General features: G+C 43.6%; 3 protein-coding genes, 1 non-coding gene and 2 pseudogenes across 5 annotated transcripts; 3 read left to right on the forward strand and 3 right to left on the reverse strand.

Annotated features, from left to right (window-relative positions):
- Nucleotides 1–10,995: 10,995 nt before the first annotated feature.
- LOC103653182 (cyclin-dependent protein kinase inhibitor SMR1) lies at nucleotides 10,996–11,851 on the forward strand. Its single transcript, XM_008680144.3, has one exon. The coding sequence runs from the start codon at nucleotides 11,097–11,099 to the stop codon at nucleotides 11,415–11,417; it is 321 nt and encodes a 106-aa protein (XP_008678366.1). The 5' UTR covers nucleotides 10,996–11,096; the 3' UTR covers nucleotides 11,418–11,851.
- Nucleotides 11,852–13,909: 2,058 nt separating this feature from the next.
- LOC103653183 (disease resistance protein RGA5) lies at nucleotides 13,910–34,550 on the reverse strand. Its single transcript, XM_008680145.3, has 4 exons — nucleotides 33,622–34,550; nucleotides 14,737–16,722; nucleotides 14,553–14,617; nucleotides 13,910–14,456 (listed from the first exon to the last, which is right to left on the reverse strand). Exons 1-3 carry the CDS (start codon nucleotides 34,485–34,487, stop codon nucleotides 14,557–14,559), a joined length of 2,913 nt encoding a protein of 970 aa, XP_008678367.1. The 5' UTR covers nucleotides 34,488–34,550; the 3' UTR covers nucleotides 13,910–14,456; nucleotides 14,553–14,556.
- Nucleotides 34,551–35,724: 1,174 nt separating this feature from the next.
- On the reverse strand, nucleotides 35,725–42,371 carry LOC109945709 (protease HtpX homolog). The gene is made up of 9 exons (XM_020552043.1): nucleotides 42,360–42,371; nucleotides 40,084–40,224; nucleotides 39,855–39,951; nucleotides 39,644–39,750; nucleotides 38,606–38,695; nucleotides 37,743–37,805; nucleotides 37,316–37,369; nucleotides 36,066–36,141; nucleotides 35,725–35,983 (listed from the first exon to the last, which is right to left on the reverse strand). Exons 1-9 carry the CDS (start codon nucleotides 42,369–42,371, stop codon nucleotides 35,979–35,981), a joined length of 645 nt encoding a protein of 214 aa, XP_020407632.1. The 3' UTR covers nucleotides 35,725–35,978.
- A 7,245-nt stretch (nucleotides 42,372–49,616) lies between these two features.
- LOC103655254 (cysteine--tRNA ligase pseudogene) lies at nucleotides 49,617–53,956 on the reverse strand (annotated as a pseudogene). The gene is made up of 7 exons (NR_163560.1): nucleotides 53,496–53,956; nucleotides 53,304–53,385; nucleotides 51,565–51,611; nucleotides 50,740–51,158; nucleotides 50,572–50,628; nucleotides 49,782–50,033; nucleotides 49,617–49,711 (listed from the first exon to the last, which is right to left on the reverse strand). The product of NR_163560.1 is annotated as a cysteine--tRNA ligase pseudogene (transcript).
- Nucleotides 53,957–68,321: 14,365 nt separating this feature from the next.
- On the forward strand, nucleotides 68,322–68,407 carry LOC111591440 (small nucleolar RNA Z102/R77). The gene has a single exon (XR_004858072.1). It is a non-coding gene; the product is annotated as a small nucleolar RNA Z102/R77 (small nucleolar RNA).
- Nucleotides 68,408–68,566: 159 nt separating this feature from the next.
- On the forward strand, nucleotides 68,567–68,652 carry LOC111591377 (uncharacterized; annotated as a pseudogene).
- The last annotated feature ends 3,437 nt before the right edge of the window (nucleotides 68,653–72,089 follow it).

The following is a 72,089-nucleotide window of genomic DNA, read 5'->3' on the forward strand; positions in this document are numbered from 1 at the left end:
ATAACCAACAAAACACTTGTTTCTTGTGTTTTATACTCTATATTCAAGTATAATATATGTATTTATATGAAAAAATAGAAAAAATTAAATCGGACCGTGCCGGACCTAGTCCGTCGTGCCACACCTTCGGCCCAGGCACGGCCCGATAACAGGACCGGGCCGGCACGGACCCGGTTCACTACGTGTCATGTTGGGTTCGTACTGGGCCAAACTCGTGCCGGGTTTCGGGCCGCCCGGCAAGTCCGATGCGTTTGGACATCTCTACTGGGAGGTGAAGAGGCGGGGTAGGCAGAGCAAACGGCAGAAGTGCGCACAGTCTGTTCTAGAGAACCAACGGAAGAAGAGCAAGGGCGAGAGAGAAGAGAAGGCACGGTGAGCCCCACGTGCAGGTGCATGGAGATGCCTTTTTTGAGAGAGCATCAAAGGCTTCTGCCTCTTAGACGTAAAGACAGACCTAGACGAGACGACGCTCAGAAGTCCAACGAACAGGAGCAGAACCTCGAGATCAGAGCCTCGTCGCTAAGACAAGTTTTAGTTAGAACTCTTCTTTGTAGCCATCTTCACTGGGAGCCTCTCCTCCTTCTCTCATCTTGTTTGTAACCCTACTATGAGTTTTGATCATCAATGGTATCGGTAGTGCAAGCTACCAATGACTAGATGTAGAGACGTTCTGCCTAGTATAAATCTTGTGTCCACCATATCCACCGTTCGAAGTCCGAAATACATATATTAAATTTACTTGTCGAAGCGAGTGTTGACGCCTTTTTGGAGGCGCCAATTACTCAAGAGAACCAGCGGCGGTGCTCTCTACGCAGGGGCAGACGGTCCGCGCGCGGGGCCGGACGGTCCGCGGCCTGGTGCGAGGCGGCGGTGCTTTCTGGTCAGGCGCGGACGGTCCGCGGCACAGGGCCGGACGGTCCGCGACCTGGTGTAGGAGCCCGAGTTCCCTGCCTGACGGCCGGACGGTCCGCGCCCTAGGGCCGGACGGTCCGCGCGTACGCAGGGGCGGTGGAAGTCGCCGGCGGCGCCTGGATCTCGCTCCCGGGAGGGACCCCGTCGGGGAGGAGAGATCCTAGGGGTTGTCTAGGCTCGGGCCGGCCGACCTAGACTCCTCTAATCGGCGTAGAGTCGAAGAGAGGCGAAGAATTTGGGGATCGAGAGGCTAAACCTAAACTAGACTAGAACTACTCCTAGAATAAAATGCGAATAGAAGTTGTATTGATTCGATTGTTGATTATAAATCGGTCGTATACCTCTCTATTTATAGAGGAGGGGGCTGGACCCTTTACAAACTAATTTCCGAGCTTATCCCCTGATTTTAGCTAACAACCATAGCACAAAACTCGGAACCCTAATCTGTTCTGCGCACGCGCGGACCGTCCGGCCCACAGGCGCGGACTGTCCGGACCGCGGACCGTCCGGCCTCAGGGCCGGACCGTCCGCGTGCTCAATTTGGTGCTCAACATATGCCCCCCTGCCTTTTGGTGGAGCTGAGCGAACCAAAAGCAACTAACTCGATGTTATCACATCGGTTTTCTTAGGCATCTTGCCACTTACTAGGATGGTACGCAGTGGCCTTGGTCTCGATGGTTGACTCAACGGACGTGATCCCTTTAGATTTGATCGAACTGTCGGTCCCAACATCGCCGAGCGTCATACTGGTCCTGACCAATTCGTCACCTTGCCTTCCTAATTCTCTAAGTGTTCTGGCGTAGCTCCGTAGTCGACCAGGTCTTCTCCTTGCAGGTCGTCTTCCTCCATGGGCGTCGGTACGTCGTCGGAGGTGTCTTGGTGAAGTGCGGATGGTTCGGCCTCAGGGGTCGGATGGTCCGCGTCCTGTGCAGATGATCCGGCCTTTATAGCCGGACAGTCTACCATACCTGCAGAGAGATGCACAGTTGTCGTTTTATTTACTATCTTTGTGGCCGTTTGATTTTTCTCAACGGCCTTTGGTCTCCATCTCTTTTGTGGTGGCGGATACTGCGGATGCGTGTCATTGAATATTCTTTCTGCCTCTTTTTCCTGATTCTCCTTTGCTCTGAGGCGCTGTAATTTTCGCTTTTGCGATCGTGTCAGTCCCGATGGGCACCATCGGGGCATAGAGTATTTTGGATCAGCTATTTTATTGACAGTCGTACTTTCTTTTTTGTTTGTGTTGACCGATTCACCAAAAATCATCGGCCCTTCATTGTTTTGTTGTACGACGACATCTGTCGTTCCTATTTTAATGACATCTCCCTTTTTCGTACTGTTGGAGGTTGTAGCTGTATGCCCCCCTGCCGGATTAGTCAGCCTTTGGGGCCGAGTTGTTCGGCAATCTTGCTGGGCCTGTGCTCGTGGACCAGATTGAAGGGTTCTCAATCGGTCTTGTACTGGAGGTGTCAACCTATTGAATACAGATGTTTGGGGTGCCCCCCAAGCGGGGTACTGTGGTATCCCAAATGAGTATGGTGGCATGCCCCACATTTGATTTGGGACATATGGTGAAGGTATGTATGTGTATGGATATGGCATAGGTGGATATAGTGGTGGAGGTGTCCATGCAGGTACGTTAGGTCTTAATTGAACATTATGACCTTTCGTCCTTTCCGATTGGTGTGGTGGTCCAATCGGCCTAACCTGCCGTCGCACCTGGGTGGGTAAGCGAGGTCCCTCTGGTGGCCGGTCGCTGGGGCCAGCCTTCCTTTTCACATATTTAGACAATAATTGATCAAAGGTCGGGCTAGATTTTACCAACCGACCAGTGGCCTTGAACGTGTTAGTTTTCCACGTACCTATTTCTGGTTGTCGTGGTTTGAAGGTACGTGGTCGTCGTGGCTCTTCGGAGTTGCCGGACCGTCCGCTGGAATGCTCCGGACCGTCCGGTAATGTTACGGACCGTCCGCGCCTGGGCACCGGACCGTCCGTGATGCGTAGTATGGGTTCTCGCTCATGTCCCTTTATCTGCGCTTGCCCACCAGTGCCGGAGTTTGTGATGGTCACCTTCAGTGTCTCCCCTCCATCAGGAGTCTTCTCGGCCATCACTTTCCTGCAAGAAATTTTGTTGTTTTCATCGGCCTTCCGTGCGTTGCCGATGATGATTTCTTTGTCTTTGCCCTTATCGGCTGTGTTGGGCCGAATTAGGACCTTTTTGCTATTAAAGTCGATCGCATTCATTGGAAAGGGCTCTGTGTCCTCCTGAAATTTCAATCGTCCCTCGTTAATGGCCGATTGGATTTGTCGTCGAAACACATTACAATCATTAGTGGCATGGGAAAATGAGTTGTGCCACTTGCAATATGCGCGACGCTTTAGTTCGTCGGTGGGTGGGGCGGTATAATCGATCTTAATGTTACCATTTTTTAGTAATTCATCGAATATCTTATCACATTTGCCGACATTAAATGTAAACTTAACCTCCTCCTGTTGTTCCTTTTGAACTAACTGCAAGGAGGAACAAGCCGAAGATTTGGCCTGCTCGGGCCAAACTATTTCGGCAGTGTAAACTTTCTTTGGTTCATCGTCCGAACTACTTTGATTGTGTTCTACTATATGGACATTATGATGAACCGTTCTGACTAGTTCTTTGCTTCGGCTTTCACAAGCCGAAGCTCTCTGATGTAATTGTGCTAAAGTAAAGAACTGGATGCCTTCTAATCTCTCTTTTAAATAATAGCGCAATCCATCAAAGGCTATTCCCGCCAGCTGTTTATCTGTTAAATGAATTTGAAAGCATCGGTTTCTCGTACCCTGGAATCTCCGGATATAATCACTAACCGATTCATCCTTTTCTTGTCGTAGGGCCACTAAGTCTACTAAATCTAGCTCATAATCACCAGAGAAGAAATGTTCATGAAATTTTTGCTCTAAGTCTCCCCATGACAAAATGGAATTAGGAGGGAGCGTGGCATACCATGTGAATGCAGTCCCTGTTAAGGATAATGAAAATAAACGCACACGGAATGCTTCGGTGTCGGCCAATTCTCCTAATTGTGCTAGGAACTGGCCTATGTGCTCACGCGTGCTCTTTCCTTGGTCACCCGAAAACTTTGCAAACTCGGGTATCCTGGTTCCCTGTGGGTATGGGTGGTGATCAAATCGGCTGTCATAAGGCTTCCGATATGATTGCCCCCCAGGGACCATGCTTACTCCAAGCTTATCTCGGAATGCCCCGGCTATTTCTTCCCTCACTATACCAATGGCAGCCGGTGCAAGACCACCGGCTCTCTGGTCAAACATAGGTGGGGTTGGTTGCATGTTAGTATGTTGTCGTTCCCCCCATTGGTTTGAGCTACGTGGTGCATTTCCATTTGCCCTATATGGGTCATAGGTTTGATCGTTTCTTTCCGGCCTCCTGGGTGGGGCCGGAAAGCTTTCTTGGGCTCTGGATCTTGAATTACTGGGCTGGTGCATTGCATAGTGTGATGGGAAGTGCTGCTGGGACGGGTGAGGATTTAGGTAATAATCCTCCTCAAAAGATTCATGCGCGGACTGTCCGGATATGTACCCGGACCGTCCGTGGTTATATGCGGACCGTCCGTCGTTGTATGCGGACCGTCCGACTGGGTAGTTTGGGTTCTGTGCCGTGTGTGGTGGCTCGGGCGCATATCTAGGTAACTCATTAGAAATAGGCCCGACTGTTGCTGGCCCGGACGGTCTGCGCTCACGTGCGAACGGTCCGGGCATGTGCAGATCGGCTGATTTGCTGCCGATTTGCGGTTGCTTAGGGTATGTGTCCATCGGCATCCCATAAAGGGGTTGTGACTGGTCGTGACAACCTGTAGCCGATGTATTACGCGTGTTACCCCCTAACTCAACCTCGTGCGAAGGAAAATTTGCGATATTAGATTTATCAAATGCACGTACTAGTCTCTTAAAATCGCTTTGCATACCCCCTATGATGTTCTGCATTTGTTCACGTTGCTCTTCTACATAATTTCTAAGAGATTGTAGCTCGTTGGTATTACTTACATTGGGGATATCTGGTGTGGGTTGGAGCGAAGCCGGATCCGTCGCCCGATGTCGGACGACCTTGTTGTTCCTGTCCACTTTGAAGTCAGTCAGGAACTTCGCCTTTGCTTCTTGGATCAGCTGCTCCTGGCGCTCCTCGAATAGGAGCTGTTCTTCAGCCGGCAAGGCTTCCCATGTCGGTGTGATGATATTGCTGGTGGAAACCTCAGAGCTATCTTTTGAACCGGCCATTTAGGGCCGATTTGATAGGTCTATATGTGTTTTCCCCAGCGGAGTCGCCAAAAAGTATGTTGACGCCTTTTTGGAGGCGCCAATTACTCAAGAGAACCAGCGGCGGTGCTCTCTACGCAGGGGCAGACGGTCCGCGCGTGGGGCCGGACGGTCCGCGGCCTGGTGCGAGGCGGCGGTGCTTTCTGGTCAGGCGCGGACGGTCCGCGGCACAGGGCCGGACGGTCCGCGACCTGGTGCAGGAGCCCGAGTTCCCTGCCTGACGGCCGGACGGTCCGCGCGTACGCAGGGGCGGCGGAAGTCACCGGCGGCGCTTGGATCTCGCTCCCGGGAGGGACCCCGTCGGGGAGGAGAGATCCTAGGGGTTGTCTAGGCTCGGGCCGGCCGACCTAGACTCCTCTAATCGGCGTAGAGTCGAAGAGAGGCGAAGAATTTGGGGATCGAGAGGCTAAACCTAAACTAGACTAGAACTACTTCTAGAATAAAATGCGAATAGAAGTTGTATTGATTCGATTGTTGATTATAAATCGGCCGTATACCTCTCTATTTATAGAGGAGGGGGCTGGACCCTTTACAAACTAATTTCCGAGCTTATCCCCTGATTTTAGCTAACAACCGTAGCACAAAACTCGGAACCCTAATCTGTTCTGCGCACGCGCGGACCGTCCGGCCCACAGGCGCGGACTGTCCGGACCGCGGACCGTCCGGCCTCAGGGCCGGACCGTCCGCGTGCTCAATTTGGTGCTCAACAGCGAGTTTCAAAACACATATAACATATATCTAGAATGTTGTATATGTACGGAACGAATGAATCTAACGAGGATATGTCAGAACTGAACAATAGATGTTCGTTGTGGTTTATTAGCCACCTCTATAAAATTTATCTGTAGAGGCGGTCATGGATCTCAACCGCTTTCTGGAAAGAGATTTGTAGAGGTCAATGTTTTTACGTTCACCTCTACAAATTCAATTATTAAAGATAGATCGACCCCTATATAATAGAAAGAGTTGAGGTGGCTAGCTACAGGTATCCGAGTAGCCTCTAAAATTAAAATTTGTACTAGTGTTGTTTACATAAAAATGTTGGAAAATTTAAGACAACCAGTTTTAATTTAATCTAGAAAAGCATGACTATGGCGACGTACATAAAACAAATAAATCTAAACATATGTGTCATGCCAAATAATATTAACATTTACAGAATCATAATCATATTTGAACAAATTAAACAATATGGAAGAAAAAAATAGAGATGGTTATATATTTGTTCCCTTACAATAGGGTAGAGAAAACGATGTCAGCGTTTAATAGTCTCGTTGTTGTTGATAACGTGACACACCCACGCAAAGAGAAGGCATACGACCTGTGGTGACGAGGTCGTATGCCTTCTCTTTGCGTAGTATCACTAAGGGCGACGGTTCTGGAGACCTGCTCCGTTCGGCGAAGCGAGACTAGATGTGCTGGTTGCTATTGTGTTGTTTGATGGCAGCACCATTCGCTAGGGCGAGACTAGATGTGTTGACTGTTGTTGTGTTGTTTGATGACTTCACCCGTTGGTATTTATAGGAGAAAAACCTTGTTCAGTTCCAAAAAACTCATAACAGATAAGGACCGAATCTGTATGTGATAAGCATTGATTGTAAAAAAAAAAACAAGTCTATTGAAGACACATGCATGGATCCGAATTCGACGGATCATTCACGCACATAATCATGCGCCTACGCCAATGCCTCGCGAGGTCATTGCACACATTTTCTTCCTTCTACATCTCATCGAACACATTACATATACATGGCCATGAAGACGACTTAACTATTTAATTTGTTGTTCCTCGAGCTCAACTATCAAGGTGGAACTAATGTTTGCACGTTCCTCTAAATATTGTCATACACCTATTCACGCCTTTGAGTCTTTCTAGAAATTATTTAAAATTAAAATAGACTTGGCCCAATAATTCTAACAAATAAATGCTACAATCTATCTCAATTTAATTAATCAACATATTGTGATTAGAGAAGAAAGAATCAGCAACTAGCACTAAGAACTTGATGCTAATCTATTTTCTGAAAAAGGTGCGATCGACTAGGTACTGTATGTACGAGCGCAACGATCTTGCGTGTAAGACTATCTCTAGCAGCTTACTCATACTTATACCTATATTTAAATTTCACTCTTCGAAAAATGTAGTCTACAGTGCAAAACAATGCTTATAGTTAAACTTTGAATAAACTGCTGGAGTCGGCCTAATGAAGTATAATATGGGTACACAGATATCATACATTTCATCGCAAGAAGCAGCATACTATATCCGATGATCCAACACCTGAGAGAGAGAGGTCGTGTTTATAAAACTCAGTGGAATTTAAATTACTATGGACAATGCAAAATAACTAATTAAGTACTCCTATCGAAGAAGAAGAGGAAGCATGCATGAGATGTAAAACAGAACCCGACCAATTGGCGCTCCTGCATCGGTAGAGTGTAACGACAGTTGCTAGTCGAGCGGATGGGATTTCGAAACGACATGATCGTCATGTGCGATCAAGGTTCACTAAACTAGTCGATTAATCCGGCTAACTAGCTGGTTAATCGGTTATCCCCCATGTCACCGATTTACGAGTTTAAATTTGTGAGATTTCAAGATTTTTGAAAAAAATTATGTTAATTTTTTTATCCATTGAAACCAAATTTGAAAACACGCAACTGATTTTAAACAAAAAAAGTCAAACAAGTTTCGAAAAAATTAAAAAAATATAAAAAAACAACTGTTTGGGCCGGTCTCTTCTATGACCCAACAAGCCCATACTTTACCGTATTATCCACTCAACGCATCCACTCACTTCTACCCTGCCCCCCTCGTTTTGTTCGCGACACAAGCGTCCGTCCGTCGTCGGAGTCACCCGTTCCACGACTGCGCGCCGGCTAGCCGGTGGCTACGATCGAAAAAACGCCTATTCGTTTGTTGCTCTGCCGCGTCGATAAGCCCAACCGCCAATTAGTTGTCACATTTGGTTCCGCTGAGCCTAGCCGCTAGTTTGAGCTGGCTAATCGTGTGTTTGCACCAATTAAGCACCCACTAAGGCCCTGTTCGGTTTTCAGGGATTGGAGCCTCGGATTGAATACTAGTCGGGTTACTTCTCTAATTTATATAGATTTTGATGAGCTGTAACGAATCCTGGTCTATTCCAGTACAACCGAACAGGCCCTAAAGCCGATTAATCACCCCTAGTAGCGGATAAGCCGACCAACATAGTAGCTAGGGTTTGGAGAGTTTTCCCCTTTGCACTTCAAATCGTGTAAATTAGCACTGATACTTACTGCTATTTGCAATAATGGCTAACAATACTAGTATTTTTTAGGGATGTCGGATTAAATTGATCCAGTTTAGGAGCACAGGGACAATATGTATCTGGATTCAAGCAGTGATAAGAGTCCACTATATCAAGAGTCTGCCGATAGCAGTTTAGCGACACACCTTTTGATGATGGCAGTGGTGGTGGTGGTGAGTTCGAGACGGCGTCTCCGATATATTTCACATGTACCATTAATTTAAGTTCTCAATAAATTAGTGGTTGATATCTAACCATATTTTCATAACTATGTGGGGGAGTCCCGGTTCGAGTACACTACAAACAAGACAAAGATCACTGCGCGCCTAAGGAGCATACCAGGCCTACAGGAAGCCTATTGGACCCCTCGATTCTGGTAGTGACAGACAAGATTTATCTTCGCCCCTTTTTCCCTATGTCAAATATCTAGTATGTGAAGTGACTCAGCAACCCATGAGGTGGGTGTATCAGTGGGAAGAGTCCGAGTATTACCAAATGTTTGTGGACTCATGGAGTACGACGGCTACAGCGTGGACCGAGCAGGCTTGGGCAGAGTACAAGGCGCAGCTGACACGTGAGCAAGGTATTTGCGTTGCTCTCATCGGAGGAGTATAATACATCACACGACCAGTGGAATCTATGCCTATGGGCATGACGTTCAGGGGGGTGTACTGTACCTTTGATGTTAGTATTTGCGAATTATGAAATCGTGACATGTGATGTATTTTTGAACCGCTAAGTATTGTTATTGGACTTGCGATAAGATTTGCACCTTTTTTTTTTGTTGTTGTTCAGTTTTCGTAATTATAATGGGCTTTATTTAAAAAACAAGTGGGCTCAGTTTGGCCCTGTCTGTAGCCGGTTTGTCCGTATAGGCGCTCTCGATCGATCACTGCTCTCCAGCGGCCCACTAGTGTCCACCGCAGCATGCCCCGTCCACCCGTGTCTCTCGTTTGTGCACCACGCGACGCGCTAGCTGCATCCTGCCTGCACTGCATGTGCCGCCTCCTTTTGTCTCGGCCGCCCGTCGCCGTTATTCCTCACGCCATCGTTGCCGGCCTAGCCTAGCCGAGCAGCAGCTTTGCATTGCATCGCTCTAGGCCTTTAGTTAGCCACGTCTCCCTCCCTCCCCACTCTCTCTCCTCCTTTTCTGTGCTAGCGATACACAGACACGTTCATGTCATGTCATGCGCACCACCACCCCACACGCGTGGCGTGAGGCGTTTGCGCTCGTTGCGTTGCGGCGCTGCATCTGCATGAACGGCGTCCCACCGAGCATGAGACAAGGGAATGCAAAGGATTTTATTCTCGCATGCAGATTTTGCCCACTGTCGTTTTCTTTCCTTTACTTTAACTTCATTTTTACAAGAAATTACTATTTTTCTAAATAAAAATAAACTAATATATTTCAGGAAAATAGAAATCGTTTAAGAAAATGAGTTTCCAAACTAGAGAGAGAAAACACTGAGTAAAGTAAGAGTTTTTTTTTCTTAATGACTAGCATTACATTTCTGCTTTTTTTTACCTTACGACGAGGACAGCTTTTAAAAACAGCACTACCAACCACACAGTATGATAATTTTTTTTACATTATGAGGATGACTTTAAAAAACTTCTACAAAAACGTACTGTTCTCTCTCACTGTACAATAATCAACGCATAATTTCAGTCCTACTATAAAACTTGCCTTATAGGTTTAGTGCGGCAACGCTTTATTTTAGAGTTTTATCATCATGATTCCTGTTAGCTATATGGTGATTAATTGTTGTGGAACGAAGGAATTAGGGCCTGTTTGTTTACCCCCATGAATTATATAATCTGGATTATTTTTGGAGGATTATATAATCTGGATTATATAATCTGAGTAGTCCTGTTTGTTTACCCAGATTATTTGAGTTGTTAATAGGATTCTTTTGTATGAGGAAGACAAGAATACCCTCTATATTTGTACTAGGTTGAAACTCATATATGAAAAAAAAATAATTCAATTGACATTGGCAAATATTGCATTAGCAATATTATCACGGAAGGCATTCATGTCACCTTCTTCATCTCCAAATTGACTAGTACTAGGCGCAAAAACGATTCGGTGGATTATAATGACAATGGTGGGTAATTTCTAGGAAACTTGAAAGGGTAGTGGGGAAGTGGGAAAAAAATAATCTGAAATAAGCACCTCCTCACTTGCTTATGGATTATCATAATCCAAGGGGTTAGATTATATAATCTGGGCAAATAAGCTGGACTGTTTGTTTGCCTCTTAGGATTATTTAATCCAGATTATATAATCTGGGGGGTAAACAAACAGGCCCTTATATTGAAATGATGCCAAAAGAGGTTTTTTCCCCTTCTTCTTTGCGTGTTTACCAAAACCATCCACTATCTTTAACACGGAGCAAAGTGGATGGTTGCAATAAAGCCGGGCCCACAGAAAAGTCGATCGGCTGCCTCTCTCTCCGACAAGTATTTAAAAGCCTCGGCGGCTTGGCGCTAGCCGCTACCGCCTTGTTGCATTCTATCTATGCGTTGTCCTTAGCTTGTCCGCCCGCCCCTCCCTCGTCTTACCTCCTCCTCTCTACGGCCGGCCAGATGAGCTCCACGGCCATCGACGTCCTCTCGGCGCTGCCGCCGATCAGGACCGCGGCGCCGGAGCCGGGTGCGGAGAAGAAGCAGCAGGAGGAGGACGGCTCGGAGGCCCAGGAGCCGGAGCCCACGACGCCGACGTCGGAGGCGAGCAGGCTGCGGCCTCCGTCCGAGTGCCCGCCGGCGCCGAGGAAGCCTGCGCGGCCGCCGTCGACGCCCGCCAAGCGCAGGTTCCCGGCGCCGCGCCGCGCCTTCTTCCCCGTGCCGCGCGACCTCAACGCCGTGTTCCGCGCCCTGCCGCCCAAGAAGCGGATCCGGGCGGGCTGACGGCCGGGCCGGTCCGCGCCGCCGCGGCTCAAGCGGCCGCTTCCAATTGGGTTCTAGCTACCTGGCGTACGTGCAGGACGACGACGACGGCAGGCATCCACTCCTGTACTCCGCCAAAGGCCAGCCGCGCGCGTGTGGTGCACTCGTCCTTCAAGGACCATGGCGTCAAAACGCAGTCTTGGGAGTTTCTTGCACACCTTGGTTTGTCCTTCCGGCATGGTACAAACTACAGACTCGAGATCCAGAGTTCTCGTACAAATCGTGGGTTAGGTTCATTATTTGCGTGGAGGAGTAAAAACTGTAGAACTGGACAAGGCTATTGTTTATTTACATACGGATCATGAATGGGAAGAATTAATGGAAGAAAATTCCCGAGGATGGATCCGTTTCAGTATATTCGTCATTATAAAACTAAAGCTCACAGTTTGCCAAAACCATGCACAAGTGTGCTTGTCATGGATGGATCCATGGAGCATGCAAGGAAGGTGGGGATGGATGGGAAACGTGAGCAGGCCAGGTACTTTGTGCACTTTTGTCCCGGCCGGCACAGCGGCACTGCACAGGTATGTTGCAGCAGGTTTGTTTTGTGTTGTTCTTCAGTTCTGTTGACAGATGGCAATGGCAGAGGTGATTGGTGGTCGAAGTTGTGCTGTGATGTGCATATGCATTGCCTGTAGTTTAGTTTGGATAGACGCAATCGCCGATTAGTGAATTACTTGTTTTTTTTTTAAAAAAAAGAAAACCCTAGTGGATTGGTTGTTAGCTACGGTATATATATAAAAAATAATACTCCACTTGGTTAGATGATCTCACAAAGACTAAGATTGTTTCCAGCAACGACCCCTATATCTATTTTTTACAATCTCTTCTAAAAGATTTCATCCTCTATAAATTTATATCTTATTTCTCTTCAACAACGTCATCTAAATCATATCCTCTATACGCAAATATCTATATCAGAGACATTTTTTATTTTTAAATTTTTATACATATGTATTTTTTTATACTCTCAAATGTATTGTACATATTTTAGTTTTGCTAAACCGGTTGTTTAAAGTATTTAAATGGATAGAAGACTGTTTAGAGAAAACTATACATATACCACATGATTGGTTGAATGCTCCTCAGCAACCAGTCTCTATTCGTGTGTTGACTGCTCCCCAACGTTTGATTGGAAGGCTACATATGGATGACCGTGTATAGGCTAGATTAACGCTTTTTTTGTTGCATGCACATAAACGGAGAAAAGCTATGTTTGTGGAGAGATAGGCTTGCGCGAGCCTTGTACGGATTGCGCATCCAACCAATCATATGGATATAGAGAATCAGCAGCGTCGTCTAAAGTTAGAGGACCGTTTGATCCTCTATATTTAGGGTAGAGAAGCCTTTACCGACTATGTTGGAGAGAGCCTAACAACTAATCCTCCTGCTGTCAAACCAGTTCTAGCATGTACCCTGCTCTGCTTCTCCTGGGACTAGGAGGGAGCAGTAACGAGTCAGCAGACGGGGGCATGCCTGCAGTTCTGTACCCTCTGCAGGCCGGCCGACAGGTGGTTTGGCCACGAAGCCCGGGCGATCAATGCAGGGCTCCCAGGTCAAACGGGTAGGTAGCCCCAGCAGAGTAGAGGCCGGCACCAGCAGCACGAACGGGTAGGAGGCCGACAGCACCGGTGCTTGCATGTAACCTATCCGCAAGCGTTACCTTTAAATTTTTTCCCCTATATCACTTTTTTATCACATCATCAACATTTCATCCTCTATGTTTTCATCTCCCGCAGCGGTTCCCCCTAAATACTTCCCCTATACCCCACTACAACTATAAAATATCATTTTATATATTTACTACCAATTTTTATCTACTAACAATTACTCGTGGCCCCACAACACAATGTTGTAGGGGGTGAATAGTGAACCCCTTGATCTGGGGGACTCCCGCTCCCACCCCTACGGCTGCAGCGCGTAGGGGGCTCTCTAGCGTCAGCCGCTGGGCGCGTAGAAGCTCCCTACGCAAGGGGAGAGGGCGCGGTAGCGCAACCGCTGTGCTCAGTCTAATGCAACCTAGTTCCCTCTCAGCTGCAGTTAAGCAACATGTAGGAGGAGCACCTGGATTTCTGACGAAGATCCATCGAATGCTTCGTCCATCAGGTCATTCATCATGTTTATGTCCGAGCGCGCGAGCAAGAAAGAGAAAGAAGACCGAGGCAGGTGAGGTGAGTGGTGGCACAAGTCCAAATCTTGATCCTGAAGCAAAGGCGATATTCCCTCTGCCGTCTGCCCCTTGCAATCTCCATCACTCCCTCTACTGAAGTGGACAACAAACAACTGACGCATGCTTCTTTTACCCTCCCAAATCTAAAGCTTTTCCGTCCCGCCCTGCCATGTCCGGTATTGTTTCTACTGTCTCCTCTGCCCCTCAAGTCTAAAGCTGCGGATTATCGAGAAAATACATATCTACACATTATTCAATATCAAATATGACTAGATATACAGGAAAAAAAAGGATACATGTCTTCAGAAAATTAGTTTCAAATCTGACTAAATATCAATTCAGATTAGAGCAGTGGCCAAAAAAAAAAAACAGCAGACATCTTGTATACATACACAGTGACCCCCCCTGGTAGGCTGGTACCATCTGCGGATCTGCCTGGCTATCACATAAAGAAGATATATCAGCAGGGCGGAACACATTTGCTCTTAACTATATCCAAGGAAGCAAGTTTAGGTTCCTGCAAACACGCGTTGCAGGGATGAATGGATGAGAGAGTGTTTCTGACAGCATCACATTTTTCAGGGTCTCCAAGACCCAGGAGATGATGTTTAAATTGAGGCGCTCTTATTCATGGGAAAGGAAGATACAACCGACAAGCCCTAGAAAGGGCAGCAAAAGTGAAGATTACATGGAGGGTGACAGCCATAGAGGCTAACAAATGTCCTGCACACAGACAGGCACCAAGCCACTGCTAAACTGAAGAACAAAGTGACAAACGATGGGAATTGGGAACTAGCAAGCATGGAGCGCCTCCACCGTCAGAATCTCAACTGCAAAAGGACAATTTAGATGAGAACAGCTCAGAGGAATATAGAAATAAGAAAATTTAGATGGAGGGATTGATGGAATGGAAGCAAAGATGTTACCTCTTTATTTGGAAGCATCACTGTCATTGTCGCTGTAATCATCGTCGTCTGCCGGCCGTCCGAAGCTGAAGAATAGGTATAACACCAAGAGGGTCGAAAAAACATGGACGCATTAGGGGAAGAAATGAAGGAGTAGTAGCGACTTCATGTGGGAGGATAGTAGGAGACCAACTGCATGCGTTACCTTTGATGACGCCCAGAAGAATGCTCATCCCGTTCCATGCAGTGGGTAGCTACTCGTGACAACTCAAGAGTTGGATTCTTCGGATGGGCATCCAGTGCATCCCTGAGCTTGGTCTCCACATCCTCTACCTGCCTGATGTTGGCTCCATAGCAATCAACTTCAACAGTGACATGCTTCAGGGAAGTCAGGTTCTCCAAGCCGACATCAATCGCACCGTCATCTCTCTTCCTCACTTCGAAGTACAGCTCAAGCTTTTGAAGTCTTGTCATCACTCCTTGAGAAAGCACCAGCCAACATCTTGCGCAGTGCTTAAATTTGAATGCTTCCAATGACTGAAAGAGCTTATCGCTACCAATGGACAGCTGTTCTTGGGCAATGGTGCCATTCTCGGCTACTTCTAGCTGAAGAAGACGTAGCTCAGGCAAGGCTCCAAGCATATCGATGTCATCCTGTGTGAGATTATTCACAGTGATGGTTAAGCCAGACAGCTCGGAGAGCCAAGAGAACCAACGTGGCATCTGCTGGAAGGTCGTCTCGGTTCCACGAAAGAAACGGAGGCCTACTGGGGCCTGTCCAGGATCGGGCAGGTCATCTAAGGAACACATCTCAGACTCAGTGATGAATAGACCCAAGAGGTTGCGTAGGTTGGACAGGCTCTGGAGAAAAGCCTGGTCGCCAGCCTCATCGTAACCCAGTCCATGTACGCACAACACCCTCATTTCTGTCAGCTTTCCCAGCTCCGCTGCAGTGTTTGGTTCCACCTCGATCCATGACATTTCTTCCAGCTTGCTTAGACTCCCGATCCCCTGTGGCATCTTCACATCCGATCCGACGAGTAGACTCTGAAGGTTTCTGAGCCGAGTGATGCTTACTGGCAGCTGAGAAACATATGCATGGCTCAAGTCCAACATCTTCAGATGTTGTAGGTTTCCAATTTCTTCTAGCACCTCTTTCTGAAGATAGCCACGTAGCTGCAGATACCTCAAATGGTGCAGGCGTCGTAGTTCCTTTGGATGGTTGTTCTTCCGTGGGAAACCCTCCAAATCCAAGGCACGGAGGAACTTGAACCTTGACAGAGGTGGCGCCCAGTTAAAAGCATCGCCAAATGCGATTACTGACCTCACATGGGATAAGTCCACTGTTTCCGGCACACTCACTTCCACCTCATTGTCTTGCAGCGACAATCGACGAATGTTAACCTCACTATCTGTTGAGGTGGTGAAGTTCTGAGAATCCAACCTTAACCCAAAATTATCCTCGACTGACAGAGAAATCAGAAGGTCAAGTATCAGATCATGTACGGAGCAAGCATTCGGAATGCCATCTACACCATCGATGTCTAGTGGCTGGATGAAGCTTCTATTAACAAGCTCAATGAAGTATTTCTCTCCACGGTCATACAACTCATACAGATTCCCCCCACCTTGTTCATCCACAACAAGGCCTTCGGCTACCCATCTCCTCACAAGGCTGTCTTTGTCAATTCTGCAATCCTCTGGGAAAAGGCTTAGATACAGTAAACAAGGCCTCAGATAGGAAGGAAGCTCATAGTAACTGAGAGATAAAATATCATGCATACGCTTTATATCAGTGTTATCTTTCTCAAGTCCTGAACCAAGGGATCTGTACACACGATACCATTCATTTATTGATTTGGGTTTAGAAGCCAACAAACTCGCTGTAGTAATGATAGCTAATGGTACCCCACCACATTTCTTCAAAATTCTCCCAGCTATTTCATCCAACTGATTATGATTTCCGCCATCTTTACCAAATACCCTTTTGTAGAACAACCTCTTGGAGTCTGCGTTAGACAGAGGTTCGAGTTCAAACAATGCACCAGCAACAGGAGTTGCGCACAGTTTTGCCACACGAAAATTGCGGGTCGTCACAATCACCCTGCTTCCACAGCTATTGTCAACGAGAGCATATTCGAACAATTTCCATATTTCCTCGTCCCATACATCATCGATAACAATGAAGTACCTGCAGTTTTGTAGGGGTATTAAATGGATGCATGGACAATTGACATAAACGTTAGATGTGTCCTTTGACCCGAAAGAATCCGAGTCGGGATCAGCCACACGTCCTTAAGGGCTTGTTCGGTTCTATCTCAATCCATATGGATTGAGCCGATTGAGGGTGTTTCAATCCCTAGTAAGTCAAAATCTATCCTAATCTGTATCAATTCCCTCCGATCCATATGGATTGAAAATAACCGAACAAGCCCTAACGGGGGTGTAGATTTCTCTATGGTTATGGCCCCCAATTAAACACTATACTCCCACCCACATGACAAAGTTGACAGCGTCCACAACCAATGTTTATCTCGGTCTCGAAAGTTATACCTCTCTCTTTCCACACCCAAAGCGCCCACTAGACTCATCTATTACTCCTTAACTCAAGAACATAGATGTATTAGAGGGGATCTGTAAGATTCTAAGCGTCAAAAAGAAACTATCAATGATATCAGAGCTGGTTCACCGACCTCAACCTAACCCTAGTCTACAAGAATCTAGAACAGAAGAATGAAGAAACAAACTTAAGATGAGAAGGGTGGTTCGAATGAGTTTTTCCTAACCCTAGTTCTAACCCTAATCCTCAAAAAACACCCAGAAGAGGGTGCATATTATGAGTAGAAGATAAGAACTCAATAGAGAGGGGTCGGTGTGATATCCTGCCTCCGGTAGATGGTGATATCATGGTCTAAGGCTTAATAGAATTAATAGAGTACTCATACCAACAAGATGCATCTTCTTTTTTGAAAGCCTACCTCGAAAGAATCTCTGGGTTAAGCGTGCTTGACCCAGAGCAATCTTGTGCTTGGTCTGTGGGATGATATATGATCTTAAACGCTGTTAGGAGTAAGTACCGCCGGTCCGGGAGTGGACGGGGTGTTACAATAGGATGGTTTGGGATGGGTATTTCCTAACCCTAACCTAGAAAACCCCACTCGAGCGAGAAAGAACACAAAGAAAGAACGAAGGACTTACTCGGGTCCCTTTTTTCGTGGCCATCGGTGAGGTAGGGAGACAGACCACCACCGGATGAGGATGTCATGGCCAAGCGCACCATCACAAGACCACTCGATGGCGGTGCGCTCACCTCACCTAGACCCTAACAAATCTAATCCGTTGAGACCCGAAAATATGAGTAAAGACTCATCAGGAAGGAGGCACTCTAATCCCCGAGAGAATGCTGACAACGTCCACAACCAATGTTCATCTCGGTTCCACATCTATTCCCAGAACAGTATCTCATCATCTTCAGTAGCTCTCATGACCAACAACTGGTTCTTCACCGAAGTCGCATTAACCACCATGGTCGGGTCTTCACCTTTGAGGCATGGAATGAGCAGAGGTATGGTTCTGTCACCCGTTGGGGTTTTCATCTTAGGCTCAGGTTGGAGGGTATCCCAATGCACGCTTGGAATGAGGAGGTGGTAGCTCTGATCATCGGCTCTCACTGTGCTACCCACTTTGTGGAGGAGTCTAGCTTTCGCACGAGAACTAGGACCTTTGATTTGTGGGTGTGGTGCTCTGACCCTTGCTTGGTGCCATGCGAGGCTTGGCTGACCATCACTGATCCAGACAGTGGGGTAGTTGTCCATCCTGTGAGACCGGTTGGCATCAAGCATGGCCTGCTCTACAAGGTGCTTATCCACATGAAGGTAATTGAAGATCTCAATTTTTCCCTGGGTGGTGGTGGGGGGCCTGGCAGGAAGCGTCACCGGGTGATGGAGTGGCATTATGGCGTCCCTGACCACCTGGGGGAGCGTCGGGAGCGTGGGCGCCCATTGGAGCGCGAAAACCGTTCTTTGCGCCAGGGAGGCGACGATGACGACGAGCAGGACGGTCATGGAGGTCGCCGTCACCGTAGTCGCTCTATGTGGGATCGAGTGTCCCGTTGCCGTGGTTCGATCAATGACTGCTACTCATCCTCTCATCGCCAGGGGGAGTGGTCTCGCACTCCTGCACAATATCGTCGCCAGCATGCTGTTCATCTTGCCTGGGGCCGAGGTGCTTTCATGCCCAACTCCAAGCTGGTGTGGTGCCCCAAGTGTCTCTCTAATAAGAAGGTCTCCTTTGCCGAGCCCTTGGTGCACTTTATTGAGGAGAAGGCTGCAACACAGCCTTCTGATATTAGCAAGCAAGGTTTTGTTTCTGATTTTTGTATGCATTTTATTGGGGATGCTGTTTTTAATGTTTCAGACTGGGCTGACCCAATGATTGATGAAGTCTCTTGTGGTTTGGATGCTGCAGATTCTCAGGCAGCTAGGGTGGCCAAGCTCGTGCAGGTGCTGCAGTCCACCCAACCAATGGAGGACGTGGCGTCTCGTCCTATGAGCACTGGACAGCTCTCTGCTCCTCCATCGGAGGTACCTTCCATCCCTAGCCTTGATGAATTTCTTATGTCAATCACTAGGCCGCTCCCAGATCCAGTCCTAGGTAGCTGTCCAGTCCAAACAAATCAGCATGTCCCCCAGTTGACTGATGCTGCCTCCATTAATACAACAACAGCTGAGGAGTCTTCTCCCTATCCCTTTCATAACCTTCCTACCGAAGATCAAACTTGCAATAATAGTGCGCAGAATTTACCTCTCACCCTGCAAACTGTAGATCCCTCTTGCATTAGACAGTCTAATGGTGCTTTTGCTGGAAACCGCAGCTTTCGAGTCCCATTCAACGCAAAAGCAGCAGGCTAGCAAAAAGGGCTAGGAATAGAGTCGGCAAAGGAGCACTACAAATAGCTGAAGATCTTCTGGTCAAAAAATTAAATTCGACATATGATCGCAATGAACTATCTGTATTATCTGAAATTGAGGTTGTTGAACAACTTTCGCAGCACTTTGATCGCCCACTGACCAAAGGCAAGGCGGAGGCAATTATTTCACCGACCAACCTCGGCATGAAGGAGACGAACAAGATGAAGAAATCTACCAGGGCGACGGTGGCACCAGTCGATGCAGTGGAATTTGTGGTGTAAGGCCATGTCATTGGGCCAATGGTGTGTGGTAGTAGTTTCCCCTATGATGTGTCTCCAAGGAAGTATGTGTTCATGGCTTAGTGTTCGGTGGTCTGTTATTGCCAATAGCGAGTGTTTGTGTCCTTTGTGTTTCTGGCTTTGGATTTGGATGGCCTGCTTTGTATGGGGCTCCCCAGCCCGGCACGCCCCCCCTCTCCCTTCTTTGTATGGCACCGTAGTTGGTATTTTATTTTCAATGAATAGATCAGACTGCAAGATTTTATGCTGGAATGTGCGTGGGTTGAATGGTGCTGCAAGACGTGCCAGTGTGCGTAATCTTATTTCTTCCTCCGGGGCATCTGTGGTGTGTTTGCAAGAAACAAAAATCTCACAATGGAATGACTTCCTTCTGAAGGAAACTCTTGGTCAAGCTCTTGCCTCCCAGATAGTGTGCCTTCCGGCCAACGGGACTACTGGGGGTGTCCTGATTGCAGCCTCTAACCAGCACTTCTCACTTAATCACTTGTACACTACAGAACACACAAATTGGTCCATCACGGGCGTGTACTGCCCCTAATCCGACGAGGACAAAGTAATTTTTCTTGCAGAATTTGCTTCCAACAAGCTGCTTACCAACCCCGCGTGGATTGCCTTAGGGGATTTTAATTTGATTTGCTCAGCAAGTGATAAGAATATGGGAAGGATAAATCATAGGATGATCCAACGGTTTAATCGCACTCTGGATGATCTACAATTAATTGAACTTTCGCTCAATGGGAAACGTTTCACTTGGAGCAATGGCCATGACACCCCCACTATGTCCAAGATCGACCACTGCTTTGCCACTCTTGAATGGTTGGATCTGTTCCCACGTTCCAACCTTTAAGCGATCGCCTCTCTCATCTCAGACCATTCACCACTATTCCTTCAAGGGGACGCCAATTTTGATTTCTATCGGGGTTTCAGGTTTGAGACTTTTTGGACAACAATGCCGGGGTTCCTTGATCTGGTGGAGCACAACTAGAATCAGCCGGTTCACACCAGTGATGCTATTTTGAGAATGCATGTTAAAATGCGACGTCTTGCAGTAGCCATCAAAATTTGGAAGTCCCAACATTGTGGTAATCTGCAATTGCGACTGGCCTTTGTTCAAGTTGCGTTATTGTGTTTAGAGAAGGCACAAGAATTCAGACAGCTTATTCCGCTAGAGTTGGAGCTTCTTCGTTTCTTGAAAAATAAATCGTTGGGCCTGGCTGCCATGCAAAAGTCTAGAGCAAAGCAGCACTCTTGCTTAAAATGGATGCGTTTGGGGGACGCTAACTGAAAGGGAATTAGGCTTACACCTAGTCCCTAATTAATTTTGGTGGTTGAATTGCCCAACACAAATAATTGGACTAACTAGTTTGCCCAAGTGTATAGATTATACAGGTGTAAAAGGTTCACACTCAGCCAATAAAAAGACCAAGTTTTGGATTCAACAAAGGAGCGAAGTGGGAACCGAAGGCCCTCTGGTCTGGGAGCACCGGACTGTCCGGTGTACACCGGACAGTGTCCGGTGCACCAGAGGACTCCAACGCCAACTCGCTACCTTCGGGAATTTCCAGAGGCACTCGCGCTATAATTCACCGGACTGTCCGGTGTACACCGGACAGTGTCCGGTGCGCCAAGGAAGATCAGCCTCAGGAACACGCCAGCTTCGGGAAACTCCAACGGCTAGTCCGCTATAATTCACCGGACTGTCTGGTGTGCACCGGACTGTCCGGTGCGACTCCGAAGCAACGGCTATCTCCGCGCCAACGGCTACCTGCAGCGCATTAAATGCGCGCGCAGCGCGCGCAGAAGTCAGGCGCGCCCATACTGGCACACCGGACAGCAAACAGTACCTGTCCGGTGTGCACCGGACACCCAGGCGGGCCCACAAGACAGAAGCTCCAACGGTCAGAATCCAACGGCAGTGATGACGTGGCGGGGGCACCGGACTGTCCGGTGTGCACCGGACTGTCCGGTGCGCCATCGAACAGACAGCCTCCCAACGGCCACATTTGGTGGTTGGGGCTATAAATACCCCAACCACCCCACCATTCATTGTATCCAAGTTTTCCACTTCCCAACTACTACAAGAGCTCTAGCATTCAATTCTAGACACACCAAAGAGATCAAATCCTCTCCAATTCCACTCAAGCCTTTAGTGACTAGCGAGAGAGATTTGTCGTGTTCTTTTGAGCTCTTGCGCTTGGATCGCTTTCTTTCTTTCTCACTTGCTCTTGTGATCAAAACTCAATTGTAACCAAGGCAAGAGGCACCAATTGTGTGGTGGCCCTTGCGGGGAAGTTTTGTTCCCGTTTGATTGAGAAGAAGAAAAGCTCACTCGGTCCGAGGGACCGTTTGAGAGAGGGAAGGGTTGAAAGAGACCCGGCCTTTGTGGCCTCCTCAACGGGGAGTAGGTTTGCGAGAACCGAACCTCGGTAAAACAAATCCGCGTGTCTCACTTGTTTATTCGCTTGCGATTTGTTTTGCGCCCTCTCTCGCGGACTCGTTTATATTTCTAACGCTAACCCGGCTTGTAGTTGTGTTTATATTTGTAAATTTCAGTTTCGCCCTATTGACCCCCCCTCTAGGCGACTATCAATTGGTATCGGAGCCCGGTGCTTCATTAGAGCCTAACCGCTCGAAGTGATGTCGGGAGATCACGCCAAGAAGGAGATGGAGACCGGCGAAAAGCCCACTACAAGCCACGAGAGCACTTCATCGGAAGAGTCCCGCACCAAAAGGAGGGAGAAGAAGAAGATCTCCTCCAACAAAGGGAAGGAGAAGAAATCTTCTTCTCACCACAAAGAGAAGAAGGAAAAATCTTCTTCCCACAAGCCGCATCGAAGCGGGGACAAGCAAAAGAGGATGAGGAAAGTGGTCTACTACGAGACCGACACTTCATCAACATCGACCTCCGACTCCGATGCGCCCTCCGTAACTTCTAAACGCCAAGAGCGTAAGAAGTTTAGTAAGATCCCCCTACACTACCCCCGCATTTCTAAACATGCACCTTTACTTTCCGTCCCATTAGGCAAACCACCAACTTTTGATGGTGAAGATTATGCTAGGTGGAGTGATTTAATGCGATTTCATCTAACCTCACTCCACAAAAGTATATGGGATGTTGTTGAGTTTGGTGCACAGGTACCATCCGTAGGGGACAAGGATTATGATGAGGATGAGGTGGCCCAAATCGAGCACTTCAACTCTCAAGCGACAACAATACTCCTCGCCTCTTTAAGTAGAGAGGAGTATAACAAAGTTCAAGGGTTGAAGAGCGCCAAGGAGGTTTGGGATGTACTCAAAACCGCGCACGAGGGAGATGAGCTCACCAAAATCACCAAGCGGGAAACGATCGAGGGGAGCTCGGTCGGTTCCAGCTTCGCAAAGGGGAGGAGCCACAACACATGTACAACCGACTCAAGACCTTGGTGAACCAAGTGCGCAACCTCGGGAGCGTAAAGTGGGATGACCACGAAGTAGTTAAGGTTATTCTAAGATCTCTTATTTTCCTTAACCCTACTCAAGTTCAATTAATTCATGGTAATCCAAGATATACTAAAATGACCCCCGAGGAGGTAATCGGGCATTTTGTAAGTTTTGAGTGCATGATCGAAGGCTCGAGGAAGATCAACGAGCTTGATGATCCATCTACATCCGAGGCTCAACCCGTCGCATTCAAGGCGACGGAAGAAAAGAAGGAGGAGTCTACCCCAAGTCGACAACCAATAGACGCCTCCAAGCTTGACAATGAGGAGATGGCGCTCGTCATCAAGAGCTTCCGTCAAATCCTCAAACAAAGGAGGGGGAAAGATTACAAGTCCCGCTCCAAGAAGGTTTGCTACAAATGTGGTAAGCCCGGTCATTTTATTGCTAAATGTCCTATATCAAGTGACAGTGACCGAGGCGACGACAAGAAGGGGAGAAGAAAGGAGAAGAAGAGGTACTACAAGAAGAAGGGCGGCGATGCCCATGTTTGTCTGGAGTGGGACTCCGATGAAAGCTCTAGCGACTCCTCCTCCGACGAGGACGCCGCCAACATCGCCGTCACCAAGGGACTTCTCTTCCCCAACGTCGGCCACAAGTGCCTCATGGCAAAGGACGGCAAGCGGAAGAAGGTTAAATCTAACTCCTCCACTAAATATGAATCTTCTAGTGACGATAATGCTAGTGATGAGGAGGATAATTTACGTCCCCTTTTTGCCAACCTTAACATAGCTCAAAAGGAAAAATTAAATGAATTGGTTAGTGCTATTCATGAAAAGGATGACCTTTTGGATTCTCAAGAGGACCTCCTTATTAAGGAAAATAAAAAGCATGTTAAGGTTAAAAAGGCTTATGCTCTTGAAATTGAGAAATGTGAAAAACTATCTAGTGAGCTAAGCACTTGCCATGAGATGATTGACAACCTTAGACATGAAAATGCTAGTTTAAATGCTAAGGTTGATTCACATGTTTGTAATGTTTCAATTCCCAGTCCTAGAGATAATAATGATGATTTGCTTGCTAGGATTGAAGAATTGAACATTTCTCTTGCTAGCCTTAGAATTGAGAATGAAAAATTGCTTGCTAAGGCTAAAGATTTTGATGTTTGCAATGCCACTATTTCCGACCTTAGAAGTAAGAATGAAATATTGCATGCTAAGGTTGTAGAAATAAAATCTTGCAAACTCTCTACATCTACCATTGAGCATGTCACTATTTGTACTAGATGTAGAGATGTTGATATTAATGATATTCATGATCATATGGCTTTAATTAAACAACAAAATGATCATATAGCAAAACTAGATGCTAAAATTGCCGAGCACAACTTAGAAAATGAGAAATTTAAATTTGCTCGTAGCATGCTTTATAATGGGAGACGCCCGGGCATCAAGGATGGCATTGGCTTCCAAAGGGGAGACAATGTCAAAATTAGTGCCCCTCCTAAGAGATTGTCCAACTTTGTTAAGGGCAAGGCTCCCATGCCTCAGGATAACGAGGGTTACATTTTATACCCTGCCGGTTATCCCGAGAGCAAAATTAGGAGAATTCATTCTAGGAAGTCTCACCCCGGCCCTAATCATGCTTTTATATATAAGGGTGAGACATCTAGCTCTAGGCAACCAACCCGTGCTAAGTTGCCTAGAAAGAAAACTCCTAGTGCATCAAATGATCATAACATTTCATTTAAAACTTTTGATGCATCTTATGTTTTAACTAACAAATCCGGCAAAATAGTTGCCAAATATGTTGGGGGCAAGCACAAGGGGTCAAAGACTTGTGTTTGGGTACCCAAAGTTCTTGTGTCTAATGCCAAAGGACCCAAAACCATTTGGGTACCTAAAATCAAGAACTAAACTTGTCTTGTAGGTTTATGCATCCGGGGGCTCAAGTTGGATACTCGACAGCGGGTGCACAAACCACATGACAGGGGAGAAAAAGATGTTCTCCTCATATGAGAAAAACCAAGATCCCCAAAGAGCGATCACATTCGGGGATGGAAATCAAGGTTTGGTCAAAGGTTTGGGTAAAATTACTATTTCACCTGACCATTCCATTTCAAATGTTTTTCTTGTTGATTCATTAGATTACAATTTGCTTTCTGTATCTCAATTATGCAAAATGGGCTACAACTGTCTATTCACTGATGTAGGTGTCACTGTCTTTAGAAGAAGTGATGATTCAGTAGCATTTAAGGGAGTGTTAGAGGGTCAGCTATACTTGGTAGATTTTGATAGATCTAAACTCGACACTTGCTTAGTTGCTAAGACTAACATGGGTTGGCTCTGGCATCGCCGACTAGCCCATGTTGGGATGAAGAATCTTCATAAGCTTCTAAAGGGAGAACACATTTTAGGATTAACAAATGTTCATTTTGAGAAAGACAGGATTTGTAGCGCATGCCAGGCAGGAAAGCAAGTTGGAGCCCATCATCCGCATAAGAACATAATGACGACCGACAGGCCACTAGAGCTCCTACACATGGATCTATTCGGCCCGATCGCTTACATAAGCATCGGCGGGAGTAAGTACTGTCTAGTTATTGTGGATGATTATTCTCGCTTCACTTGCGTATTATTTTTACAGGAAAAATCTCAAACCCAAGAGACTTTAAAGGGATTCTTGAGACGAGCCCAAAATAAGTTCGGCTTAAGGATCAAGAAAATTAGAAGCGACAACGGGACGGAGTTCAAGAACTCTCAAATCGAAGGCTTTCTTGAGGAGGAGGGCATCAAGCATGAGTTCTCTTCTCCCTACACGCCACAACAAAATGGTGTAGTGGAGAGGAAGAATAGAACTCTATTGGACATGGCAAGGACCATGCTTGATGAGTACAAGACTTCAGATCGGTTTTGGGCCGAGGCGGTCAACACCGCTTGCTACGCCATCAACCGGTTATATCTACACCGAATCCTCAAGAAGACATCATATGAACTCCTAACCGGTAAAAAGCCCAACATCTCATATTTTAGAGTCTTTGGTAGCAAATGCTTTATTCTTGATAAGAGAGGTAGAAAATCTAAATTTGCTCCTAAGACTGTAGAAGGCTTTTTACTTGGTTATGACTCAAACACAAGGGCATATAGGGTCTTTAACAAGTCCACTGGACTAGTTGAAGTCTCATGTGACGTTGTGTTTGATGAAACTAACGGCTCTCAAGTAGAGCAAGTTGATCTTGATGAGATAGGTGAAGAAGAGGCTCCATGCATCGCGCTAAGGAACATGTCCATTGGGGATGTGTGTCCTAAGGAATCCGAAGAACCTCCAAATGCACAAGATCAACCATCCTCCTCCACACAAGCATCTCCACCAACTCAAAATGAGGATGAGGCTCAAGTTGATGAAGAAGAAGATCAATCAAATGAGCCACCTCAAGATGACGGCATAGATCAAGGGGGAGATGCAAATGATCAAGACAAGGAGGATGAAGAGCAACGGCCGCCACACCCAAGAGTCCACCAAGCAATCCAACGAGATCACCCCGTCGACACCATCCTCGGCGACATTCATAAGGGGGTAACTACTAGATCTCGTGTTGCCCATTTTTGTGAACATTACTCGTTTGTTTCCTCTATTGAGCCACACAGGGTAGAGGAAGCACTCCAAGATTCGGATTGGGTGGCGGCGATGCAAGAGGAGCTCAACAACTTCACTAGGAATGAGGTATGGCATTTAGTTCCACGTCCTAATCAAAATGTTGTGGGAACCAAATGGGTCTTCCGCAACAAGCAAGATGAGCATGGTGTGGTGACAAGGAACAAAGCTCGACTTGTGGCCAAGGGATACTCCCAAGTCGAAGGTTTGGATTTCGGTGAAACCTATGCACCCGTAGCTAGGCTTGAGTCAATTCGCATATTATTAGCCTATGCTACTTACCATGGCTTTAAGCTTTATCAAATGGACGTGAAAAGTGCCTTCCTCAATGGACCAATCAAGGAAGAAGTCTATGTTGAGCAACCTCCCGGCTTTGAAGACAGTGAGTATCCTAACCATGTCTATAAGCTCTCTAAGGCGCTTTATGGGCTCAAGCAAGCCCCAAGAGCATGGTATGAATGCCTTAGAGATTTTCTTATTGCAAATGGATTCAAAGTCGGAAAGGCCGATCCTACTCTATTCACTAAAACACTTGAAAATGATTTGTTCGTATGCCAAATTTATGTTGATGATATTATATTTGGATCCACTAACGAATCTACATGTGAAGAGTTTAGTAGGATCATGACACAAAAGTTCGAGATGTCTATGATGGGGGAGTTGAAGTATTTCCTAGGATTTCAAGTGAAGAAACTCCAAGAGGGCACCTTCATTAGCCAAACGAAATACACTCAAGACATTCTAAACAAGTTTGGGATGAAGGATGCCAAGCCCATCAAGACACCCATGGGAACAAATGGGCATCTCGACCTCGACACGGGAGGTAAGTCCGTGGATCAAAAGGTATACCGGTCGATGATAGGTTCTTTACTCTATCTTTGTGCATCTCGACCAGACATTATGCTTTCCGTATGCATGTGTGCAAGATTCCAATCCGACCCTAAGGAAGCTCACCTTACGGTCGTGAAACGAATCTTGAGATATTTAGCTTATACTCCTAAGTTTGGGCTTTGGTATCCTAGGGGATCCACATTTGATTTGATTGGTTATTCGGATGTCGATTGGGCAGGGTGCAAAATCAATAGGAAGAGCACATCGAGGACTTGCCAGTTCTTGGGAAGATCCTTGGTGTCTTGGGCTTCAAAGAAGCAAAATTCGGTCGCTCTTTCTACCGCCGAAGCCGAGTATATTGCCGCAGGTCATTGTTGCACGCAATTGCTTTGGATGAGGCAAACCCTGCGGGACTACGGTTACAAATTAACCAAAGTCCCTTTGCTATGTGATAATGAGAGTGCAATCAAAATGGCCGACAATCCCGTCGAGCATAGCCGCACTAAACACATAGCCATCCGGTATCATTTTCTTAGGGATCACCAACAAAAAGGAGATATCGAGATTTCATACATTAATACTAAAGATCAATTAGCCGATATCTTTACCAAGCCTCTTGATGAACAATCTTTTAACAAACTCAGGCATGAGCTCAATATTCTTGATTCCCGCAATTTCTTTTGTTAGATTGCACACATAGCTCATTTGTATACCTTTGATCATATCCCTTCATATGCTATGACTAATGTGTTCTTCAAGTAAATTTCAAGCAAGTCATAGGAATATTGAAAGGGAATTGGAGTCTTCGGCGAAGACAAAGGCTTCCACTACGTCACTCTTCCTTCGCCATCACTCCAAGCAACTCTCCATTCTTGGGGGAGAAAGCATGAGCACCAAGTAAAAGGACTTCGTCTTTGGTATATTCTTAACTCATTTATTACCAAAGGGGAAGAAAGCACTTCAAGGGCTCTAATGATTCCGTTTTTGGCGATTCATGCCAAAAAGGGGGAGAAATGAGCCCAAAGCAAAAGGACCGCCACACCACCAATTTCAAAAACTCAGTATTGAATATTTTTCAGTTGGTATCCCATTATGTTCAAAAGGAAGAGAAAGTAGTATTTCAAAATGATACATCAAAACCCTCTTGAACACTAAGAGGAGGATTTCACTTAGGGGGAGTTTTGTTTAGTCAAAGGAAAAGCATTTGAAATAGGGGGAGAAAATTTCAAATCTTGAAAATGCTTTGCAAAATCTTATTCATTTACCTTTGACTATTTGCAAATGAACTTTGAAAAGAATTTACAAAATAGTTTGCAAAAACAAAACATGTGGTGCAAGCGTGGTCCAAAATGTTATATAAGAAAGAAACAATCCATGCATATCTTGTAAATATTTAGATTGGCTAAATTCCAAGCAACCTTTACACTTACATTATGCAAACTAGTTCAATTATGCACTTCTATATTTGCTTTGTTTGTGTTGGCATCAATCACCAAAAAGGGGGAGATTGAAAGGGAATTAGGCTTACACCTAGTCCCTAATTAATTTTGGTGGTTGAATTGCCCAACACAAATAATTGGACTAACTAGTTTGCCCAAGTGTATAGATTATACAGGTGTAAAAGGTTCACACTCAGCCAATAAAAAGACCAAGTTTTGGATTCAACAAAGGAGCGAAGTGGGAACCAAAGGCCCTCTGGTCTGGGAGCACCAGACTGTCCGGTGTATACCGGACAGTGTCCGGTGCACCACCGGACAGTGTCCGGTGCACCAGAGGACTCCAACGCCAACTCGCTACCTTCGGGAATTTCCAGAGGCACTCGCGCTATAATTCACCGGACTGTCCGGTGTACACCGGACAGTGTCCGGTGCGCCAAGGAAGATCAGCCTCAGGAACACGCCAGCTTCGGGAAACTCCAACGGCTAGTCCGCTATAATTCACCGGACTGTCCGGTGTGCACCGGACTGTCCGGTGCGACTCCGAAGCAACGGCTATCTCCGCGCCAACGGCTACCTGCAGCGCATTAAATGCGCGCGCAGCGCGCGCAGAAGTCAGGCGCGCCCATACTGGCACACCGGACAGCAAACAGTACCTGTCCGGTGTGCACCGGACACCCAGGCGGGCCCACAAGACAGAAGCTCCAACGGTCAGAATCCAACGGCAGTGATGACGTGGCGGGGGCACCGGACTGTCCGGTGCGCCATCGAACAGACAGCCTCCCAACAACCACATTTGGTGGTTGGGGCTATAAATACCCCAACCACCCCACCATTCATTGTATCCAAGTTTTCCACTTCCCAACTACTACAAGAGCTCTAGCATTCAATTCTAGACACACCAAAGAGATCAAATCCTCTCCAATTCCACTCAAGCCTTTAGTGACTAGCGAGAGAGATTTGTCGTGTTCTTTTGAGCTCTTGCGCTTGGATCGCTTTCTTTCTTTCTCACTTGCTCTTGTGATCAAAACTCAATTGTAACCAAGGCAAGAGGCACCAATTGTGTGGTGGCCCTTGCGGGGAAGTTTTGTTCCCGTTTGATTGAGAAGAAGAAAAGCTCACTCGGTCTGAGGGACCGTTTGAGAGAGGGAAGGGTTGAAAGAGACCCGACCTTTGTGGCCTCCTCAACGGGGAGTAGGTTTGCGAGAACCGAACCTCGGTAAAACAAATCCGCGTGTCTCACTTGTTTATTCGCTTGCGATTTGTTTTGCGCCCTCTCTCGCGGACTCGTTTATATTTCTAACGCTAACCCAGCTTGTAGTTGTGTTTATATTTGTAAATTTCAGTTTCGCCCTATTCACCCCCCCTCTAGGCGACTATCACTAACACTAGGTTTTTTCATATTCATGCGAATATTAGGCGGAAAAAGAATTTCATCGGGGAGCTGCATTCTAGCGCCGGTGTCGCTTTGATCCATACAGACAAGGAGGAGGTGGCTTTTCAGTATTTTAAAATTTTGCTAGGATCTCACTCAACTAGGGAGCAGGCGTTGGACTGGTCTTTTCTTGGTTATGAGGCTTCAGACTTGAGTGACTTAGAAACCCCCTTTTCTGAGGATGAAATAAACAAAGTTACTCGGGCAATACCTTCCCAGAAAGCTCTAGGTCCTGATGGCTACATTGGATTGTTCTATAAAAATGCTGGAGTATTGTTAAGACAGATTTGGTCAATATGCTCTCATTGGATTCTATAATCACCGCACTTCTAAGCTCCATCTTGCGAATGAAGCAAACATTGTTCTCCTTCCAAAAAAAGAGGGGGCACACTGCCTAGCTGATTTTAGGCCGATTAGTTTGATCAACAGCTTAGCGAAGGTTCTAACAAAGCTACTAGCAGAAAGATTAGCACCTAGGCTTGAGCAGCTGGTGTCCAGATCGCAGAATGCCTTCATCAAAGGGAGGAGTATACATGACAACTTTCTATATGTACAGAGAGTCATCCAAAAATTGCACAAGAATAAATGCGAAGCACTTTTCATCAAGCTTGATATTTCCAAGGCGTTCGATTTTGTCAGCTGGGCTTACTTGTTAGAAGTCCTTGCGATTCTTGGCTTCGGTGCAAAATGGAGAAATTGGATTGCTACTCTCCTCGCTTCATCATCTTCTCGTGTGCTTATGAATGGAAAGCCGGGTAGGAGAATTACCCATTTGAGGGGACTCCGGCAAGGTGACCCCTTGTCCCCTATGCTCTTTATTCTTGCCATCGATCCTTTTCAAAGAATTATTGAGCGGGCGATCCATTCAGGAATCCTTTCGCAAATCGTTCCACGACCGACAACCCTTAATTGCTCTTTGTACGCTGACGATGCAGGTATTTTTGTCAAACCAGTTGAGGCCGAGCTCGGCGTCCTCCAAAGTATCCTGCAAACTTTCAATCGTTGCTCGGGGCTTAAGTTTAATCTTAATAAGACGGAAATTTTCCCCATCCGTTGTCATGCAGATGTGGTCGAGTCTTTGCCCATGTGGTTCCTGGGGAAGTTGGCATCATTCCCGAGTAGATATCTTGGGCTCCCCCTGCATTTGAGAAACCTCCGAAAAATTGATGTGTAGCCACTGTTAGACAAGGTGCGAGCCAGACTTTCGGGATGAAAAAGGAAACTATTATCTAAGGCCGGACGATTGACTTTGGTTAAAACTGTGCTATCAGCTCAGCCGATTTACCACTTGACTGTGTTCCCAGAACAGAGGTGGATTTTCAAGCAAATTGACAAAATTCGTCGTAGTTTCTTGTGGAAGGGAGAGGAACCAGAAAATATTTCTGGGGGCACTGCCTTGTCAGGTGGCCGTTAGTGAAGCGCCCTTTGAACCTAGGTGGTTTGGGAATCGTCGATCTGGAGCGTTTTGCAAGAGCTTTACGGCTTCGTTGGCTTTGGTTTGAATGGAAAAATCAAGAAAGAGCTTGGGTCGGTTTGGACATTCCCTGTAGCAAGGTTGATCGGGATCTCTTTCATGCGTCTACAGTGGTGACAGTGGGCAATGGGGTTAAAGCCTCTTTTTGGCATTCGTGTTGAATCGATGGCACGTCGGCACGATTGATAGCTCCCACGCTCTTTGCCAAGTCCTCACGGAAGAATATTTCAGTTCTAAAAGCCACAACAAATAATAGATGGATCTCCCACATTTCTCCAGTTGTTGGGGCCAAGGAAATTAGAGAGTTCGTGGCTCTTTGGGATGCTCTGTGCGAGGTGCAACTAAATCCAGGGATTGAGGACGCCATTTACTGGCGCTGGACCAATGATGGTGCCTACTCAACCAAGAGTGCCTATTTGGCCCAGTTCATTGGAGGGTAATGCCAAGTGCAATCTACTACCAATTTGGAAGGCGAAAGTGGAGCCAAAATGTCGTTTCTTCGCGTGGACTCTACTGCATAATAAGATCTTAACAGCTGAAAATCTCCAGAAAAGAGGTTGGAGTAATGATCCGATCTGCAGACTTTGCAAACAAGAACCAGAAGCTATAACCCACTTGTTCCAAAACTGTATCTTCACTAGGGCGGTGTGGGTGCAGCTTTCTCATTGGCTTGACCTCGCGTTGCTGCCAGGGATGGCACAATCTTCGTCAATATACACTTGGTGGAATAAGTGCAGAGCCAAAGTCGATAAATGCTCAAGGAGAGAGTTTGATGGTTTGATCATCCTTTTTTGGTGAGAGATTTGGAAAGAGCGGAACCGCAGAACCTTCCAAAGCCTAGAGAAGTCGGAGTGTGTGATTGCAGGGTTAATCAAGGATGTTTTTAGGCAGCAAAGAGTTGCTAATTCTTTTGACTTTGGTTGCTAGGGTCTCTGCATAGCGTTCTTTATCCTTTTTTCTTTCTAGAGTACTTGGGTGGCTTTTTCGGAGGCTGTTTGGCTAGTTAAGTGTCTGTAAGTGTTCTCTTTTTCCTCTTAATAAAGTTTGAACATGACAATTCTCTTGCCGCGTCTTTCAGAAAAAAAGAATAGAGACGAGTTAGAGGGGATCAGCGAAAGAAACTGTCAAGAAAGACTTGGGCTATAACGAGATGTAGTACAATCAAATTTAAAACCATGTGTATTCTATGGATTGACGAAGCGCCTAAGGCACTCATGAATGCAGTCTCAAAATTATGAGAAATTTGCTGTTTTGCCACTCTCAAATTTGGCTGCCTGTTATTATGTCATCCCGTGTCTATGACTGGTGGGACCGTCTGTGTCTATGATTTGTGGGTCCGATGACATACTGGCGAAGCCCACAAATGATAATGGCAAAATTGCCAATGGCTCCAAAATTATTGGGTTGAAGATCTACACAGACTACATCATCCACCGCGAAGCAGGTATGATACATTCATCTGAGTTTTGTTAGATCTAGTGGTTAGGGGTTCTAGGAATTATATCCAGAACATGTTTAAGAATCAACAAAAATATCTGTAGCATGAAACAGCAGATGGATCGATATAGGACTAACGAGTACTGGTGAGAGTAGAATAGATTGAGAGAGAGGGAGAGAGAACGCAAAGTAAGTACCTCTTGTCGCTGAGGTATTTCCTGATATCCCGTATCAGTTCGTCGACATCTTTTTCTCCGTCGTTGTTGTTACCCCTGGCGGCCGGCCTGACCTGACGCAGTATTCTCTTGAAGATGCTCTTTTTGTCTGGCCTCAGTGATACGGGGATAAAAGCCTTGCACTGGAATTGTGTCTCGAGGCTTTCATACAACGCCTTAGCAAGCGTGGTTTTGCCAACACCTCCTAGCCCAACAATTGAGACGACCATAAGGTTCTGCTGCAGCCCCTCCCTGTGCGTCGTCAGCAAGCTGGCAAGCCTCTGTGCGGGGCCGTCGATGCCGACGGGGCTGTGCCTGTGCTTGTGCACATCCTCGAGGAGAAGGTGGATCCCGGTGTCGACGTTAGCCTTTGTGTGAGGCTGTGCCGTGGCGCCGGGAATGGTGAGCCTTCCCTTCCATGCAGCCACCTCTTTGACGCGGGTCGTGATGTCTTCGAGCTCCTTGGCGATCCGGCGACGAACCTTGGCCACTTTTACCGACTTGATGTTGCCAATGAGGCCCATCCTGTCGATGAACCTGCTGAAACCAGTCAGGTTGCGCGGATTCGCGTGAGCATCGCCGCCGTCCACACGCAGCATGAACGCGTCCACGCTGTCCTCTATGTCGTACGATAGCTCCTTCAAACTCCTCGCCCACCGCTTCTGGAAAGGGGTCACGGAACCTGCTGGCTTCTCGGACAACTCCTCGAGGACATCCTGCATACCCTTCAGCTCCTTCGTGAGGAACACAATCTGCCCTCTCACGCCCTTCTGAAGATGGTACTCTTTCTTCAAAAGGGAAACGAGCTTGACGAGGAGACACTTCACTGCCGCCTCAGCGAGCTCCATAGATGCCCGCTCCGGCGCTCCCTCCCCTGGAGGCCTGGACTAGCTTGTGGCTACTTGATTTCCATCGGCTGCACCCGGTACGGTGCTCTATTTATGTTTTGGGACCGTATCGTATGCACAAGGACAGGTCTGCGCACATATGCACATGCGCGATCGTGGCCTTTCAACGTTGATCCGACGGTGACCCAAACTTTTACATTTTAACCCTCCCGCAGCTGTCTTGTGCTGTAATTTTGTTTTTCAAACACCCCCTTCCCACTTCCCACGTTCGTTGGCAGACAGCGAAGCATCGCCTGTACTCTGTAGGCTGTAGCTGCCGCCACTTCTCGTCGTCGTCTCAGCATCTTCACTCACCAAACGTCGTCGCCTAATGCCGTGGGGCTCGAGGTTTCTGCAGAATGGTAGCACCGCAAACGGCATGCCCTAGCCATGGTGGCTTCATGACGGGTTTAGGGTTCCAGCCGAGTGCGATGGCCGTCATGGTGGCCGAAAACCTTAGCACCTCGTCGAGGTGTCCTACGGCATTTGTCAAAGGAGTAGTGTCGGAGGGTGGTGAGGACGCAGGAGGCCACCGGCGAGGCCACAGGCGGTGAGGAGTGAGGACGAGCGAAGACGGGGTTGTTGGCGTGCTTCAATCTGGGGAAGAAGGGGAGCAGAGGTGTTTGCAAAAAATTGCACTGAAATGACAGCTGCGGAAGGGTTAAAGTGTAAAAAATTTGGCGACCGTTCGATTGATATTGAAGGACTAGGATTGCTCATGTGCATATGTGCATAGACCTGTCTATGTGCATACGATACGGTCCCGTATGTTTTTGGGAGTGATGGGTAAGGACGACGACTCTCGCGGTCGTGCCCGTTCACACCCGCCCACGTTAATCAAATTATCCCTCGCGGAGCGCAAGGGATTTTTTTTTTATTTTATTATATATATATATATATATATATATATATATATATATATATATATATATATATATATATATATATATATACTAGGTAAATGCCCGTACGTTGCTACGGAAGAACATATTATGATAAAATATATTAAAATTCACAGAATAAGACAAGCATCGAATTAATTGAGCCAATGCCAGTTTGAGCATTCCACAGAATAAGATAAGCATCATCGCCCACACTACAAAATTCCTATGCACTTCATTCCTCAAAACAAAAAAACAATATAGGGTATTAATATAAATAAAAATGAAAATAAGGCATCTATCAACATATACCTTTATAGAGAAGACCACTGATCCTAGTTTAATTGACAATAACATCATTAAACAAATAGAGTGTTTTAACAACGAAAATCTAAAGATTGGAGTACATATCTGCTTACATGTGTCCATTGTGTGTTCTATTTGGATAGAAAAGGCATTTAACACAAACATGGAACTAAACAAAAGGAATGCATGCGCTAACTTCTCATGTTGCTCTCTACATGTTCGTCTCCAAGGAGAAGCCTTGCACCTTCGTCAAAGTGAGATTGTCTCAACCTGCACAAAATACAAGCCCCATTATAGTTAAGTGCGAAAGAGAAATAACCATAACCACACAGTGTGAATTTAGTCCTCTAACCTTCATGGTGAAGAAGAGCTTGACAAAATTCTGGGTGAGGAGCCCAAGGGACTTTTCCTTCACAGATGTCAGTTTTCTACAGAAATTCATATAAATTTGGGCCAAGTTTCTCACAAACCTGTTCATTCATTGAAATTTATTGATTGATTTCACCCCAATGTCTACTTGACAGGTTGGGGAAAATTCTAAAAATCATGCATTATACTTACAATACAAATATGGCTACGATAATCAAACCACTTCCGTATTTGAACACAACTGCAAAAACACATGAGCATGTAATTTCCCACCATTACAGCAGCAACATAGTTTTTTAAGAAATCCCACGATTTAATGCACATAACTTATTTCTTTGTTTTCATAATGGCGACAAGTAAATGTATAGCTTATTGTTTGCCTGCAAAAACTTAATCAGTTTAACCAATTACTAAGCTAATCAATCACACAAGTAGTCAAACACAATTGTGCCAGAAGAGTGAATGTACAATGAACATTAACAATAGAAGCATAAACAGCTTTGAAGGTAAAAACAACAGTAATTGTGCAAATGACATACTGGTACATGTATCCATTAAGTCCAAGATTATATCACACAAATACAAAGAGCAGTCTAAATTTGCTACCCAAAAGATTGGAAAACCAGCAATAGTTATGCAAATTATCAAGCTAACATCAAGGGCACTGTTTACCTTGTTCTAAAATGTTGTTCTGGCCTGTTGCAATCAAACTACATTCTTTTTATCAACTATTGATGTTCCTTGAACCAGATTTAGCTAGCTGGTCTACAAGGACGTGGATTAATTAACCTACAGACTTCAGTTTTCCCATAATATATACTCAATTGTTGTTCATCTAGATTTACATATATTGGTGAAAAAATCCCATGAATAACACATGGACATGTCTAATGGGTTAGGTCAGATTGTGTAGCTTTGAAAGATTTGGCAATTGGCACAACCCACAACAAAGTAAAAATTCACTTTCCAAAACCATTATATGCATCTGCAACAACTCTCAATGTAAGTTGAAGACCAAGAGAAAAGCTATATGACATCATTACTGCAACACTCAAGCAAGTGGCAATTTCATGAGATTGCACTATAGTCCCAAGCAGAAAACTCATGCTTTTATGGACAATTGTTGGAGGCTAATAGTGATTAACGATCATCTAAGCCACTATAATAATGACCTACATTACAAGACCACAAGTAATATATGGACTCATGAAGAATAATAACTGACAAACTTACTTGAATAAAAGCATCCTGTGGAGTCTCACACTCTGCTGCCACAAAAACAAACACCTAAAAGCATGCAATAAAAGCAAAGTTAAGCAACAATATTTTAAAGTTTCGCTTGAACAACACAATAAAAAAGGTTCATAAGAGATTCAGTTGCACTGATGTATCAAGATAGACTAAAATTTTCTAATGAAAAACCATTCTGCAAATTGAGAACACTCTAATACAGTTACCCAAAACTCAGGTTTAAATTCTCATTCGCTAAAAGACCCGAACATTAACGAGAGGTACCTCCTCTGCTCGGGGATTCCTTATTTTCAGTGTTAACATTGTACATCAAGATAAAATCACACTTTATTGTGCAGTAAAAATTAGTGGAAACCAGGAACGACGACCATGAAGGAAATGGTCTGAAGTGCCAGAAATACGTGTTTACCTGTTTTGTGTCCCACGTCAAAAGAGGTGAAAGGTAGGCCAAAATGTTCAGCGTCATGCTAACCTGAAGAACAATACAACAATTAATGGTTACAAATTCGAGGCACATATCTTAAACAAGTAGCCTAATTTAATTGTCCATGCAATTTTGTGCCACACACAATGCTTTAGAAATCTTAATTGCAGATACATTATGCAAAGAATATTTCAGAAAAAAATACATGTATAGCTGTGCCCCCAAAGATGATACTATAGAAAAGTTTGAACCCTCTTCTATTCTTGAGCAACCCTTCATTCAGGAATGACAGGTCGAGTCCTTCAACATGAACAAACCTTTGATAGTTCATCACCAAATATACAAACTATTGTAGCACCATTCCAAATAACAGTTCATCACACTAAAAATGGATGATTTAGACAGTTCAAATTATAATCATGCTAAACTAACGGTTTTAGGAACTTTGATGCCTTGTCCCTCTTCTGGAGTCTATATGCTAAACTAACGGGTTTAGACAGTTCAAATAAACCATACATGTTGTATAAACAAAACTAACTCATAGTATGTCTAAAATGGCATATGCATCTTGAATTCCGCACCTCACATAGTTAAAGTTGATGTGGTAAAGAAAAAAATTAAACCGATAAGTTTCAAAAAAGTAGATACTCCCTCATGTTCTGCATATATGATGTTGGGACAAGTAGTTAGTTTAAAAACACATCATATAGTTAAAAATCAAGAGAGTAAAAATCAAGAGGGGTGGCGCCGTGGAGGTATGGGATATATCTGCGTCGAGGCAAAGAGAGGGGTGGCGCTGCAGAGGTATAGGATGGATCTGGATCTAGGCAGAGAGAAGGAGAGGTGACCTGTAGATCTCCACAAGCACCTTCTCGTGGTACTCCTTGAGCCACGCTGCCCGCGCGAAGGCCGCCACCATCCCGTGGCTGCAGGAGAATCTGAAAAAACTGTAACCTAATGAATAATAAATACAATCATATAAGTATTCCATGGAAAGTTTATACTCCAAGTGATAGACAGTAAATTAATACTTGAATTTAGACTACTCAAAAGTATAAAGATGTGAACTTGAGTACCATGTCAGTGGAAAACGAAAAAGGGCCGAAGGGCTGAAAATTTAATGCATAGTTCTATTTATGGCTTCGTAGTATGATATGTACCATCAAATTCAGTTATGATTTACTTTGCCATAGGTTTCAATGTAATTAAGAATTAAATCTTAGAAAAACAATACAATTATAAATAACAGGACTGCTCAGGAACTAAATATAAATTCTGGACGGATACATCCTCAGTGGTAGACAATATAAGGAACAGGGAGTGGTAAACATACTCAGTTAAACAAGAACATCTCAAGATGTTTTGTGTTTTAGAACAGACAAGTACCTCTTGACAATTTCATCAGAACAGAGATGACTACCTCTTGACAATCAAGAATAAGTATCAAGTGATGACAGACTTGTAGGATAAGCATTACAACACACAACAAGGCGTTCCTATTTTCAGACAGCCAAGAACAGAGATGACCACCTCACGATAATCAGGAGTTTAGTATTAGGTGATGATATCAACTTGTAGAGTAAGCATGTATCCATTATATGTTAAAACTACAAGCTGCAGCCCCAATTCTTCAAAATTGGAGAACAGCTGCTCTTTCTATGAACTAAAGATTGTTACTTGGAAGATGAATTGAAAACTACACAAACCTCTACTTTTTCTTGGAGTCATATATAATTTGTGGCCAGACCATGCAAAAAATCCACTTCAAGAGCAAAAGCAAAGACAAAAAAAATAGCGCTATTTATTCTGCTAGATCTTATGTTCAATACAAATCAATCTTATATTTAAAAATTGAGGTAGTTTCAGAGTTAAGGCAGTAAAGGTACCTTCGGGTCTTGCACCACAAGAAGAGCTGCCCTGTCACAAGTCAGCTCTGCAGCTCGTAGCCATCTATATAGCTGCTCTTCCAGAAAGCCAGCAACCATGCCGAAACCTGATAAAAGTGCATGTACTTACCATGAGATGTAGTTCAAATGAAGTGTATTTAGGTACATAGCCCACCAATCTAATGAGAGTTCAAGTAGTCAGATGGTCTACCAGGGACAGTGTATGCTCCCATTGTGAGTATATTGGCAAAAGTGAGCCAAACACCATGATCGCACTTGAGGTGACCCAGCTCATGAGCCAAAACAGCCTAATTGAAACAAATCCAATATGATGAGTAATCAATGCATTCAGGCAGTAGGTAAGCAAATAATAATTCTTGTTTTGATTGTTCATCTAAGCAATACCAGCCGATGAGTTTGTTTAGAGTAAACAACAGTACCTGCAATTCCCTTGGAGTAAGCAGCTCCACAAGGCTTGTGTGAACGACAATGAATGGTTTTTTGTCGTTGATTGCTAAGGTGTAGGCATTTGGAACAGGATTCTGCCTTATGTACAAGTCAGGAGCTTCGGTGTTCAAGAGCTGCAAACATATAAGAAAACGATATACAACATCAAAGAGCCAGCTATGTCCATACACTCCAATCTATATCAGAACAGAACCCTTAAGTCTTAAACCAATAAGTGCCTAACAATCGAATAGGTCGCAACTCCCAATGCAGTGGTCCAACAGTCATATCGAATGTACCAAAACAGCATAACAAATGAGCACCTATAGTTAGTGAAATGATCTTAGTTTGTTTTGTTAGTTTAAATATTTTCAAAATTAAGAGAAAATAGTATTGTTAAGTTGTATGTGTTCAGAATTGATAGTATAACTGAAAATCTGGAAAAAAAATCAACAGTGAAGTATCTCAGACTAAGTGTCTTTATATTTCACATGCCAAGTAGGTTACAAAAAAATAATTTAACATTTAGTTTTTATAAATCGCTTCACCATTACAGTGGGATCGAGACCTTTGAGATCTTGATAATGATCGTCTTGTGTTCTTCCGTTCATGTACCTACCACTACATCAATGAAAGCACAAATTTATTTCTTTTTAGTTTTTCAAGTATAAGTTTACAAAATGTTCGGATCTGAACCAATAGAGTATAGTATAATAAACATTTGTAGAACAAGCCTCACAAGCAAAATAAAAAAATGACGATCCAAAAAAAAGTCAAGTGTCCGTGCGGTTTTTAGGGCTCGATTAATTAGGAATTTCATGGCAAGGAACTTAAAGATGTGGTTTTTGATGACCTGGAGAACATAAACCAAAGATATGACATTAACTACTACACATTATCAAAGTATAACCCCTTGTTAAGGCTACAACAACACCACAATACACACACGTACATGATAAGGAAGTACATAACACATTATATGTCTAAAGTTTGGGTCACTTGTCCTCTATTCACGATAAGAAAGTGCAGAACACATAATATGTCTAAGTTTGGGTCACTTATCCTCGATTCACCATATCATCTAACTATGGAAAGAAAAAGAGCAACCAATCACACATCCATACATGAGAACAACTTTAATCTGCTATTGTTTTTTAACCATGGGAAATCTTTTTGGTATATATGAGCTGAAACATCAATCGGAAAAGGACAATAAACCTGCAGATACTTCTACTGACAAGACTGTCACAAGTATGTTTCTGTTTTTTATAGATAAATATAAATTAATAGCTGGAAGGTCGGCATCATCCAAGCAGTCCATTATGGCATAGCAACAGAGCATATGGGCTTCAATGACAAAAAAATACAAGTGCCAAGAAGTATCTCAAAATCTCGTGTGAAATTAGAGCATGGTAGCCTATGCAAACATAAGTACAAATAGAGTTCTGAACTGAAATCAATAAATGGATCATCAAATGCAAAATAAAAATGGTTCCTAAAATATCAAGACAATTCTGAAAATTGCCCCAAGGGAGGATATGCCACTCTGTGCTATCTATGCGGTCGCTTTTGATCCATCAAAAGCATGTGACTGACGATGATCCCCGAACAAAGCCACGAAAATGATAGGATTCCAGAGATTGTTACCGGCGGGGCGGGCTGTGTAACACCCAAATTCTGAATTTAGAATTGGTAAAAGAAATCTGAACAAAGTATCATTGGGAAATAAGAAAAATGAGGAGAAAAAGAATTTTTCTTTTAAAGGAAACCATTTATACATCTCATGAAATAAATAAACAAGGAGAATAAAACTTAAACTAGTAATAATAAAATAGTATGGTTTATATTCACCCTTGGATTTCAATTGATACATTTGAAAAATCTGAAAACTAAAATAGAAGTATAAATTTGAATTTGGAAAAGAAAATAGAAAATAAAAAGAAAAGGAATTCTAACCTAACTGGGCCGGTAACCCTGTTTTCGGCCCATTTATCTTCGTGACCGCGCGGCCCGCTCGCTCTCTGCGCTTTGCTCTCCACGCCGACAGGTGGGCCTGTGCCGTCGGTGGCTCAGCCGCGCCTGAGCACTCCCTCTCTCGCTGACGAGGCGGGACCCACTGCTCAGGTTCGTCTTCTTCACCTGCCCACGACCGTCAGTCCAATCACCCGCGTCGCGCGTCCATCGCCGTGGAGATCGGGTCGTTGCGGATCCTCGCGATTCTTGAGCTCGGACTCGCCCCAGCCCCTGCTCACCACGCTCGCGTCCGCACCAAGGACTCCATGGCCTGGAATTTCGCAACAGACTTGCGCGCGCGAGGGGGAATCGCACCAATTCCGCCGACGGTCTCGGCCTCCTCTCGCGCGGACTTATCCCTCCCTCCGGGCTATAAAACTCGAGCGCCCGTGACCCTGAGCCATAGCCTTTGCAAGCCGGACACCAAGGTGAGAAATCGCGTAGTCATCGCCGAGCGAAAAGCACCGTAGAGCGCCGCCGCCGAGGATAGCTGTCGTTGGGGGGTCTCGGCTCTCGAAATCGAGTCGTGGAGTGTCGCCTTCACCTGGGGAAGCCGTCTGTGCCCTCGATTTGGGTCGAACGCCGCCAAGACTCGAGCAATCGCTCGTCGCACTTCGGTTCTCCGCCGTGGGCCGCGCGACACCGTGGCCAGCCGCGGTCATCGCTTCAATCACTGGTACGTCAACTCCTTGTTGTTCGTTAGGGCCCGGACATTGTCTAGCGCCGTTTAATTTGAATTTGGGGCGGTGGTGCGCCGGATTGAGCTCCCTCCGGCGGGGTCGCCGCCGCGCGCGGGTTCCTGGGGATCGGGTGTTAGCGAGGGGATGAAGAAGGTGCCTCGGCCGTTGGATCTGGGGTCGGTGGCTGCGATTAGGTGTTGGGTCCCGAAGGGGGGGGTGTTCTGCGCGGAACCTTTGGATCAAGATCGTGTGGCCCGGAGCTGATCCGGCTTCATTAAATCCGAACCGTTCATTTATGATCTGAGGGATCCGAGCGCATACCGCTTCGCGGATGGCTCCGTCTAATCTGATCCGTTGGGAACGGATCGGACGGCTGAGAATATTTGATACCCGTTCGGTTTGGGATAATTGCAAAAGAGCCCCTCGGTTTTCACATAATAAACCCGCCGTCCATGTGCACTGTTGACTGAGTCTCGGTAATCTTGCGAAAGAGTCCCTGCGCTTTGCTGTAATTGTGGCCCAGTCCAGTGCAGCATTAAAGTGATTAAATGAATTAGAAATTTGATTTTTAATACAAAAATAATTGCTAGAACTTAGATAATTCATAGAAAATTCATTTTAGCTCCTTTTTGACCCATTCCAGTTGCAATAATTTTATTTTAATATTATTTATCACCTAGTACCTTTGTTTAGCCAAGAAACTTGAAGCAAAATTGTTCATTTGAATTACTCTGTTCTAGGTGCTTAATAACTTCAGAAATTCATAACTTGAATTCTATAACTCCAAATTCAGTAATTCTTGTTCCTGTGATCTTAGTTCAACATGTAGATTATTAATATGTATTTTGCATATATGTTTGGTGTAATGTTAATTCTGTCTATACACTGTTTGTTTGTAATGCTACGACTAGCAGTGAGGTCACGTGTCACCTGAAGATCATCCTGGTACCTGGAATCTCAAGGCCCAGGCAAGTTGTGCCCTTGATCACTTCTTTTTACCTACTCATGTTCTAATTAATCATAATGATCTGCATAGGTTAATTTTGATGGGACCCAATAGGTTACCCTAGTTTGTCTATCTTTATACCTTGTTTACCACTGAACTTTCTGGGTAGTACTTGCTAGTGCTATATGTGGTTTTGGGTATGGAGATACACTATCCATGGTTACATTTTTGTTATCAGTTGTTATTTATTGTTCATGTTAAGATCATTATGTTAATTGGAACATGGAGAACCACCCGGGAAAACAGTGCTACCACAGGGGTTTAATGGGACGCCCTTGGCTGATTAATTAGGAAAGCTAGTGGAAGACTACCTTACCCGAAAGGGGCAAGGGCAGTAGGGGAGAGGTCAGTGCGGGAAGTGCCCTCGGGAGGATTTTGCTGCGATGGCGGTCCTGCAAGGGATTCCTGTACTGGATCTTCCTATAAACTGTAGCGGGTTTTCGGAAGCTAGTGGAACTTTGTAAAGGCCTCGTAGTGGATCCCTAGCCATTCACCTCGGAAGTGTCTAAGGGCTTTGCAAACCCTGGCGACATGGGATACACGACTTGTGGGTAAAGATGCGCAACCTCTGCAGAGTGTAAAACTGGTATACTAGCCGTGCTCACGGTCATGAGCGGCTCGGACACTCACATGATTAATTTATGGAACTAAACTCAATTTGTCATATGCATTGCATTGCAGGTGATGTGGTTACTTTTGTTCTACTACTTAATTGGGTTTGGTATTTACTTATACTTAGTAACTGCTAATAAAATTTTGACCAACTTTAAAAGCAATGCTCAGCTCTAACCATCTTCTTTGGTAAGCCTTACACTTCACGTGAGCTCCCACCTTTGGCGAGTTCATGCACATTATTCCCCACAACTTGTTGAGCGATGAACGTATGTGAGCTCACTCTTGCTGTCTCACATACACCACAGGTCAGGACCAGGTACTGCAGGATGATGCTCATGGAGGATGCGGTGATGAGTTCGTGAGAGGTCTAGGTCGTCGTCTCCCAGTCAACTTTGGGTTGCTGGACTGTTGTCTCCTTATAATGTAACTATTTATTTGTATAGAACTCCTGTTATATATAAAGTTGTGACATTCGATCCTGTGCCACTATACATCATATGTTTGAGACTTGGTCCCAGCATAATTGGTGTTTATGTTAACCCCGGGTTTTGGACCCCTAAAATCCGGGTGTTACAGAAGTGGTATCAGAGGAATGTTGACTGTAGGACGAAACCTAGATAGAACCGGACAACCATTATTTACTTACCTCTGCTACTCTGATTCTTTTCTAAACTCTTCTTAATCATTTCTCATCTAATTCCGCTTTACTCTGATTATTCTTACCTTTTTCCTTCTAAAGACAAATGTGGATTTCACACCTTGAAATCCTGTACCTAAAGTGACTTTAGGAATAGGAGACCTAATCCTAGGAACAAAAAAAAACTATTTTTATAAGTGTCTATGTATTTGAATGTTTGTTCTTATGATATTTGTCTGATTTGGATCTTTGATTGAGTGTGATGGGTTGTGGAGTAATGTCCACAATCGCATCTGCATATACACATAGGCATAAAAAAAAATATTTATAAAATAACTAGACAACCTAGATTGTCCCCATTGGAACATATCTAGCTTAAGAGATTTATCTTATCCTAAAAAGATCTCATTCTAATTCACCTTATCTTAAAAGATTCTCCCTTATCTTAATAGATCCATCTTATCTTAAAAGATACTCACCCTATCTTGAAAAGATTGTATTTCATCCTAATAGGTCTAACTGGTCTCAAAAGATTCTATCTTAACTTTATGGATATATCTTATCCTAATAAGCATACTTATCCACCCTAATCTAACAACCATGATCTAATGCAAATTAATTAGATCATATCTAGTCAAACTAGTCATACCAATCTAATCTAGATCCCATCTAACCTAACATGATCTAATCTAGTGTGTGTTACTTAATGCTGGTACAAAGGATAAGGCCATACTCCTAAATCACTTAAGCCTAATTTGAAGACTTATATCAACTTGGCCATACACAACAACTCGATCTATATAACAAGTTACATAACTTACCCAATCAATAGAGTCTTAATGGATTGCATAATCTATCAACCACCACCTAACATCAAACAAACTTTTGACCTACATCATGTAGTCTATCTCATCCATACCTATATTAACCATATTCCCCAGCCCAATAATATACACTAACTCCTAATCAATGAGACAAGACTGAAGAAGATGATCAACTTCATCAAAGGAGGATGAGCACCAACTCAAGTCTTCAAGGATCAAGTGTGGTCACCAAGATGAGTCAAGATCCACAATCTTGGATGAAGTCTTTTCTTATCCTACTCTTTCTTACCCAAACCTATATATGCCCTAAAGACATCTTCTATTCTACATAATAAAGTGGACATACATATAATATCCATGCTTTCCTAATCACATGATAATTTGTGATATTAAAAAAAAAACAACAACAAATCTTTTGATATTAAAACCAACTAGAAACTAAAGCAAAGACTACAAACCAAACTTGTTGGATCCCCTTCCTTCTTAATCTCGAGGACGAGATTATTTTTAAGGGGGGTAGGATTTGTAACACCCAAATTCTGAATTTAGAATTGGTAAAAGAAATCTGAACAAAGTATCATTGGGAAATAAGAAAAATGAGGAGAAAAAGAATTTTTCTTTTAAAGGAAACCATTTATACATCTCATGAAATAAATAAACAAGGAGAATAAAACTTAAACTAGTAATAATAAAATAGTATGGTTTATATTCACCCTTGGATTTCAATTGATACATTTGAAAAATCTGAAAACTAAAATAGAAGTATAAATTTGAATTTGGAAAAGAAAATAGAAAATAAAAAGAAAAGGAATTCTAACCTAACTGGGCCGGTAACCCTGTTTTCGGCCCATTTATCTTCGTGACCGCGCGGCCCGCTCGCTCTCTGCGCTTTGCTCTCCACGCCGACAGGTGGGCCTGTGCCGTCGGTGGCTCAGCCGCGCCTGAGCACTCCCTCTCTCGCTGACGAGGCGGGACCCACTGCTCAGGTTCGTCTTCTTCACCTGCCCACGACCGTCAGTCCAATCACCCGCGTCGCGCGTCCATCGCCGTGGAGATCGGGTCGTTGCGGATCCTCGCGATTCTTGAGCTCGGACTCGCCCCAGCCCCTGCTCACCACGCTCGCGTCCGCACCAAGGACTCCATGGCCTGGAATTTCGCAACAGACTTGCGCGCGCGAGGGGGAATCGCACCAATTCCGCCGACGGTCTCGGCCTCCTCTCGCGCGGACTTATCCCTCCCTCCGGGCTATAAAACTCGAGCGCCCGTGACCCTGAGCCATAGCCTTTGCAAGCCGGACACCAAGGTGAGAAATCGCGTAGTCATCGCCGAGCGAAAAGCACCGTAGAGCGCCGCCGCCGAGGATAGCTGTCGTTGGGGGGTCTCGGCTCTCGAAATCGAGTCGTGGAGTGTCGCCTTCACCTGGGGAAGCCGTCTGTGCCCTCGATTTGGGTCGAACGCCGCCAAGACTCGAGCAATCGCTCGTCGCACTTCGGTTCTCCGCCGTGGGCCGCGCGACACCGTGGCCAGCCGCGGTCATCGCTTCAATCACTGGTACGTCAACTCCTTGTTGTTCGTTAGGGCCCGGACATTGTCTAGCGCCGTTTAATTTGAATTTGGGGCGGTGGTGCGCCGGATTGAGCTCCCTCCGGCGGGGTCGCCGCCGCGCGCGGGTTCCTGGGGATCGGGTGTTAGCGAGGGGATGAAGAAGGTGCCTCGGCCGTTGGATCTGGGGTCGGTGGCTGCGATTAGGTGTTGGGTCCCGAAGGGGGGGGTGTTCTGCGCGGAACCTTTGGATCAAGATCGTGTGGCCCGGAGCTGATCCGGCTTCATTAAATCCGAACCGTTCATTTATGATCTGAGGGATCCGAGCGCATACCGCTTCGCGGATGGCTCCGTCTAATCTGATCCGTTGGGAACGGATCGGACGGCTGAGAATATTTGATACCCGTTCGGTTTGGGATAATTGCAAAAGAGCCCCTCGGTTTTCACATAATAAACCCGCCGTCCATGTGCACTGTTGACTGAGTCTCGGTAATCTTGCGAAAGAGTCCCTGCGCTTTGCTGTAATTGTGGCCCAGTCCAGTGCAGCATTAAAGTGATTAAATGAATTAGAAATTTGATTTTTAATACAAAAATAATTGCTAGAACTTAGATAATTCATAGAAAATTCATTTTAGCTCCTTTTTGACCCATTCCAGTTGCAATAATTTTATTTTAATATTATTTATCACCTAGTACCTTTGTTTAGCCAAGAAACTTGAAGCAAAATTGTTCATTTGAATTACTCTGTTCTAGGTGCTTAATAACTTCAGAAATTCATAACTTGAATTCTATAACTCCAAATTCAGTAATTCTTGTTCCTGTGATCTTAGTTCAACATGTAGATTATTAATATGTATTTTGCATATATGTTTGGTGTAATGTTAATTCTGTCTATACACTGTTTGTTTGTAATGCTACGACTAGCAGTGAGGTCACGTGTCACCTGAAGATCATCCTGGTACCTGGAATCTCAAGGCCCAGGCAAGTTGTGCCCTTGATCACTTCTTTTTACCTACTCATGTTCTAATTAATCATAATGATCTGCATAGGTTAATTTTGATGGGACCCAATAGGTTACCCTAGTTTGTCTATCTTTATACCTTGTTTACCACTGAACTTTCTGGGTAGTACTTGCTAGTGCTATATGTGGTTTTGGGTATGGAGATACACTATCCATGGTTACATTTTTGTTATCAGTTGTTATTTATTGTTCATGTTAAGATCATTATGTTAATTGGAACATGGAGAACCACCCGGGAAAACAGTGCTACCACAGGGGTTTAATGGGACGCCCTTGGCTGATTAATTAGGAAAGCTAGTGGAAGACTACCTTACCCGAAAGGGGCAAGGGCAGTAGGGGAGAGGTCAGTGCGGGAAGTGCCCTCGGGAGGATTTTGCTGCGATGGCGGTCCTGCAAGGGATTCCTGTACTGGATCTTCCTATAAACTGTAGCGGGTTTTCGGAAGCTAGTGGAACTTTGTAAAGGCCTCGTAGTGGATCCCTAGCCATTCACCTCGGAAGTGTCTAAGGGCTTTGCAAACCCTGGCGACATGGGATACACGACTTGTGGGTAAAGATGCGCAACCTCTGCAGAGTGTAAAACTGGTATACTAGCCGTGCTCACGGTCATGAGCGGCTCGGACACTCACATGATTAATTTATGGAACTAAACTCAATTTGTCATATGCATTGCATTGCAGGTGATGTGGTTACTTTTGTTCTACTACTTAATTGGGTTTGGTATTTACTTATACTTAGTAACTGCTAATAAAATTTTGACCAACTTTAAAAGCAATGCTCAGCTCTAACCATCTTCTTTGGTAAGCCTTACACTTCACGTGAGCTCCCACCTTTGGCGAGTTCATGCACATTATTCCCCACAACTTGTTGAGCGATGAACGTATGTGAGCTCACTCTTGCTGTCTCACATACACCACAGGTCAGGACCAGGTACTGCAGGATGATGCTCATGGAGGATGCGGTGATGAGTTCGTGAGAGGTCTAGGTCGTCGTCTCCCAGTCAACTTTGGGTTGCTGGACTGTTGTCTCCTTATAATGTAACTATTTATTTGTATAGAACTCCTGTTATATATAAAGTTGTGACATTCGATCCTGTGCCACTATACATCATATGTTTGAGACTTGGTCCCAGCATAATTGGTGTTTATGTTAACCCCGGGTTTTGGACCCCTAAAATCCGGGTGTTACAGGCTGCTCGCTGCGACGACGCCCATGTATAATCCATGCAGTAGATGCAGTTGAAAAGGGTCAGCTTCAGACCCCCCTGCCCCTGAGTGAAGAATACTGCATCCAGAGATGGTGATTTTGTTAGTTCAAAATGTATAACTGCCCTCAGGCAAAAATCTCATTTTACCATCATTTGTTGAGTGGGTGCGGCGTATAATCATGACTCTTCAGATCCCTCTGGTTCGCATGGTCTCCACACTGTACCAGAAGGTTCATCCATCAGGGCGATGCCCTTGGTAGCAAGGTTTTTCCTGATTCCATCAGATATCTCAAACTGTTTATTCTTCCTTGCAACGTTTCTCTGCTCAATCTGCTCTTGCAATGTTTCTTCAGTCAGCCCCGCTCTCTTTAGTGCTTTGTCCTTCAATTGCTTCAGTACCTATTGGACCAACAGTTTACTCGTTAAATCTGTAGGTGGTCATCATAAACAGAAATACATTTCTAGACAGTAGAGTTATTTTATTTCTAGACAGTGGCTTCAGTACCTCTGCCAAATATAAGCAACATGTTTAATAACGAAAGCATCAATGACATACCAAACCAATCACAACAGAAATTAGAAAGCTGAAACAAAGAACAACATCACAAGTTCACCCAAACCACAAGGTCACTTTTGGGTCAAACAATTAGCAAAGACCGAAGAGAGTGGGAGTCATATCATGAAGCAAAGAAAAATGGTGAAATGGTTTGGTGCAAAATATAACTACCATAGGACTGAAACATACTGCACAAGCTTTAAATTTCTATCATGATATACTATTTGGAGTACACTTGAACACAACAAATTCAATAATATAATCATGGGGCTACTGATAACTACTGAAATTAGGAATAATCACAATGGGGGGTTATACACCAAACACACAAAAAATCCATTCAGGAGCACACAGGGTTAAGTGTGAGACAGAGACACAAACCTCTGGACCACCACCAATATCCATTTTCCCAACTTTGCTCCCACATGGCGTCACGCGCTTGACAGTAAAAAAACAGGAAGATTATAAACATCGAACAATTCTTAATAATAAATATATAACATTGATCCTGAAAAATAGGAAATATATAACATTAGGAGAAAAACTTACTTATTTGAGTTGGAGTCAAAGCGATGATCAGCTGATAAAAAGTACCTTTGATCCTAAGTAGATTCTCGTATGCAATGTGAATCACCGACATATGTTAGTCACAACCCACTCATCTATTATCACAAATGTCAGTTGAAACAGTGAAGAAAAGGTCTCATAAATATTGAAACATGAAAAGGAAGTTAACAAAGAAAACTCTAACTATAACCAAAGCTCTCATATGTTCTGCTCCCACACGTAAATGTGTGTCTGCCTAAGAAATATATGCATGTTTATTATATGCATGTTTAAGGCCGAAGTAATTCTATAAAACATGTCGTCGTTATTGTCAAATATACTTACCCATAGCCTAGAAATATTTATCGGTCTTGACGAACGCTGCAGCAAGCGCATGTGGGAGCACGACGGGACACTCCTCCCTGCAGAAACATGTAGGAATGGCACACAAGACATTGATCAACATATTCTGCCTTGCATATATGGTAGCTATAAATCAACAAAGCACAATGGCAACTGTAAGATGGCTATCAGAAGAAAAAAGAATCAGTCATCAACGGTATACCATCATCAAGCTACCGCCAAAACACAACATGAGATGAAATCTGATATGCTTTTTTCATAACGCCATATAGTTAAGATGTGCTGCTTAGGATCAAAGGTAAAAATTGTTTTTTAGTCATCATGCTTCCATCATGCATGCACTGGCCTATCGCATACAAAACAACACAACAACTATTTCTATTCTCTTAAGAAAAAAAAGAGACAGAAAGGCGAACACGATCTATACTACCTACAATCTGCTGGACAAAGGGCAATGTGGGTTACCGTGAAGACAAAGAAGGAGGTGGACGGGTCCCCAGGGATGTGCTGGCCTGCATCGACGAGGAGCAGCTCAGTGTAAGGTCAAGGCATTGTAATGAGATTATCCCTATTGAACGAGCATTCAAGCATGTGCAAAATGAATTTTATGATATACATTGTAAAAACTGAAAAGTAAAATGTAAGTGCATGAAAACAAAAGGTATAATCAAGAAGAATAAAGGACCTGAACACATACAGCATGTGCACTGCAACATCCAGCGCCTACATAGTTTCGATCTGATAGTTGAGCAATCACTACCAGTGGCGGAGGGCGGAAAAGATTGAAGGTATGGCTAAATCTAGCAAAGATTTTTTTACCAAATTAGCTTATTATATGATTATGATTGTCGTCTAATGTATACATAAAAAATATTTATGACAAATAGAAAGATATAAATGAAGTTAACTGGCTAACCGAGTGATAACACACTTTAATTTCATCTAGGAGAGTAAAAGTTTGCAGCTCCTCTATCATTGCCATCGAACCAAAATGTCCGCAAATCTATAGTCAGCCACCATCAATTGTTTACCGAAGTATATTAAACTATTAAACACACATGCCAATTAAGTTGTAACACTGTTCGTGGCAATTGACACTTGTTTCTGTTCAGGTCATCAGCCATTCAAGGAGATAGGAGATGCGCTGGCGCGCTGCCCAGCTGCCACCGTCACGGACTCGATGACGATATTAGGACTCGTGCTTGGCAGTGAATGGACGATCGTGGTGTCGTGAGAGACGAGTACAAGCAACTAAACGATTAACATAGAGTAGAAGCTCTCGAGGCCTGTAACTAATAGTTCCTAACATGTGTTTCTGCTCTTTCTCCAGCCACCTTCTCTAGCCACCGATGTTGAGTTTCTTGCGGTGAATCTTTATTTTCTTCGATATGCTTATGGTACATAGTGATTTAGGCATAACAATCACTAAGAATTTTAGGTATGGCGAGTGTCATATCTTGCCACATTAAGAGCTCCGCCCCTGATCACTACCCACTTTGAGGAGGAGCTCCAAACGAGCCAAGTGAGCATTTACTCGAATAGGTGGTGAGCAAGAAGGGAAACACACCAGATTGGTGAGCACAGGGTGGACGAGGTGTAGCTGTAGTATTCAAAATTCAAGAAAAATAATTAACACGAATAGGGAACAAGTGTAGTAATCTTGTATTTAATTATATGCACACTTGAATTAATATAGTACAATGTGTGCATTGTAACGTATACAATTTATTTGATGAGGGACTCAGTGCATAGCAATGACATACAATTTATTTGATGAGTGATTCAGGCAATAGGGAATCACGAACAAGAGCAAACAATGCAGAGTTCGCTTAAAAACCGAATACTCTGATTTTCCAACACTTTTAAGAGCTATCCGTCGTAATATCGTTTCTGGCTGCAGCTGCACCCTCCATTATGTTACATGGAGAACTAAGTAAATAATTATAATAGTTTAACAGGTAAGTAGCAAGAAAAGTAACACAAATTAAACGCGACCGCAAGATCTTAGCTTGCTTCTTCATTATAAGCAAACTAAGTCATTTCATTGTGTTAGATTGTTGGATCAGAAACAAGCATCTAAATTTGGTATACTGATTGCCCCTCAGCGCACAGTGGGTTGAGGCAGTGCATCAAACGCTTCAAGCGCAAACAAGCAGAATGGAAAGCCAGACAGCACCGGAACGATCGGGACACGAGGAGCTTACCAGAGACTACGGCGCAGTGGCAGCGGCACCCTCCTTGGCGACGGCTGCCGGCTTCACTCGGTTTCCAGCAGCACAGGGCACCCTAGAATTTCAAGGAGCCGACTCCCTATAACACGCGACAGATGTGCGCTGCAAAAAATGTAGGGAACAGGAGGCATGCGTCCGGCAAACCAACAGGGGTCGAACATTCACCTGGCATGGTGCTGGCGCACCTGCACGACGGCGGGCCACAGGTTTGGGTCGGCCTATGACTGGCCACAGGCTCCATAGAGGCGGTCGTGAGCGGTGAGCTCGACGACGTGGGCCTGCGGCGGCGGTGGCTCCGTCTTGCCCGCCTCGTGCTCGCAGTGGAGGTCGAAGCGCCTGGGGCAGGGCATGGTGGAGACGAACCTCTCGCATCGCTTCTTTAGGTTGGGCACATCGAGGCCCCTGGAAAGCTTCGGTCCCCGGGGGAACGGGAGGGCGGGCGAGGAGGCCGACGCGGCGTGGGACGGGTAAGCGTGGTGGAGGAGCGACGACTTGACGGGGCGAGCGGAACGCCGGGTAAGCGTGGTGGAGGAGCGACGGCTTGACGGGGCGAGCGGAACATGGGATCCGGCTGCCGGCGTCGCCTAGGGTTTTGGATCCGAATACGGGAGGCAGAACGGGGTCGCGAGCGGGTGTGCCGTGTGCGTGGTGGAGAGAGTGCGCGCATCGGACGAGGCATCGGACGAGGGAGAGATTCCACGGCGTATCGAACGGTTGAGATTCATGGGAGGCAGAACGGCAGAACCGCGCTCTGGCAGACTACTCTTACCTTCTTAATAAGTAGTACAGATATGGCAACGTATCCTGTGTAAAAGGTTCTCCTGTGTAAACATGCTAAAACGTCTTAACAACCTTTGGATCCAGAATCAAAGGCTAATCTTAATCCCACCTGATAATATTGTGTTTTTTTCTAAAGAACCCCCTCCTGGTAATCTGGTGCGGTGGCGGTTAGGTGGGATTAAAATTAGCCTTTGATTCTGGATCCAAAGGTTGTTAAGGCGTTTTAGCATGTTTACACAGGAGAACCTTTTACACAGGATACGTTGCCTATATATATATATATATATATATATATATATATATATATATATATATATATATATATATATATATATATAGCGCGCGACGACGACGACCGCAAGCTCTACGCGTGAAGGGAACAGGAGGACATGTGACCCAGGTGCGAGCAATTCCAGGAACCCATGAGTTTTATGGATCTCAGCTCCTAGATCTAGAGTTTTGATGGATCTGAATGTGTAGACTCAAGATGCTTGGATGTTTTTTTTTTATCCAGAGTCGTTTTCGGTATATCTGAAGTACTCACAGCTTTTATTTGTCAAACAAAGCCTTGATCTTATTTAAATCCTTATCTCTAAAATTTAAAAAAAACAAGACAAATATATTAGCATTTTTATGTTTTTAATAAATATATTAACATTTCTAAGTCATTAGACTTTCTAAGTGGTAAGTGACCGTTATTACAAAAAAATAAGTCCGTGGTGTACTATTTTAATTATAAGCTCCTAGATCTAGAGTTTTAATGGGTCTGAATATGTGGAGTCAAGATGCTTTGATAAAAAAAATTTGGTCTAGAGTTATTTTTGGTAGACCTAGAGTACTTAATACCTAGAGCTCCGTCAAACAAAGCCTTGATTTTATTTAAATGCTATATTTCTAAAGTTCTAAACAAAATTTTAGAAAAAAAAATTACTGTTTTTGTTTAAATAAATGCTCGATTAAATATGTTTTTCGATGAATGAATGTAATAACACAAATTTAGTATTATATAAACGTTAATATATTTTATATAAAATTTGTTACGGTTAGAGTATTTGACTTTTGACAATTCAAATATATAAAAGCTAAACGGTTAGTGCAAGAGAGGGTCCTGAACTTTTCAAGGGTATCTCTTATTAGACTTTTTAAGTGGTGAGGTGATCGTTACGATAAAAAAAAGCATGTGTGGTGTAGTATTTATAAGTTTTGAAATGTACGATTCATTACTTAATAAGTTTAGATAAAAAATATGTTTCAAGGTTCATCATCCTAAGTGTGATATCCCTCAATAACTCTAAAGTCCGTTCATGTATTTAAATCCAAACTAAATATTAAAACCGAGAGAGAGCAACTCGTTTATTATGCTATTTCTAACACGCATAGATATTGATCGCTGATGTGGCATGCGGGGCGGTTGGTCTATATGCCACATTAGCGACGTGGCATGTTTTGATTGGTCTACATGCCATGTTAGCTATATGTTTTTTGTTAGAGCACAGTGAAAACAAGACTCGAGAGAATTGAGAGAATGACAGTTGTTCCTTTATTGCAGCAAGGGCTATGTTTATATACATATGAAGGGTGAGTTCCCAAGGGGTGTGTCCCTTGGGAATTATCTGTCGCACCCCTTGGATTGATCACAAATACAATAATTTGTAACACTCCCCCTTGATCAATCCAAGTCCATTTGATCATCTGCAAGTAGGCCTGCAAATGGGATGGGTGTAAATGGGTATTTTAGGTGGGTTTAAGAAATGGTTTTATTTTGGTGGGTTGTGATGGGTTTTAATTATTAACGGGTTGGGTTGGGTGGGTTTATTTTATATTGCGGGTCAAAATGGTGGATACCCATGGGTATAGATGGATTTGTATAGGTACGGGTTTCCATGGCTATTCACCAATCAGACTACCACCTTAATCAGTACTATTTTATTTCAGGTTTAGAGAAGTCTTTGATTTCTTTAGTCACACACAGCACACTATACTATACCATTTTATCAGTACTATTTTATTTAAAAATGTGACCAACTATAAAGTTGCATAACTTTTTGATATCTACAAATTCTATTTTAATAGTTTCTACATCCGAGACCGTTTACAAAATTTGAATTTTAAATTTAAAAACTTCACACGAATTTTTCAATGATAAGATGATTTCAAATAAAAAAGTTGACAATTACAAAGTTTCATAACATTTTAAGATCTACAACTTTTATTTTGGTGGTTTTTCCATCCGAGGTAGTTTTGCATGGCAAGATGATTTCAAACCAAAACATTGTCAACTACAAAGTTTCATAACTCTTCAATACCTACAACTTTCATGTTGGTGATTTTTTCTTTCGAGGTTGTTTTCAAAATTCAAATTTTAAATTTTTTAAATTCATGCATAGTTTTCGTTGATAATATGACTTCAAATAAAAAAGTTGTCAACTACAAACTTTTATAACTTTTCAAGATCTACAAAGTTTATTTTGGTTGTTTGATCATTTGTTCATCTCACATGATAGTTGTAACAATATGCACAAATTCTATACATATCTCTCGTAGTTCCATAAACTATGAGAGAGATATAGGTTTTATGAACAAATTTATTTTTAGTTTATCATATGAAGAAATGTTCAAAATATAAAATGTACATCATGATGAGTTATACAAATTTGTAGTTGAAAACTTTTTCATTTGAATTAATTTACTGCTTTAAAATGTGATTTTTAAAATGTGTATGCAGTTGGCTTGATGTGAGACAATAAGCTAAACCCACGGGTTTTCCATGGGTTTCCACCCAATTACGGGTTGGTTTGGGATCAATAATGTTATTGGATGGGTTGGGTTTAACTTCTCTCTAGTATTTTTGGTTGGGTGTGGGATGGATATCAAAGTAATTAGATTTGGGTATGGGTGGTAGTGGATTGGATTTTTTGCCATTAGCAGGCCTATCTGCAAGTTGCCTTCCAATATATTATCTCCTCAAAAACCCTGTGGGAAAAATAAGGAGTACATAATGTCTTTTGGATTATAAGTAGAACTCACATTGACCTCCAAAAGAAAAATATGTCTGTAATCATTATTCATAAAAATCCCAGTGGGGAAAAGTTAATGATGAAGCATATAGCTTAGTTGATATTACCTTGTTAAAAACTTTGGATGAGAAAACATTAACAAGGCAAAACTCATACAAAGAAAAGAGTGTAATATGATGGTATAAAACAGGTCGAATATCAGGGAGAATTACTCCCCCTGATCTTGCAAACACTTAAGTCTTCTCATACCAATCACCTCAACACATTTCTGAAAACGTTGAGTATGGTAGAGATTTTGTGAATAGATCAGCAAGATTATCACAAGACTTTGTTTGCAAGATGTTAATATTTCCATTTTCCTGTTTCCATCTGAACAACACAAGCTCAATTATCCTTATGGATAATGATCAGTGGTTCAATTGAACCACAATACGACATTGTTCTCCAATGGACCTCTAGCCCAAAGAACAATAATATGTCTATAGCCATCATCTCAAAAAAACCCATGAGGAAAAATAAATGATGAGACATATAACTCAGGCTAATATTTCTCCAAGATAATCTAGTCAGAAAATATGAGAAATCAACATATCAGCCGAGTCTCCTTAAAAACCCAACGGGAAAAATAAGGAGAGTAGTCATACTCTATTGGTGATCCATTTGAACTCTAGGGATATAAACTCATATCCTAGTTCAAATACAACAATAATTATGTCATAATGTATCATCCTTGAAAACCTCTACGGGAAAAATAGATGATACGACATAGACCTTGTGTTGATGTTGTCTCGTTAAAAACTTTGAATGAGAAACCCAAGCAGGGAAAAACTCATGCAAAGAAAAGAGTACAACACGATGTATAAACAAGTTCTTTCGATCAAGAGGAAACTCCCATGATCTTTGCAAATTACTAAGTCATCCCATACCTGCTCTCAAACACATTTAAAATGTGGAGTAAGGTAGAGACTTAGTTCGTAACTTGTTTTACATCTAAACAACACAAAGTAATATTATCTTTATAGACAATAAGGTCAGTGATATAAAATCATGACCACCATATATCCTCAGTATGTAGTATATCATTCTGTGTGTAAGTGACCATTAATCTCTGTTGATCGACATTTATCAAACAAATGGTTCAACTTACCAGAAGTATGTCATTGATCTTGTACTTGGGGATCTTCTATAGATATCCAAGATCAATATATCCAAACATAAGGAGAGCATGAGTACACCTGGAGATCATAACTCAATCTCATGTGCTGTTAGCTAGCAAATCTTTGCAAAGCAATATCCGGCCGGATGCTCTTGCAAGATACAATAGCACATCTCATGATCTGAAAGAATCAAATAACTATGATTCCATTGTATTGAATTTCTTCAATATACGTTGGATATAGACAACTTTGTTTCCAAGATACTCAAGATAGTTTACTTTGAATTGGAAATCTTTTTCAGTTCATGTCCTCTATCTTGAACTTCGTCGATAAGTAATGTATGTTTAAAATATGCTGCACATATTTACACTGAACATACCATACTTTGTGTATCCTTTCAGAAAGAAGGATTCACTAGGTCGAATGTACCATATTTGACCAGGATGCTCTAAGTCACAAAGACTTTCCAAGCATTGCAAATTTGTGATTGGTGATTATGTATTTGAAATCCTTCAAGACTCCACATATACCATAATCTAGTGACCACATATGCATATGTTGTCACTACATCTATCAACTGCACAGATAGATGATTTACTGCCCTTTGTATTGTATCGGAATTTTACTACTCACGGTAGAAGAGAATTTATAGCATTTAAAATAATGCTTGGGTTTGCGTATAAACCCAGTTGCTACTAGCCATGCTTTCTCACCACCTCATTGTTTCCAAGCCCATGAAAACAAACTTGTATCCATAGTAAGATACCTTGAAGTGAAAATAAGTTAACACTTCTTTCCGATGAGCAAGGCTATCTCTGCAGCATTGTATCACTCAACAAGATCCAGTTTGAGCATACTCGTGCTCTGCTATGGCCATAGTCTTTTGGATCACTTGGAGCGCATATACAATTGCTGAGATATATGTGTCGACACTTATAGCTTTTAAATAACACAATTCTCTAGTTGACATAAAGTCATTTTTTATGTACCCTTATGATTCCTCGTGAAATCCCAAAACGAGAATCAAGGGCTTTCGATAACCTAGCCTCATCAGTGCGCACTGAGCTAGGTTGTGAATGTCTTCCATTCACAGGATAATCAATATCCTTTAGGTGTCCACCAACACTAGGTTGGTTACCAACGAATAGATGGTCTGCATTTACTATCTCGGAAGGTCTAGCCTTCAGCTGCTTGCAAGCATCTTAATCCCAATTTGTGACCATACTTCTCCCCCTCTTATTTACAACAACGTTGCAATAGGGAGTTAAGTGGGTTTCCATGTAACCACTCTTTCTGGCACTTCCTCATAGGATTAATTTGAGTAACACCTCATAGTAAATGCACATGGCAGTCAATTTGCAACTTCTTTCAAATCATTCGAACCCAAAGGTTAAGTTTTAGTATGTGATCCTAAGCCTGAATGCTTATGGCATTCATTATAATTTCCTGGCATTCATTTTGGTACTCGAAATCTCCCCCTAATGTCTGGAAAAGCTCATGATTTAAGCAAGTGTACGGGCCATAAATAGATTCTCATGAAGAGATTCTAAGACTTAATGATCGACGGAGAATGAATTCTCACATAGATCCCCAACTTTCTGTGTGCCCATACATGTACGCTGCGGTGGTGAGATTGGGAAAACATACCCCATGTACGCATGGGAAATCTTTCACGGATTCCCACGTACTAAAAACCATATGGGAACTTGTACATCCAGTACATGCAGTTAATCACAAGTCAGGAGCGTGCAAAACTTCCTGACTCCAACCATAACCAGTTGGAAATGACAATTCATTACTGATGGTCACTAATGATCTGAAATTTTCGAATCTATCACAGATTCATCATATCCTTTATGGATATCATTCTGAATACCAAGACAAACAATCATCATTGTAAGCACATTTGGTAAATTCAGTAGTGTGGAGGCTAATGTGCTCAAGCTTGAGACATTATTACTTAATGGTCATGTGTTGTCCGAAGGACACACTTGAGGTCATCATATAGATGCACCAATAACCATATAAAGCCTTCAATGTCCATACAACTCTGTAATGGACCACACTTGTTCCTTTGAAATAATTCAAAGAACTTAACCAAATTCAGATCAGATTTTAAGATAAGAGGGACTTAAAATTTTAAGATAAGAGGGACTTAAAATCTCATTCTCGATGATACTCATCAAGTATCCATCTTATGGGAAAAAATGACCAATAGAATTGTTCATAACTTTTCATTTCATCCCAACAATGGGATGACCAATTCAATCTTACCCAGCATGGTAAGTATCATCACTTGAAAAGTTATAACATATGCAACACTTTGTATGGGAGGATGTATGTAGAATACAGTCCATAAGAAATGTTTCTGAGAAACATATGCAATATCCATCACTATCACCTTGTATTTCCACATGATAGTAATTTTATGGATATCTCTATAATTAGGTAAGATAAATTAGGATATATCAACACATCGTTGATACTTCCATTACCAAAAGGGGACTAGATATTAACATATCATGATATCGCGCGAAGCGATTGTTAAAATATTCTTTCCTCTTTCCAAAGGAATATGAGAATATTTTGTTTCCCCACTTATAAAGTTTGTGGCTCAATTCTCCACATTGCATGTTTCTTCCTCAATTGGAAGAATCCCTGTACAAGTTTGCACAACTCAAATCAATGAGTCCTCAACTCCCTTGATGAGTTGGTTCAACTCTAATCGATGAGTTTGTTCAACTCAAATCACATGAGTGATCAACTCCAATAGATGAGTTTGTTTAACTCAAATTCATATGAGTTTTTACACTCAAATCACATGAGTGTGTTCAACTCACATCGTATGAGTTGAACCTATCACAACATCAATTATGAGATTATACCAAATCTCATGCATCATTTAAATATTACTCAAAAGCAAATCATCTAACAAAGTGGTCTTCTCTTAGAAAAAGAAGTGTTGTTATATGATTAGTCCAAATCATGAATTACACAACTAACCACTGTTATCATGTCAGATGGAAGATTGAAGTACACTTCATATCTTAGCTTTCATGAGTAGTATACATCTATTGGGATTTCATATACATGATTAGATGCTTAGGCATACAACACTATACCACGTATAGTGTAATGACAAAAGAGTTTGTCATACTCATTGCCCTTCCCTTTTTAATGTGCTTATATATTTGCTTTCAAGCAAAAATATTTGAATACAAAGTGTTAGTCTACAACATAATGTAGACACATACTCATAAGTCCACAAGTCTTATGATTTTCTTTGCTATTCATTTTGTGGTTGCATATCAAGCCGCAAAAGCACATAAGTTCTTTTCATAAGAACCGTAAGAGAAAGAGAGCATCTCATTTCCTCCAAAATGAAGAGGTGAATTCCCATGTCATGCAAAAATGAAATGAACATATCCAATGAACATTAAGGATAATTAAGCCCATTAGGCGAGTTCATCAATCTCTATTAAATATTTATCCTTCAAATGGCTTAACCATTTTTGTTTGTTGTTGCAACTTTGCCGCAAATTATATTATATCTTTATATGTTGGAGAATTCCAGGTGTCTCATAAAGTGTACCATAGATTTTTGAAAATTGGTGTACACAACGTAGATAATCTCCATGTAATTAAACAATGGAGTAGATCTCCCAGTAGTGGGCAAAACATTTTGCTGCCTGAAAGCATAGTCTCTAGGCTGATATATTTAAGGAACATACCGCAGCCAATGCTTAGGACTCCACTACCCTGTGCTTGACCAAAATTTTAAAAATAAAATGGAAATCACCATAAAGGTGAATAACCAACATCACATCTCCAACATATCTACTTGGAAGAACACATAGGTAATCATCATAACCATATGATGTAGACCTCTTACTGATGGGCAAATAACATTTTGTTGCCTAAAAGCTTGGTCTCAGGGCAAATAAATTCAAAGAACTTATTGCAGCCAAAGCCTAGATCTCCATCATGTGTTGAAATATCCCAAGATCAAGATATGTGTCATATTTTGCAAGAATTCATCGTTTAATTAAGTAGAACTTAATTAAAAGAATTCTTTGCGTTGCTAGCGTGACCGCAACGTCCTACGTGGCTCACATAGCCAGCGAGGAATTATGATGAACCTCGAGGGTTCAATCCCCAAAATGCTGGAATTAAATTTCTAAAAAGAAATTTAAAGATAATGATCTCCAAGTATCACAACCATTCTTTTGAGATAAACACATGTAGGTAATCACCATGTGGTTGGTACATAGTGTAGACCTCTCAGTGACAGGCGAAACTAATCGCTGCATTAGACATGGTCTCTGGGCAGGATTATTCATGAGAATAAAACGCAATCAACGTCTATGACTCTATCACCTTATGTTCAAATCCAAATAATGATATGTGTCTGTATAAAATAAATCCATTTAAGAAAATAAAATTTAAAGGATTCATCATGCATATCAAATACACATATTTATATGTATATGACCTTTTTTTAATGCAAAATGCATTTCAAGAGAAAATAAATAAATAAATAAATAAATAAATAAATAAATAATGGTACACGGTGTCGAATGCTGGGACGACAACCGTTTCGGTGAACCGGTACCTGCATGCGACGACCCCATCGCGTCGACCTCCCGCGGATCCAGATTCAACCGGTCATCTCATGTTGTACGTACGTATACGTACTAGTACATCGTATAGGTAGATGGAAATGGATGACAGAAATAAAAGACCGTTGATGTACATGTACGTATAGATGTCCAAACGGTGCGGGCCGCCCGTTTGGCCCGTGGCACGATACGAATTTAGCCCGGTCCAAACACGGCCCGGCACGATCGGTTACGGGCCCGGGCCGGCACGACCCGTTTAGCGGGCCGGGTATGGGCAGATACGGCGGCCCGCGTGCTTTGGCCCGGCCCGGCCCGATAAATGGGTCGGCCCGACGGCGGCCCGCATATTTATGTAAATACTAAATATGTAAATACATTTAATTCTCTCCTAATATGTAAATACTAAATATGCGGCCAAACATATATAAAATGCATACATAAATATAAAATGCATACATAAATATTTTGTTGTCTTAATATATGTAAATAATATGTTGTTATATATGATTAATTTTGTTAAATATATGTATTTATATACCGCTCTACTGTTGGTTCGGGTCAGTGCCCGGTCCGGTCCGTTGAGGCCCACCGGGCCAACGGGCCAGCCCGACACGATTTTTCTCTGTGCGTGCCGGGTTTGGGCATGTCCCTAGGCACGTGGGCCAGCCCGACCCGGCCCGAAGCATCAACGGGCCGTGCCTGGCCCGGCCCTATTTGTACCGGGCCGAAACGGGTTCGAGCCGGGTCCGTGCCGAGTGGCCCATTTGGACATCTATACATGTACGTACACAAAGCCATGGCTTCCAGGCTTCCAACGTGTTTGTTGCATTGACGGTTGTGGTCCCACCAGGCGCCAGCGCCATCCACCGTCTGGTCGGGGCTCGCCATGGCCACGGCCGCGCAGCGCCTGGCGGCTGGCCGGAGTCACGCCCGCGTCAGCGTCTAGTGGCTTCCCTCTCGCGCCTGAGCGTGGCCCGCCGGAGTCACGCCCGCGTCATGTCGTGGCCGACTGGAGCCAGTTAGCCGGGACCGCTCCTTGCCGGTGACGCGCTATGTCCGCGCCAGAGCCGCTCCCGCTCGCCTGCAGCAGGTCGAGGCCGCGCCTGCCCGCGCAGTGGCCTCCCATCACCGTCGTGGTGCTGGTGTCTTCCCACACCGACTTTGGTTGGAACCGCTCGGCCTTTCGGTCGTCGTGAGGGCATCGTCGGGCACACCGCTGTCGTCACTGAGTCCAAGCCGGCTAGGTCGTGCCCACTCTGCCAGGGAGCAGCCGGTTGTGGCCGCATCGTGTAAGGATGTGCCAGGCCATAGCCTCACTGATGCCACTAGGGTCACGTCCGCGCTAGGATCGTGACTTGCTAGGGATGTGCCCTTGCCATGACCGCCCCCACGCAGAGGCTGAGCGCATTGCCAGAGCAGCGCTCGATGTCGGGATATGCTCTCAACGGAGCAGCATCCGAGGCGGGCCGGGCTCGCCGAGTTAGGACTGCGCCCGTGCCGTGGTCGGGGCAGCACCCGCACGCCAAGAAGCGTCAGGCCAGGGACGTGCCATGGCCGCACTCTGGATGGGTGGGTTGTGCTCGCGCACCAGGGATGCCAAGGAAGTATAATATGTAGCAACCTGCCAGTTCCTTTGGAGAGCAAACAGAATCACCTTATACAGGCGTTCTAAGCCTTCTGCGCGCGCTTGTCGGCTATGAGCGGTTCGTTGTTGCCGAGTGGTCGCTCACGGTCTCCGCGACTGACGTGCACCACGGTGGTTCCTCGCCAGACTCTACACCGCCCACCATGGGATGTCGTCTCCGCCGTGCCCATGCAGGTCCCGAACCTGCGGCCTTCGTGCGCTCGATGGAGATTAGCCATCGCCGGTTACAACCAGACTGCCATGACCGAAACCGCTCGGTGGAGAGTAAAGGTTAGAGCGCACTGAAAACAAGACTCGAGAGAATGGAGAGAATGACAGTTGTTCCTTTATTGCAGCAGGGGTTATGTTTATATACATATGAAGGGGTGAGTTCCCAAGGGGTGTGTCCCTTGAGAATTATCTGTCGCACCCCTTGGATTGATACAAATACAATAATTTGTAACATTTTTAACTATTTGTGGTTTAGAAATTTTGGAAAGAAACAATAAAAAATAAAAAATATTAGAACCCAACCTATAAATAGAATGTTGTTTGGTTTCATTTACAGTCTTCACTCTCCATTTTGCTCCTATCACTTTCTATTTCACTCTTCTCACTCTCCTTTTCATTCCACCAAACTATTCTCGTCGTGTCTTTCTCTAGCTCTAACTTTAAGATGACCAAAGATGAGGTACTCAATATGCTACATCAACCTATGATGGATACAATGATGAAGCTTGCCTTTGGGTCTTCAATGAGAGGGAGGTGAAGGGAGCAACAGTAGAGCTACATTATTTGGGATCGTAAAGCAGTATACAACCGGCTAATGCAAGACTACTTCAACAACCCATGTGTCTATCATCTGCTCTACTTCCATCAAATGTACCACATGCGGAGGAGTCTCTTTCTTCAAATCATGAAGAGGTTGAGTGAGCAGTACTCCTACTTCACTCTTAGAGTCGATGCAATCAACCACAATGGTTAAAAATGCGTTGTAGCCCTCCACATACTTACGCACGTCATTGCTGGCTCCATTGATGAGTATACCAAAATAGAGAAAAGCTTGACCTTATAGTGTATTAAATATTTTTGTAGGGATGTCATTTCATGTTTTGATGAGAAGTATAGTCATCGTTCTACCGTTGATGATATTAGACATCTTTTAGCTAAGATATAGGAGAGGGGATTTTCTAGTATGATACGTAGTTAGATTACATACATTAGAAGTGAAGGAACTGACCCATTGGATGGAAAGACAGTTTAATAGGGAGACATTGGATCCCTGACCATCATGCCCAAAGTGCTTGCCTCGTACGACTTATGGATTTGGCATATTTTTTTTGTTATAGCAAGCTCGAACAACGATGTCAACAACCGATCGTCATTATTCACTAACGTGCTTAAGGGACGAGCACCAAAAGTAAACTTCACGGTGAATATATATGAGTACAACCAAGAGTACTATCTCGCTAATGGTATCTTGCACCTGGCGTTTGGTGTTTGCGATGACCACACCTATCCCACATACTCCAAAATAATATATATTTGTTGCATGCTAGAAGGGTACGCGGAAGGACGCTGAGACAATATTTGGGGACTTCAAGTATCGCTTAGATATTCTCGCTAGCTTAAGTCGTTCTTTTTTCTCACCAAGTATTTGTGTGATCATACATGCATGTAGAGTTATGCACAACATGTTCATTGAGAATAGACGTGGATGAACATATATTATATATGACTATGAGATAGTCGAGTCCTCTGTCGCAGCACTAAGCATCACCCCTAAAAAACCTACGAGGTTTGTAGTCATTCTTCAACTCGAAAACAATTTAATGGAACATATCTAGGACTTGTACGACAATTAGATTCTATTTACGAACTATGTAATCTTGTAGATTTAGTAATTTTTATTTGTATTTTATAAGTTATGTAATTTTTATTTACTTAATTATAATTATGTAACAAGATGTATTTTATTTGAAAAAAAAAGGTCAAGCTAAAAAATACTTTAAGAGGTTATATGAACATCGTCTATATGTGAAGGGTCTGATTTGGATATTTTCCCTTTTATTTCAATAAAACGACTCTCGTGGTCTATTTATGTTTGGTTGAACCGTTGAAGCGCTGGAGTTTGTTTTCCATCTGTTGCCCCCGGTGCTCTATTTTAATTTTTATGTTTTGCAGTGGCGCGCCGCGTTCACGAATGGTATGGAAGTGACGATGGGCACCGGCCGCAATGATTAATAAAAGAACTGTAGACATGTTGATCGTTTTATTTTATTTTAAGAACAGCAAGGACTACTCTTGTGGTCGAGACCATTAATCAAATCCTCCCTCGCGGAGCGCACGGGACTTTTTTTATAAAAAATAATAAATAAAGTTTAAGACATCAGAATCATCTTGGACGTGAGATTCAAAAAAAATAATAAAGTTTAAAACAGCTCCACAGTGAATTAGCTCGTCTGACCCAACAATCAACCAATTATGGCCTAACGGCAGTACGGGCTTGTTTGGATGGGAGACCTGCCGGAGCTGTATGGTCGAGGCATCCATTTAACATTTAATTGTATTGTAACGCTTGTATTGTAAGGCTGTCCCTATCTCATCTCTTATCTTATTCCCTATTTTAAATTTCACTAAACAAACAATATCATCTACAAATACAAATCCTACACGATCTGAGAAAAACCTAAGTTTGATTGCACAACCATTTTGTTTCTTAGTTATTAAGGCATGTACCACTTTATTTAATATAGTGTCTTTTAAGGGGTTTTAGAGGTTCAGTAAAAAGTACAAGAGACATCTCTTCGTGAAGAGCTTATCTCTACATGATTCTATGTACATATTGTCTCGTAACTACATTTATAATCTAAGGGCTTAAATTTGTATCGTGCAGTATCTTATTTATCCCTTATAATTGGAAAACCGGTTAAAGGGCTTGGGATTGTACAAGTCTTTATTGTAGCTAGTAGCTTAGTCAGTTACTCTCTCCGGCGTCCTATTAGTTATTGTTTCGGACAATGTTCGAGTCAAACTTATAAAATTTTGACTACAAATAACCATTTTGCTATTTAGTTTTGAAACCTAATATTTATCTGCACCGATTTGTCATAAAAATTCTTTTATAAAAATATCTCTACTAACTATTAAGAGAGGAGTGTAGACTGCCCCCGCCTCTCTACCCCGCCCGCCCGCCCGCGAACGCCAGATTTTCGCACCGCGCCTCCGCCTCCCAGGATTGTCGCGCCGTGCCTCCACCATTTTCGCCGCCGCGCCCTCGACACCACCTCCAAGGATCCTCGCCCCCGCCCCTGTACTCCTCGCGTCTGCGTCTCCCGCTCCATTTCCGCTGCCCGCGATGCGCTCGCACGCGTCGCCGCCCCCGGCCCGCGATTGCCCCCCTCCCCGTCACCACCTCGCCGTGGGTCCTTGGCGCCGCCACCCCGCACACCGTCCGAACGGCAGCCCGGTTCTCTAAGCGAGAGGAGATCGCTGGAAGAGGGGGGGCTGGGAGACGAGCAGGAACACGGTCCACATCTGGGTGCCTTTTCTCTGTGATGTCACACCCTTTTCACCTTGGAGATCTGATGCACCCAATGCTCCGCCTCAAGTCTGTCTCTGTAGCGCCCTACAGTTGTTTTGATTTATTTTTGCCCCGTCGTTGACTTTTCCCCATTTCGGTATGTCTGCCTTTTCTCGTTTTCTGTCTGGATTCGTGTTCTTCGATCTGGATTCATCTTTGAACAAGGGTGTGGTTCAGTCACGCCATTGGTGCTGCTATGTTGTTGGTGTGGAGATGAAATGACGACAAAATTGTTTCCCTATTGGTTTGAATGGCCGCCATGATGGCTCAAACTATATTAGCTCTATCTAATCATCTCTGCCATCTTGTGTCATGTTTAATCTGTCGCATTTCTTTTCTTGAGAACGTTTTTATATTTGTGCACAAACGATTCAAATGCGTATTTGGCAAATCTTAACGAGAGCAGTCGACCTACCGGGAGAACGCTCCTGGGTTCAGTCTCCCCTGTGTTCAGTTGAGGATATGATGACCCTTTCCCCAGATGATCGACAGTGAACATACTGAGCGCAATAAGTTCTCTATTAGAGAACCACTGCATCCTAACTTCATATTAGAGCCGTTCTACATATGTCTGTATATCTGGATTTGGGCTTATCTGAAGCCAATCTTGTTTGCGTCGAGTTTCCATTTTCATCCCTGTGGCTGTGGCAGTGGGTCAGGCATATACCGTCGTCCCCCTGCTTAGCAGCCTAGAGGGAGCAGTACAGCACGGTTGGAGAGCTCAGAGGAATGGACACGGGCAACTGAGGAAAGCAAACTGAGACTACAACAATGGGTTACAGGTTCTTGGTGCGGAGCATAATGCCAGTTCACACCGGAAATGTCGAATCACAACCGGAAAAAAGAAGAGTGATCCTGCCGGGGAGCAACCAACGCGACGGAGGGAGATGGAACAAGCAAGGAGCACACGGTAAAAAAAAATCTAGATCTCCTTGCTCTTTCGTTCCCCCATCCTTCACCAACAGCGGGAGCAGCTACTGACAAATCTACCATATGTACACAGAGACGGCCAGACAGAGACCGGGCTACGGCTGCGGCGCAGATGCGCGCACCCCCCCATAGGAGGAGCGTGTATGAGTTCTCTATTTCGTGCATGTACTGTACCTTTGCATGATATCAGTGGTCGAGCACGAGTTGAGATATTTTCTAATTTTTTTGTTTGCAGATCATATGATGCCCTGTCCCAGTCTTTTAAGCGGTGTAACCTCTGTTTAGCTACAACTGTTGTTTGATGTTCTTGTGCTTTCAGTAACATGTCGTTCTTTTCTCTAAAATAAATATGAATGGTTTTCAACTTATCCTGGCTAATTTGTATATGTAGGTTAGTGGTCAACTATACTATGCTGCTACGATCTTTCAGGTACCGACATATTGTTGGTTTCCTATATGGATTATAGAATTATCCAGTTCAAGCATGTCTGGGTATTATAGATGCCCATTTGTGTTAGGACTTATTACGATGATCTCCAATATAGGGGTTCATGGCCTCAAAACACTATCAATCCCAGTTTCATGGTGGAAATAATTGCTAAACTTGTCTGGGCAACTTGGGATCATTACTTTTTAGACCCCACATTATCTATTGAATTCCTTTATCACTTGTATCTATCATTTGTTTGCAAGCAGAGAGTTGGATTCTCTGGGGCATTTGGTGCCTCTCATGTGTAAATTCTTCTTATTACTAAAGGTACATGTGAACACCTTTGCATATGCTCTATTGAAATTTAACCTAAGAATTTTTCAACTTTAATATGATTTTTACACCCCAGAAAGGCCTTTTGTTACTGATACAACTGCATGCTAGGGGAAGTTCACATGCATAGCTTCTATCCTGTGTTAGAGACAATCTGTAGTTTTATATGGCTCCTGATGTCCATTAACCAGACCTTGATCAGAGGTTGGTGACTAGATAGCATGTCGCACCATAAAAAATTCCTTGCTTGCTTGCTTTAGTTGAGAAGGACATTCCTGGTGCAGGTTGAGTATTCGAAGTAGCCTCTCCGCATGTGTGGGAGGATGGCTTGCCTTGGTTTTTTTACTTCCCTAGACCTCATTCATGTAGGATCCTCTAGCACCAGGTCTACCTTTTTTGCTTGCTTTGGCTGCTAAAGTTGTGCCCAGCTTTAAGGAGCAAATAAATTTGAAAAATAAAACTCATTTCAACAAATAAAGTTGCTCTCAAATATCCATTTGCATGTTTGTTGCATTATTTTTTTTCCAATTATTTGTTTAAGACTCTGTTGCATCATCACCAGGCTCTTGTGTTGTCCCCAATAGCATTTGTGATTCTGGTTCATTCGTGTACCATGACAACAAATTAACTTGCAATAATGTCGTGTTCACCTTAAGGTTGTCAACATACATGCTTCTTGTGAAATATTACAACTTACTATGATGAATACCTTACTGCATAATCCATTAATATGCTGAAGCAACATTCCTCTTTAACATGGAGTACATAAATATACTATTCTGGAGCTTAATGGCGTTGACACAATATCTGATAGACTTACTAGCTATACTGATAATTGACAGGTGCATGCTTCACATTTAATTTTTTCTATTTTCATAGAACTCACACTATTTGAGTAACTTATTGCTAAATTCGAGAGGAGTTATTATGTGCACACTACTCATTATTATGTCTTTATTTATTGTAATTGTTTGATGTGGCTAAGAGGAGTTACTATTGAAGGGGGTCTTTCATTCTTTGAACTTCTAGCCACCTGGTATAGGATCCTAAGGACAACAGAGACTCCATCCATCCTTAGCAATGACCATGATCAATGTTAGCAAAACCATATATATCCTGCTCTCAATCAGTAATTCAGTATCAACCAGTGGTTGCTGTTGCAGCTTCCTTCCAGTCTGGTGGTTATCTGAAGCAGCAATTCCTACACCTTCAACAGCCTATGCAGTCTCCACAGGAGTAGTGCAACCTCAATCCACTGTTGCAACAACAAATATGATAGCTTCTGCTGGTCATTCTATGTTTCTGTCATGTAAGTTTCAGGAAATAAATTTATTCAGTGTGACAACTGGAAGAAAGCTCATAATATTTTAATGACTTGTGTGGAATGAGTTAAGTTTGTACCCGTGAATTGTGTTCAATGTTTTATTGATTCTTCCATCCTTATTCCATATAGGTATATGTCAGTGCGTTATTACGAAATCAATATTATAAAATACATTGATATACAAAACACTAATTGGTTTTTATTGATTCTTCCATCCTTATTCCATCTATTATTCTATCTACTAGGTATATGTATATGCCGGTGCATTATTATGAAATCAATACGATAAAGAATATTTATATACAAAACACTAATTGTTATTGTGCACTTCTATTGGCATCACTAAGAGTGGATGTTTACATGTATGTAAACATCCACTCTTAGTGATGCCAACAAAAGTGTAGAATAACAATTAGTGTTTTTGCATATCAACGTATTTTATCATAATGCTTCTGTATCTCTAAGGGCATGTACAGTGGTGTTTAATGTGGGGGCTCTTAAGGTGTTTTAGGGGGTTATTTGCAAAAAAATCTTAGAGCCGTCTCTCCGTGAAGAGACGCCTCTGGCTCGTAAACCAAGTAACAACAGACGCCTCACTTCCCACTGTACGAATTTGTCGTCTGTTCTATCGATCTGATGCTATACAAATACATTTAATTCTGTATTTATTAATAGACTACGTTTAGAGACACTCCATTGTACAATAAAGTCTCTTAGTTGTCTCCTGTGCTTAGAGAACCGTTTTGGTGTCTCTCCACTGTACATGCCCTAAGTATCATACTATTACATGTTGACTCCGTAGCAACGCACGGGCATGCACCTAGTAATTATACTAAGAGCAAAAAAAATATTAGTTAAAGTTATATTTTATAGGCAGTGTCGTTGTCATAAACGATAACTAATAGGAAACCGGATGAGGTACTTATCTAGCTAGTACTTCAAAGTTTAGGCCTTCTTTGGAA

Source organism: Zea mays, chromosome 4 (assembly GCF_902167145.1).
Source record: "Zea mays cultivar B73 chromosome 4, Zm-B73-REFERENCE-NAM-5.0, whole genome shotgun sequence".
Lineage (NCBI taxonomy): Eukaryota > Viridiplantae > Streptophyta > Magnoliopsida > Poales > Poaceae > Zea > Zea mays.

Bases quoted from the DNA above. Each gene is read 5' to 3' on its own strand.
- LOC103653182 (XM_008680144.3), top strand. From the start codon at position 11,097: ATGAGCTCCACGGCCATCGACGTCCTCTCGGCGCTGCCGCCGATCAGG.
- LOC103653183 (XM_008680145.3), bottom strand. From the start codon at position 34,487: ATGGAGCTCGCTGAGGCGGCAGTGAAGTGTCTCCTCGTCAAGCTCGTT. The intron at 16,723-33,621 runs GTACTTACTTTG...ACAAAACTGCAG, and splicing joins AAATACCTCAGCGACAAGAG to GTACTTCATTGTTATCGATG. The intron at 14,618-14,736 runs GTAACGCATGCA...CCTATTCTTCAG, and splicing joins TCTTCTGGGCGTCATCAAAG to CTTCGGACGGCCGGCAGACG.
- LOC109945709 (XM_020552043.1), bottom strand. The intron at 37,370-37,742 runs GTAAACACGTAT...GCATGCTTTTAG, and splicing joins TGACGTGGGACACAAAACAG to GTGTTTGTTTTTGTGGCAGC. The intron at 36,142-37,315 runs GTAAGTTTGTCA...GAATTTCTGTAG, and splicing joins CACAGGATGCTTTTATTCAA to AAAACTGACATCTGTGAAGG.